The following is a 71,133-nucleotide window of genomic DNA, read 5'->3' on the forward strand; positions in this document are numbered from 1 at the left end:
GAGACAGGGCCCCCTCTGGGGACAAGAGGACTTTTAGAAAGCAAGTCAGGTCCGGTCTCCCTCGGGAGACATATAAAATGGAACACATTAGAGGCTTTATTCTACTCTAAGAATCAGACTGGTTCAAAGAGAACCCAAAGAACCGACACTGATGGACCGGGTTGAGAGGCTGAGGACGGTGTGCGTGGAGGCGGCAGTGAGCGCTCCTGAGTGACCACAGGCGGCGGGGAGGGGGCCGTGCCCGTCCATCAGGAGTGTTCATGCTCCTCCGTCACCTACGCCTCACAGGGCTGGGAAACAGCCTGAAGCCGTGACGGGCGAGAATCAAGGAGCCTGGGCCGCGTTCTCTGGACAACACACACTTGAGTATTGACGCGGGAACACCCTGCTCAGCTGCGGGGGGTCCTCACAGCCTTGCCTGAGTGTCCATCCCCACAGAAGGAATGGCACCACCGATTCCCCGGGGCAGGTGCACACAGCAGTGGACGGATCTTAAATACAGTGGGGGTGAAGCATACAGGAAGCAGAAGGGGCCAAGGGTCCCACAGCCATGTGAGTGTATCAAAATGCATGCACGCAACACACACACAGATGTGCACACGCATGGCACAGATGTGCTCAGCACAGGAGCGCGGCCCCTTTTGTGGGGGTGACGCGGGACATAGAAACACCAGCAAATGATTGAGGAGGGCTGTGGTGCAGCCATGACTGCGGGCCCAGAACGAGAGCCTGGCCACCTCGGTCACTGGCGCCAGATGCCCCTCCACGCCACCCACACCACAGAACCACGTGAGGAAGAAGGGAGACCAGCCAAGCTTTTCTCTTCAGCAAGACCGCCATTAACATAAGTGAGCCTGATACGCTGAAGTACCAACAGAAGGACAGCTGTACTCTCGTAAAATGGAATCTTACTATGGATGCTCTCAACACTTTAAAGTATATTTAATTTCATTTAACATCAGTTTTAAAATAAGAAGTAAAACTAGTGCATTTTCTAAACTTGAAATGTTTCTGTATCACAGTAGTCTTGTCCCTTTTTATTTATTCGTGTGCGTGTTTACGGCTGTGCTGGGTCTTTGGTGCGTGCGGGCTTTCTCTAGTTGCAGCGAGCAGGCTCTAGGGTGCACAGGCTCAGTAGCTGTGGCACGTGGTCTTAGTTGCCCTTTGCATGTGGGATCTACCCATCTAACACGTGTCCCCTGCATTGGCAGGCTGTCTCCCAACCACTGGACTACCAGGGAAGTCTGACAGTCTGTACTTCTGATTTAAAAAAAATCCTTTGAAATGGAAAAAGAAACCCCTAAACTGGCTTTGTATTTTGAAAGATCACATCATGTATGCACACACACATACATGCATGTATACACACACGTACACCTCGTATGTGTATACACAGCCACCTCACACGTGCATGCAGATGCATGCATGCACACTCACACATGTACACCCCACATGTGTACACACAGCCACCCCACACATGTATACATGCATACAGATGCATGCACGCACACTCACACATGTACACCCCACATGTGTACACACAGCCACTACACATGTGCATGCAGATGCATGCACGCACACTCACACGTGTACACCCCACATGTGCACACACAGCCACCCCACACGTGCACACACACACACACACACACATCCCACAGGTACATCTTTTCAGTCCCGTTTGCTGGGTGCACCACTTCAAGAGCACCAGTTATCCTTATGCTGGGTTGTCTTGTCTGTTCTTAATGTGATTTAGGTTTACGAAACTCTTAATAAACGCCTCTTGTTTTACTTCATTTACTGGGTCATCTGAAACCTTTCTGAGGCCAGTGGCTCCCATACGGTGGCCTCGGCATCACCTGGAAGGCCTGTCGGTCCACCGGCTGCTGGCCCCGCCCTTCTGAGAATCCATATTTCTGATGGATGCTGACACCGTGGGTCCAGGGACCACACTCTGAGAACACAGCTGTGTTGATCACTCAATTTCCGCCTTGTCTGTTTTGCTCTTTGCTGTCTATAATTCGCTTGCTGCTTCTTTATTGATAGTGTTTTCTGACGTCTGGAGTCTGATTTTCATTTCTCAGCCTTTTGTATATTTGTGATGTTTATCTCCCGAGTCCCTGTTCCTATCACATCTCTCAGGCGGAGCGTGGGAGGAGACTTTGTTCTGTCCGCTGGCTGTTTCTCCCAAGTCGGGTGTGTGGTCTCTTGCTATGACCCTGTCCTGTGCACTGAGTCACTTATTTTCCTGTGGCTATTTGTACACCCCTGGCCTCCCCACCCCTTCCCATCTTGTTCAAGCCTGAGCGACTGTCCACATGCCCCAGTGTGTTTGTAACCCTCGTCAAAGCCTGGCAATGGTTTGCTTTCCCATCAGAGGCATGGATACTTGTATTCTGGATGCCGTGGGGAGCTTGGGGGGGCTGGTGGCAGAAGGGAGGTCTAGGAGGAGGGGTGTTGTTAGAAGCAGCCTAGCCTTGCTTCCTCCTGCAATCCGTGAGATGTCCTGGACTCACAGGGGGAGGGCGCTGTGTCCAGTCCCGGATCCCAGGCCCACGGCTGGTGTGCCTGGAGCCTCCATGCCCTCCTGGGAGGGTCAGCTCAGAGCCGCCCCGTTTCTGCTGTTCCACGACTTCCCAGGATCAGTATGTGCAGACGACCCAGGGCTCCCACCCCCCAGTCACCAGCTGGCATGGCTCTGGGGCAGGGGTCAGCCGGGACCATGAGGTTTGCACCTCTGCTCCGCGGTGGAGCTGTCCCCTCCTAGCTCAGCACCCAGTGTCTGAAGTTCGTGTTCTTGGTTTTTGCTGGGATTCTTCTCTGAGTTTTCCTAATTATTTCCTTTCGATTCATCCTGGGGGCAGGAGATTCTGCCTCACCACTGTCTTTGACCTTCTCTTCGAATGTCCGGAAGCAAGGACAACGCTCAGTCCCATAAGAACGTACCAACTCGTGAACTTGGCAGATGCTGGGAACGTCCCTGAGAAGGAGCACCTTGGTACTTCCGGGCACTGGAGTGCAATCCAGGTCAGAGCAGCAAGCAGTAACATCAAGACCAAGAAGGCAGATATCCCCCTGGCAGGTTCCAGGTCTGACAGCACCCTCCCGGGTGGGATACAAGCTCTGTGGCAAGCACGGTGCTTCTCGGGTGCCCTGCGGCTGTCGAAGCGCCAGGCGGGTGGGCTTAACGATGATGCCGGCGGGACCTGGAACACCCCAGGCACGTGGCTACCCCGGCACGGCCCTCACCCGCCCGTCCTTCTCCACGCCCGTCGCTTCGGACCTCACACCCGCTCTACAGCTGCACTGACCTTCCAAACACACCACGGGTCCCAGCCCCTCCTGGAAATGGGCTCCCGGGCGCCCAGCACTCCCGCCCTCCCTTCCGTGGACCCCTTCCTGGACGCCGGCCCACCTGGGGGCAACCCATGCCCCACCTCCTCGCTTCAGCTTCTCAGGAGTGGCAATCGAGCTGTTGTGCGCCCTCCAGTCGGGGCCCTGCGGCCTCGGGCCTCGGTGGACAGGGAGCCGCCAGCCTGCGGCAGCCCTTCCCCGTCACCTCTCTGTCCCGCCTTCCTGCCTCCTCTGCTCCTTGCTTCAGGGCTGGGGTCCCTACACGCCTTCTCAGGGATGGACCTCGGCATACGGGTGCCCGGGGCTGGGAGCTGAGGGCGCCCCGGGCCTGGACCAGCCAGGGAAGCGGGGGCTCCCACCACACCAGGCTAGGAGTGGTTTTCTTCACCGGGACTGGCAGCCTGCAATCGGACGGAAGCTGGGGCTTCCCAGGAAACGGGATCAAACTCGGGGAACACGGCTCCACCGCCCCCTGGCGGCCCTGGGGCCACTGCACACTCGCAGTGGGGTCCTGGGTCTGGGCCTGACCAGGCTTCCCTCCCGCCAGCCCGCCCCCAGGCCGGAAGGCCGCACTGGCCGTGGAGGGAAACGCGCTTCCCCCATCCATGGTGCTGTGGTATCAGGGGGCGGAGGAGGAGGCGGTAAAGAAAGCGTACGCTGACCCTCCAGTGGGCTGCAGCGGGTCCCCGCGGCCCGGCTCCGACCTCCCGGGCTCTGCCTGGTCATCGCCCGGGGAAGCAGGGGGGTGCGGTGCTGACAGCACTCAGGCCAGGGCTCCGGGGCCCGGAGCGCCCCACCCAGCCTCCGGTCTGGCCCGTGGTTCGCACGAGGTTGCACACAGGGCATCCCGTGGGGCCCGGCCCACGCCGTCATGCCACACAGCCCAAGGCTGGGTCTCAGAGGAGCCGGTCCGCAGGTGGACAGGGGTGTGGGCCCCAGGACAGACAGGCTGCAGGCGGGCGGGCGGGGCCGGCAGGACACTGGGGGAGCACAGAGTGGGGGCCCCTTGAGGGGACAGGGGCTCTGGCCTCAGTGGCACTGGGCCCCTTTCCTGGCTTTCTTCAACTTCCATGCTGAGTCGAGGTCATTACTGCCTCCTGAGCAACCTCCGCACCAGGTGAGCCCCTGGAGACCCTCCTTCAAGTCACAGGGCAGCCACTCAGACTTGCCCCTGAGGATGTGAGCTGCACAGGGGCAGCTGGCCTGGGTCAGGGCAGGGTCCCAGGGGAGGGGAGGGCAGGTCCGGGTCCCAGCAAGTGAGCGCAGGCCCGCTCAGGGCGGCCAGGCGCTGTGGAAGCTGCTGGACACAGCGGGGAACAACCCAGAGCCGGGTGTCAACGCCAAGCACTTTGTCCCGGGAAGGAACCTCCTGGCCAGGCCCCTCGGGAGGGGAGGGGAGGCGCAGGGCAGGCCCAGCAGCAGCACGGCCAGGCCACCCGCCGTCCTTAGAGGGCCTTCCCGTTGCTGCATTGTGGGGCTCGTGGGGGAGTGTCGGCCTCCAGATGTCCATGTTCTGACCCTGGAACCCGTGGCTGTGGCTGCACGTGGCGGGTGGGGTGGGGGCCCTGCAGGTGTGACCGTGGGCCTGGAGGCAGCCACTCTGCATCTTCTGGGGCCGCGTCCTCACGGGGCCCTTAGACGGAGGCAGGAGGGCCAGGCTCAGGGAAGGAGGCCAGGGACCCAAGGAGCGGCCGTGAGCCCCGGGACCTGGGCGGTGTCCCGAAGCTGGAGAAGACAGGAAAACGGATCCCCTGTGGACAGCTGGCCCCGAGGCCTCCTGCGAGAGGACACGGGCGGTGTTCGAGCCACTGAGTCCGAGTCCGTTGTGACGACACCACGGGCCACTCCAGGGTCAGTGGTGGCCCCACCGAGCCCAGGCGGGATCACCCCCAGGGGGCTGAGCTCCCCACCCCGAGGCCCTTGCCGTCACCTCAGAAGGGCTGCAGGCCCGGACACTGCCCTTCTTGGGGCGACTGCCCACCACCCCTTCTGCAGGCTGGAGGCCGCTGCAGGCCACGTGGACAACCTCTGGGCAGGGGCTGGAGCATGCCCAGACCCCGGGGAAGGCTCTGTCTGCGTGGTCACAGTGCTGCACTCACACGCCCGCCTCCCGACACCTCCAGGAGGAGCTCATGGAGGACACGCTGCCTCCCCAGGGATCCCAGGCCTGGGCCCTCGGCATCCCCACGGCGCCTGCAGCGGCGTCCTCTGGGGGCCATCTCAGCCCTGAGGGGCTCTTGCCAACCAGCTTGAAGAGCGGAGGGCACTGAGAGGTGCAAGCTGCTTGTGAGGAGGGCGAGGTGACTGAGCACACGGCCGACCCTGCGCCTCCCAGGGACGCGGCAGAGACAGGCCCCGACCTACCAGACAAGCACACGTGATGATGCTGGAGGAGAGAAGGCCTGTTTTATTTCAAAGCTAAGAAAAAGGCCTGGAGTCTTTCCAGTCACTTCTGACCAGGTAAAAAATTTATCATTAGATTTTTTTTTTTTTGTACTCTCAAATGTAAATTGGTTAACCGTCGGAAAAAGCCAGAGCCAGACCAGAGATGATGCTTTTGAACTGTGGTGTTGGAGAAGACTCTTGAGAGTCCCTTGGGCTGCAAGGAGATCCAACCAGTCCATCCTAAAGGAGATCAGTCCTGGGTGTTCATTGGAAGGACTGATGTTGAAGGTGAAACTCCAATACTTTGGCCACCTGATGCGAAGAGTTGACTCATTTGAACAGACCCTGATGCTGGGAAGGATTGAAGGCAGGAGGAGAAGGGGACGACAGAGGATAAGATGGCTGGATGGCATCACCGACTAGATGGACATGGGTTTGGGTGGACTTAGGGAGTTGGTGATGGACAGGGAGGCCCGGTGTGCTGCCGTCAATGGGGTTGCAGAGTTGGACACGACTGAGTGACTGAACAACAAGACCACAGATGCCCAAGCGCACAGCACTGCTGGCAGGTAGTGACGACTCACTGACAGGAAATCAGGGTCCTACGTCCCGGGCATCACCCCACCATCCCCGCCATAGCCACGCAATCGCCGGTAAGTGGCTCGGTTGCCGGCTTTGTGCAGTGGGGACCTCTAGCCCCTGGAATTCCTTCTTCATCTACATTACATTCTCTCAGCAAGATTTTCCCCCTTTACAAAAGGGATTTTCATTTCGGCTTCGGCTGGTGTGTTGCAAAGTCTTCTTGCTTTTTATTTCAACAGAAATGAGTTTATTAAATTCATCTCTTAAGAAAGCAAGCTTCATGTTAAGTACACAAATACTATAGATGTAAGTACATGGAAAACTGCCCTGGGAGCAGGGTCGCTCGGCAACCCCAGCATTTGCAGGGCTGGGGGAGCAAGACCCTCTGAGTGTGGAGGGGCCAGAGCAGGGTGGAGGGGTATCGGCTGTGCGAGGTCCGAGCCAGTGGAGACGTGCAGGCCTCCAACGGCAGAGGGCTTACGACGGCAGGACTGCGCCGCGGAACCCAGTGCTGGGTGCCAGCCCGCCTCGTGCAGGCCCAGCCCGCAAGGTGGTCTCTGAGGGGCTGCACGGGGACTACCTGGGCAGCTGCAGGCCCACTGCCCTCCTCTGAAGGAGCACAGCGCTGCGTCTGCGCTGGGATGCCCCGGGGCCCGCCTGGACCTCCACTCGCCCCTCTTCTCCCCGCGAGGGACCCCACATCTGCAGCTGCAGCTGGGGTCTGTGTCTTCTCTGCTCTCGTCCAGGGCTGCAAACGGCGGCTGGGACCCAGGAGGCTACACACACACGTATTGAAGAACCCGCCACCGACCAAAACGTGCTCCCTGCTTGCTTCCTGGTTTTGGTATGTGCACCGCTAAGAACGACCAGCCCAGAAACGGGTAAAAACTGGTAAGGAAACAGGACACAGAGAGACCCCGGGCCAAACTGGTGGCCAACAGGCTTTTGACAAACAAAATGGGCTTCAGCAGGCAAGGCAAGGGCACGTCTCCTTCCTGTTGTATCACAGATCCCGGCCCGAGACGAGATGAGGACAGGTCAGCAGCGTCCTCGGGTCACCTGCCCCGCGTTGGGCCACACGCCTGGTCAGTGCTGGGCCGAGGGCTGCAGGCGGCTGCAGGGACAGTGAGGCCCGGTGACCCACCAGCTGGGGTGGACGTAAGGACCTGTCTGCCACCCTCTAGCAGCTGGTGGCCTTACCCGCCTGGTGACAAAACCTGATAGAAAAGGTACTTTAGGGGAAAATGAGCTTCTTCTCAGAGTCTCCCTCCTGGAGACACACACGCGTGGTTGTGACAACACGCTTCCTTCCCAAGCCTGGAGCAGGAGAGGCTGGAAGTGCGCTGTGACCGCCCTCCTGGGTTTCTCAGGGCCGTGGGCCTGCCTGGGCGATGGAGCCGCGGCGGCTCCTCGGGCCTTCCGTGTGTGCAGAGGCCCAGACACGTGCTCTTCTGCCCAGCCTCCCAGGGAAAGAAACTCCGAGCACGACGCGATCCCCTTCTCGGCCCGCAGATCACACCCGCGGCCTGGTGGGAGCAGGGTCGCCGGGTCAGCACTGACCAGCCTGCCCGCTGACCTCAGGCCCACGGCCGTGATTGTGGGCGCTGGCTCCTTACGGAGCAGGGTCGCCGGGTCAGCACTGACCGGCCTGCCCACTGACCTCAGGCCCGCGGCCGTGACCGTGAGCGCTGGCTCCTTAGGCCAAGAGGCTGGCCCAGCAGAGATAATCAGACGCATTTTCCTTCCCTCCTTCTCCTCTAACAGGTCTGTGAGGGGCTCAAACCACAGCTCCAGAACTGGCCCCCTGCCTGGCACAATCGCTTTTAATGACAAAAGCAGCTTTTTAGTGAAATGCAAAACAATGGTCACTAAACTATGGATTCCAACTCAGAAACTGCTGGGAAACATTTTAATTCTTAAACTCTAAACAGGAGCCCAGCGAGGGCGGGAGGGAGGAGAGAGAGGGGAAGGAGTGGGCTCCTGCAGGGACCCCCGGGGCACCTCCCGCCATGAGGACCGTCCAGGATTGGAACCACGGGCCACGCGGCGACTGAGCACCTGAACTGAGGCCTAAACTGGCGAGATCTTACCTCACTTCCCTTTCAACAGTCACCTGAGGCTTGGAGCTGCGTGCTGAACACGCGGAGCCCCGGGGCAGAAAACCTGATTCAGCGGTTCTGCAGTTTAAGAGCTCAACTCCAGAAGAGCACAGCATGACAATTAGCCTGCAGGAAATCTCGCTTGTTTTCCAAGTTTCAATGGGTGAATAAAGTGTGACTTCCTCTCACATGACTCATTTCTGACAACTGGACTTGCAGGCAATGAAGGGGTAGGTACACTGATTTGCTTTTGCGTTTTACCCCACCGCCATTCTCTGCTTGAACCTCCCCTGGAAGGAAGGAGTCACGAGATCAGCTGACCACGGTCCTCACAGGAGACTTACAAAGAAAGCTCTTCTACAACAAATGCCCGGCTCTGTAAATCGGGGGTAATTTCTCCCTCCCTTGGCTACTTCCTCCTTGCCTTCTTCCTCTTCCTCTAATGCGGTAGTTACGTTCTGAAACACACAGAACAAATGCTTCGGAACCACTCTTCAGTCCTAATATATGTCTCAATCAAACCAAACCACATCCAAGCAAACTGAGCTAACGGTGTGTGCGCACACATGTATGTGTCATGTATGTGCGAGTGCAGACGCATCATGGAAACAGGTGCCATAGAAACGGTTTTATTTCTCGAAGTCTGAAGACACAGGCAGACTCGGCCCGACACAGAGCCGGGCTGCGGGGAAGGAGACGCTCCGGGCGGTGCCTGCTCTCTCACAGTGGACGCGCCTTGCCCAGGGACCGGCGCTGCAGAACAAAGCTGGGCCCCCCTAACTGGAGGGCTTCCGTCCACTCCGTGGACTACACTGCGTCCTCTACACGGAGTCCAGGAGCCGAGGGCCTGGGCGTGTCTTTGTCACTGCGAGGCAGCCTCCGGGCGGCGTCACTTCAGCCAGATCCACTTGTCCCCCACGTCCTCGTTGTACCCGGGGCTGTACTTGCGGCCCGGCAGCTGCAGGACAGACAGCCGTGGTTACCAGCAGTTTACAGCGGACATGCGTCCCCCGCTCACCCGACAGCCTCCCCGCTCCATCCCTCATGCCCCAGGGCAGGGAGGCCTGCTCCTGGGGGTTCCTGCTGCAAGGGTGAGGGGCTCCTCGGGAATAAAGCACAACAGCCTCCCGGAGGTTCCATCCTGGCGGGGGGGCTGTGGAGCCAAGGACAGAAGCAGTTCTGGCCCAGGGGAGCCGCAGCTGCGCAAGAAGTGTGGCGGCAGGGGACATGTCAGCCCTCTTCCCCCGACCCTCAGATCTCCTGCCTGCACCTCCCGCAGGGACCCCACAGCCGGTCAGGGGCGGGGGCCTGGGGGCACAGGGCACCGGCAGGGTAGACCCCGAGTGACACAGGGTGGGAACCAGGAGCGGCCACGAAGCAGGAGCTGCGGGCGTGTCTCCCCTCAGCCACTCTCGTCCACGAGGCGTTCCTAGCCAACTGCCAGGAACACACAGCGGCTGTAGCAAGAAAAGAACAATCTAAGATTTTACCATTTTCACATCAGAAAGTGAAGTTTTATCTGAATGATGAACTGCAGCCTCACGTCCAGAGAACAGAGTTCAGGTCTCAGGGACGATCTGAGAGGCTCTCCAGCCTAACAGCGGCAGACCCACCAGGCTGGCCGCCAGCACCACAGGAAGGTCCGGGAAGGCTCCTCCGTCTTCTTTGTGAATCAGATTTTAAAGCACAGAGCACAGAATAAACAGGAGCAGAGTGTGGAGCCGCAGAGTCCTCCAGCCTCTAGTAACTGAGCCACCGTCTGCTCTCTGCACCTCTCGGGGCAGCACCTGACTGGCCGCGGGCACAGAGCGGGGTCCCCAGATCCCAGAGGCCCTCTCTGTGCAGAGAAGGTGACAGAGAGGCCCAGGAGGTTTCCATGTCCAGTGTTTCACAGTGAGCCACAAAACTAGCTTCTTCCTTTTTCTCACTCCATATCCCCTTTACAGCAACCTGCACCCCCACCGCCAATCCATGCCTCACGTGTACACACCCTCCGTGGAGCCGTGAAGGCAGAGGTCACGGGGCCGCCCAGCTTGTCCCTCAGGAGGTGCCCAACATGAGTCAGCAGGAGAGCAGCCCTCTGGCCCGCGAGGGTCCGTCCTGCGTCAGGGGGGAGCTACCAGGGATGGTGGGTGTGAGTTCTGAGTGGGGGGCTCCAGAGGAAACAAAGTGATGCCGTTGAGTCTGACCACGAGGCATTTCAGGCCCTGGTGAGCTCTGATGTTAGGAAAGGCACCCAGCTCTACCCACTCCAGACTGGATGGCAAGAGTGCCCAGAAGTGGCTCCAGAGGTCCGAGGTCACAGATGCTACTTGAGCACTTAGAGATGCTGGCACAGGCTGAATTAGCCAGCTGCTCAGACACCAGCCAGTTGAAAAAAGAAACACATATTCACTCATTCTCCTGGAGGAAACAAATCCTTCCACCTCTAAAGCACTGTGTCCTAGCTGCTTTGAGAGATATGAATGCAAGTCCTATCTTCTCTAAGCTTGTAAAATACACAGAACACATAAGCCAGTCGGAAAGTGGGACGGCAGCAGGTGGAAAGTGCCGGAGGGGTGGACGGGTCTGAGTGCTCCCTGCCCCACCAGACAGGGGAGAAAGGGACGCGGTTCAGGACAGGCGGAGCGCCCACTACAAATACATCCACACTCAGGGCTCATCTTCACGCCACAGGGTCGCAGCATCATACAGTTAAGCATCTTAATCCCATTTAACTCGCATCAGCTGCAAAGAAAAGCTCCTAACTTGTTCAAACAGCTGAAAAGAGAACATTTCCTAAAAATCCTAAAACAAAAGTCACGACTGAACACGAGGCAAGCGCGGCCACCCGTCTCCTCACAGCCGCAGGTCCCCATGGGAACCTCCACCTCTGCGCAAGCCCGTGCACCTGGCAGGACGCCCACCTCTCACGCTGACTTTCCTCTCCGAGGGACACACGTTGTCTCCTGGACGTAGCAATACAAATGATGGGACATGCAGGCTAACGTGGAACTTCGACAAGAGCTTCCCAGGGAGCACGAGCTGAGGTGGGGGGGAGGCAGGGCTTAGCGCCTCTTCCAGCCACAACTAACGAAGGACAGACTGAAAGCATTAGACATCTACTCACATTAAATAGCCTCTAAACTGAGAACGTGCATTTTAACATAAAAAACAGATGCCAAATTAGTCCCAGCTAAGGTCTGAATGGGAGAAGGCAATGGCACCCCACTCCAGTACTCTTGCCTGGAGAATCCCATGGACGGAGGAGCCTGGTGGGCTGCAGCCCATGGGGTTGCGAAGAGTCGGACACGACTGAGCGACTTCACTTTCACTTTTCACTTTCATGCACTGGAGAAGGAAATGGCAACCCACTCCAGTATTCTTGCCTGGAGAATCCCAGGGACAGAGGAGCCTGGTGGGCTGCCGTCTATGGGGTCGCACAGAGTCGGACACGACTGAAGCGACTTAGCAGCAGCAGCAGCAGCAAGGTCTGAATGTCGAGAGGAAATAGGAAACAGCCAAGTCTGTACCTGTCTTCTTCAGCAGATTTAGATCAACTAGTCCTAAGGCTTTTCTGTTTATTGCAAGTTTGTCTTTAGCAAAGTGAACTTTGTAAAGGCAAGAACATACAATATTAACATATTAAAGTTATTAAACAACTCTATTTTAAAAAATGGTAAAGGAGAACTTGACACTGAAAATGAAAATAGTAACCTGAGATAGTAAGGAAATAGAAATAGCAGGAGAGAAAACCGAAGATCCTGTTGTCCTAGCAACTGTCTTGGACACGATCTGATTCATGGAGGGAACACAGTATCTTAATAGCATCTGGCCTCCTTAAATTGGAAAGAGACAGAATCAGTAAAGTGGAAACCAATTCATGGTTTGTCTACCCCAAGGAAGGGCTGTGCAGAAATAAAAAGTGACCCGAAAAGTGTTTGAAAATGGCTTAAAAAAATTAGCAGGCGCTCATGCACATTCAGTATTTATATGAATTTGTTTATAGGGTCACTTCCAACACAGGGCTGGGGCAGTGCTGTGTGAATGGAAGACGTGTTGATAAACGGTTCTCACGTCCCTCTGAGACTCCAGGCAGTCCCTGGAGGCTACATGGAGGCAAAGGCCAGCAGGAGCCCAGCCAGTGCCCACAGGTCTACAAACAAGCGCTCAAGCCACAGGTCAGCAAAACCACACCAAACCAGTCCTTCTCAGCACGTGAAAATCCGAGACCCTTTCTCTCCTAAAAATGTCACCCTTCACTAGTCAAGGCCTCCGTGTCACAGCAGGTGAAGTGGCCGAGCTCACATAAGGCTTGACACGTGAGCCACCAGCCCAGTCTCAGGGGGGTTGCCCTGCAGCACCCCCGGGAAGGGCCCCACCTGCCCTGCCAGGGCCTTGGGAGCCCAGATGACCTCCCTGGGCCTCACTCTCACCGATAGTGCCTTCTTCTCCTGCACTCTGCCTGACCCTCTCCCCACTGCACGGATGTTTCCATTCCTGGAATGAGCAGAGCCTGCCTCTACCTCCCAGGACCAGTCCCTCCCACCCCCAAGTGGGGCGGGGACACCAACACCCATGCGGGCAGGCACCCGAGACCTCTCCTACACGGCGGCTCCCACCCGAGCCCCCACAGCACTCAGGCCCTGCTACACACCTGTTGATCACTGTCCATTCCCCGCTACCTCTTATTCCTCCAGACCCCCAACGCCTAGAACAGCACCCGTAACAGAAAGCACGCGACAGGACACCAGGGGCGCGTCTGGCTCGGCAGCAGGTGCTGGTGAGCGGGCCCCACCACTCAGCGGTCTCCGGATGCCGGAGCTCTCTGCAGCATCACAGCGCGAGGCTTCCCACCCACGCCCTGAACTGGGACTGAACCATTCTCTGTCTACCGCGCAGAGGGAGACCCAGCTCTTGCTCGGACCCTCTGCGGAGGGGACACGGAAGAACCAGCACCCAATCAGCTTTCAGATCACTAACAAAAACAGAGAAGCCTTACACTTCCAGCAAAACAACAGCCCAGTACCCTGAAAAGCCTCTTGACCCAAAACCTCCAGAAACGCTTTTAACTGCACTGCTGAGCAATGTGAGAACTCACATGGGGCTGAAAAGGAGAGGGGGCGGGAACCCAGCGTGAGTGGCAGGCTCCACGCCCAGGGCACCTGCAGAGCCGCTGGAAGGCCGGCAGAGCGCCCCGGGCAGGTGGTCATGGAGATGCGTCCGCACAGGTGTGCCGCTCTGACGGGACTGGGGGACGGCAGGGAGAGGGTAAGGTGGGATGGGGGGGCGGTGGTGGAGAATGCACAAGGAGGTCTCCACGGGAACCTTAAGAATTCACTGCCTCGGCCGTCCTCACACAAGCGTGGGCTCCTGATCCTCACCATTCGGGCCTGGAATCCCACAAGCAGCAAAGGAAGCTTCACCCTCAGCTCTTCCTGAACCCCTGGGCCTGGAGCCAGCACAGTCCATCCAGGAGCAGGGCCGTCAGCGTCAGCGAACAACACAGGATGCCCCGCGAATGAAATGCCCGGGGCGGGAGTACACCCAGTTACAAACCAAGGTAACTGATTTCCAGACAGTCTGGGTTCACCTGAATTCAAAACTTCCTGAACCATCCTGTCCTGGGGAGAGCCAGGGATAAACACCCACGAAGCACGAACTCAGGGTCCAAGGTCTCCAAGGACAGCAGGAAGTAAGCCCCACGGGTAGGAATCAGAGAAAACGGTCAACGACAGAATCAGGCCTCCAACCCAGACAGCACACACGGAATACAGCGACTACGTTCAAGACGTTACAGGGAGAGAAAAGACTGAAGACAGAAGCAAGGAGTAAGATCCTACCAACAAATCAGGAAGTATCAGCTTCACAAAAAAGAAATTTAAATCTAGACCCGTCCTGGTAAAACTCAAAAACACCAGAAACAGAAAGAGCAGAGAGCTCCTGAAAAAAAACGAGACCAAACTATTTAATTTAAAAAACAAAAGGGTAATGTGCGATTTCTTTTTCCAAGAATTGGAAGCACTACCCAATAATCTCCAACCACAGAGCGTTAACAAGTTCAGCCTCCCCCGTAGGACGGTAAGTTCCGCCTCTCCACTACCGTCACACGAGGCAACGGGTGTGTCGTGAGAACACCACCCCCTCCTACTTCCCAGGCCCCCACAAGCGCAGGGCCAGTGCTCCTCAGGCTTCTGAGGAGACCATGATGCAGGTTTCAGTTTATTACCTTTACTACATGAATCAGGATGATACAGCTGACCCTTGAACAACACGGGGGAACCACAGACTGTGGACATGGAGGGGGCCACCTGTAAGTTCTTGCCCCCACATTGTACAAGGGCACACTGGATAAACTTCTCACATTCAGACTGGCTAAAACACTCATTTTTAAATGTTGTTTTCCTGGACAGTGAAAAACCAGGGTAACTCATTTCTGCAGACCATCACCACAGAAAGCACCCTGTCAACTCACACTTATTCCAGGAAGTAAATGGCCTCCGCTCTAGTACTGAACCAATCCGGCTTGGAAAGAAACAATCCCTTAAGATGTCCCTGCGCCGCTCACCCACCCCAGCACGAACCACCCTTGTCTCGGTGTCTCAGAGGACTGCGGCCTCACCGGCTGCTAGCTCAGCCATTTCCAGAACTATGCTCACAGCTGGGCCAGGGAACCTTCAAGGAGAGAGAAATCTTTCCGGGTACAAAGCACTGGAGAAGAAAGTCACAGAAGGGTTTTCTTTGTTCATCTTCATTCCCTCAAAGCCCTTTCTAGAGTGACATTTGGCAATAACTGTTGCTCATGTCTTTAAGGTCCAAACAAAATTCTGTGAATGAAGAGATACACTATTATTTACATTCTATCTAATTTCAACTTATCATTTTTTAAAAATTCAGACTTAAATTGAAGAAAGTAAGGAAAACCACCAGACCATTCAGGTATGACCTACATCAAACCCCTTATGATTATACAGTGGAAACGACAAACAGATTCAAGGGATCAGATCTGACAGACAGAGCGCCTGAGGAACTGTGGACGGAGGTTTGTAACACTGTACAGGATGTGGTGATCAAAACCACCCCAAGAAGAAGAAATGCAAAAATGCAAAATGGGCTGTCTGAGGAGGTCTTACAAATAGCTGAGAAAAGAAGAGAAGTGAAAGGTAAAGGAGAAAAGGAAGGATACAACCATCTGGATGCAGAGTTCGAAAGAAGAGCACGGAGAGATTAGAAAGCCTTCCTCAGTGATCAATGCAAAAAACAGAGGAAACAATAGAATAGGAAAGACTAGAGATCTCTCCAAGAACATTAGAGATACCAAGGGCACATTTCATGCAACGATGGGCTCAACAAAGGACAGAAACAGTATGGACCTAACAGAAGCAGAAAGTCTTAATAAGAGGTGGCAAGCATACACAGAAGAACTGTACAAAAAAGATCTTCATGACCCAGATAACCATGATGATGTGATCACTCACCTAGAGCCAGACATCCTACAGTGCAAAATCAAGGGGGCCTCAGGAAGCATCACTACGAACAAAGCTAGTGGAGGTGATGGAATTCCAGCTGAGCTATTTCAAATCCTAAAAGATGATGCTGTGAAAGTGCTGCACTCAATATGCCAGCAAATTAGGAAAACTCAGCAGTGGCCACAGAACTGGAAAAGGTCAGTTTTCATTCCAATCCCAGAGAAAGGCAATGCCAAAGAAATGTTCAAACTACCACACAATTGCACTCATTTCACACGCTAGTGAAGTAATGCTCAAAATTCTCCAAGCCCGGCTTCAACAGTATATGTACCAAGAACTTCCAGATGTTCAAGCTGGATTTAGAAAAGGCAGAGGAACCAGAGATCAAATTGCCAACATCCACTGGATCATAGAAAAAGCAAGACAATTCTGGAAAAATACCTGCTTCAATGACTACGCTAAAGCCTTTGACTGTGTGGATCACAATAAACTGTGGAAAATTCTTAAAGAGATGGGAACACCAGACCACCTGACCTGCCTCCTGAGAAATCTGTACGCAGGTCAAGAAGCAACAGTTAGAACCAGACATGGAAAAACGGACTGGTTCCAAATTGGGAAAGGAGTACATCAAGTGTGTAAACTGTCACCTTGCTTATATGCAGAGAACATCATGCTAAATGCCAGACTGGATGAAGCACAAGCTGAAATCAAGATTGCTGGGAGAAATATCAATAACCTCAGATATGCAGATGACACAACCCTTACTGTAGAAAGCAGGGAGAACTAAAAAGCCTCTTGGTGAAAGTGAAAAAGGGGAGTGAAAAAGTTGGCTTAAAATTCAACATTCAGAAAACTAGGATCACGGCATCTGGTCCCATCACTTCATGGTAAATAGACGGGAAAACAATGAAATCAGTGACAGACTTTATTTTTCTGGGCTCCAAAATCACTACAGATGGTGACTGCAGCCATGAAATTGAAAGATGCTCACTCCTTGGATGAAAAGCTATGACAAACCTAGACAGCATATTAAAAAGCAGAGACATCACTTTACCGACAAAGGTCCAGCTAAGTCAAAGCTATGATTTTTCCAGGAGTCATGTATGGATATGAGAGTTGGACCATAAAAAAGGCTGAGAGCTGAAGAATTGATGCTTTTGAACTGTGATATTGGAGAAGACTCCTGAGAGTCCCTTGGACTGCAAGAGATCAAACCAATCAGTCCTAAAGGAAATCAGTCCTGAATATTCATTGGAAGGGCTGATGCTGAAGCTGAAGCTCCGATATTTTGGTCACCTGATGCCAACAGCCGACTCATTGGGAAAGATCCTGATGCTGGGAAAGACTGAAGGCAGGAGGAGAAGGGGACGACAGAGGATGAGATGGTTGGCTGGCATCACTAACACAATGGACATGAGTCTGAGCAAACTCAGGGAGACAGTGAAGGACGGGGAGCCTGGTGTGCTGCAGTCCACGCGGTCGCAAAGAGTCGGCCGCAGCTGAGCAACAGCAAGAACTCTGCACATGCTCAGTCATGTCCGACTCTTTGCCGCCCCATGGACTGTAACCCTCCAGGCTGCTCTGCCCATGGGGTTTCCCAGGCAAGAATACTGGAGTGGGCTGCCCTTCCCTACTCCAGCGGATCTTCCTGACTCAGGGATCAAACCCGCATCTCTTGTGTCTCCTGCACTGGCAGGCAGATTCTTGACCACTGCGCCACCCAGGAAGCCCTCTCTAACATCATCATAATTTTTCCTAAGTCTAAAATCATTCTTAAAAAATGAAGCTATTTTTAAAAACACTTAAGAATTTTAAGAATCAGATTTCCCGAATCATTTAAATATTGACTAAAAATCTGAACATTTCTAACCATTACAATCGTAAGTCCAATATAGCAGACTCCCTTTTAATGGTCACAGATTAAAAATAAGAGAAAACACAACAATGATGAAAACCTGCCAAACAGCCTCACTGTGTCGCTCGGTGACATGACGAATATGTCCAGCTTCTGGTGGACGAGCACAGACCAAGACCCCCTGAGCCACCAGGAAAAATAGACAACATATGAAAAAAAACGTGTGCCAAGACATCAAAGGCAGGGAGGTCCCAAGGCCCCAGAAGAGGACAGCAAAGGGGGGCTGCCTCTGTCAAGGGGCCCCGCCCACACTTACTGGCAGGAGTCAGAAGCCGAGTGAGCCCCCAGCGGTGGTCCAGACCCCCCTCCCAGAGAAGCAGTCCAGCCCAAGGGCGCCATCATGAAGGGCACACGGGGGACAGGCCGGACCTCTCCAACCCCAGAGCAGCGCCCGCCGGCTCGACCTCTGACAGACCCAGAGCCTGCCTACTAAAATGCTGCCGGAGGACAGCAAGCACACCCCCGCAGGCTCACACCATCTTAACTGTGCTTCCAAAATAACGACTGGTATTTAAAAAAATACCAGTATACCAAAACATAAGATTAGATGTCCCCAAATGAAAAGACCAGAGGGAGAATGAGTTTAAACAGATCTAACAGAGGTCCAAATATTACAGTTACCAGATAACTTTGTGACTGATACGCAAGAGAAATTAGGTAACAAAATAATTTCAACAGACAACTTGAAATTATTAAAAAAAAAAAAAAAAAAGAAGCAAATTCTAAAATCAAAAACAACTATGATGAAAGTTAAAAATCTCAAATATAGAAAATACAGGCCTAGGAGCAGATCTGGAAGAGCTGAAAAGAGTTAGTAATTAAGACGGACTGAAGAACACATCTGGGCTGAAGGTACAGAGAAAACAGGAAGAAAGACACAGGAAAGAGGACACAGAACATGGCAAAGAGGGCTCAACGTGTGGAGCCAAGGAGAGGAAAGAAAACGGGGTGCAAGCCAGGCTGTTCTAAAACCGACAACACGTATCAGCCAAAGAATGCTGTGAACTCTAAGCAAAGTACACACAAAGGTATAGACACACACCCCTCGAGACAGCACAGATGCTCACAGCGAAGTGGAAAACACTGCCTTGAACACAGCAAAACCCTGCCAGAGGCATACGGAAAAAGCCTTTCAAAAGAGGCCGGCAGCTCCCAGGGTGGGGAAAGGACCCCGCGGGGCGTCACCAGGCCCCAGCGCCAGCCTGGGCAAGGGGCAGAGGCAGCGGAGGAGGGGGCGTGGGACACCCCGGGGGCGCAGCCAGGGAGGAAACACTGAACCTAAGGCGCCAGGGGTCTCGCTGCCTGAGAAGGACACGGGACAGGGGACAATGAGGAGGAGCCAGGAATTAAAGGGGCTGGTGCGAGCTCGCGGCTGTCAGCACATCGAGAGACAGAAATGAACCTAGGCGTAGACGTATAAACAGGACTCGTGGGGATCCACAGTGATACCAGTAAATAAACGAATAAGCAGAGAGAGGAGAAACCATCTCTGTACAGCAGAACAGTAACTAATAATGTAGAAGGAATGACAAAATCAGGAAAATTATGCTTTGATCGCTAACACATTAACCATTAACTTAGCCAAGAAAATGAACAGATGCTAACTACTGGCTGTGATGAGGAAATGGACATTTACATGGTTTCAAAGTACTTCCACTGAAAATATTTATTAATTACAAAGAGTGAAACAGTAACTTTACAGTGAGAACATCATCTCAGTCAAGTGACCAAAGTTAACAGAGCCCGTGACAGGACAAACAGGAATCACGTGCTGCCTGATAAGATGTAGTAAGTTGCATAACATCCCTACAAACACCACACAAAACCTAAGTCTAATCATGGGAAAACATCCAAACCAAACCAAACTGAGGGATATTAAAAAACAACCATCCTATGATCTTCAGAAGTGCCAAGGTCTTGAATATCAAGGAAAGTCTGAAGAACTGATCATATTCTTAGGTTCCAAAGAGACAAGAAAATTAAATGCAATCCATTTTGTTGACTTAGATGCCTTTGCTCTAAAGAACCTTCCTGGGACAGCTGATGAGCTCTGAACAAGGTCTGTGGATCAGAGGTAGTAATGCATGAATGTTAATTTCCTAACTTTGACAGCTATACTGTGGTCATGTGGGAGAATGTCCTTGGTTCATAAGAATTTCACATTAAAACCGTGGTTCTCAAACCTTAGTGTGTATCAGAACTGGCTGGAGGACTCCCTAAAACAGGCTCCAGACCTCATCCCCAGAGACTGCTCCAGGGGCCTGAGCTGGGGCCTGAGAACTGGCATTCCTCACGGGCACCCAGGTGACCTGACATGGGGACCACACTCTGAGAATCCGTGGCTGTAGATCACGGGTGTGGTGCTGATCACTGACAGAGGTTCAGAAGTTATTTTTCTATTCCTGTTATTTTTTGTAAGTTTGAAAAATTCCAAGATGAAGATCAGAACAAATTAAAGACCACCTTAACCAATAAGGGTGAGAATCTGCCATCAGCAGAGCTTCCTCAGACGAAGGACCATGATCCCACAGGAAGGCGTGCAGACCAGGGAGGTGATCCCACAGGAAGGCGTGCAGACCAGGGAGGTGATCCCACAGGAAGGCGTGCAGACCAGGGAGGTGATCCCACAGGAAGGCGTGCAGACCAGGGAGGTGATCCCACAGGAAGGCGTGCAGACCAGGGAGGCTTCAGCAGCAGCAGGGCAGCCAGGGGTCAGTGTGCGTGAACTGACCACGTGAACACTAACCACAGGGTCCCGAAGGTTTACATACACAGGCAGTGACGACAGATGACAGAAACAGCACACAAGAGCCGGGTAAAGGGAGGCAAGAGTGTTCCAGGGGCCTGATGCTGTGGGACTAGAATACTAACCCATAGGAGAAGTTAGTAAATCAAGGACGAGCACCGTAATTAACAGGTCAGCCACTCAAACACCATTGAAAAAAAATCACAACTAGTAAGTGAACAGCAGGGGAAATGGAATAAAAATGTTAAAACAACAACAACACTTTAAGCCACAAGCAGGCAAGAAAAAATACATACAAAGAAGAGGCAAGAAAAACATAAAATATATAATTAACGCAAACTATTTAAACACAAATGTATCAGCAATTGCACTAAATGTGACCGGATAAACATTCCTCATAGTTAGACTGGGCAAAAACTAAAGACAAAACTGTTCTCAGGTTAGAAGGTAACCCCTGGAAATACAAAGATACAGAAAGAATGAAACTAAAAGATGTGAGAAAGCACTGTCATGCAAATATTAACCAAAGGAAAGCTGTGGATGCTACCGAAGTTGCAAGTAAAGTACCCTTAGGGTAAGAACCAGGATCAATGATACAAGGAAAATTTCATCACACACAGAAGGACTGATGTGAAGCGCCAACACTCTGGCCGCCTGATGTGAAGGGCCAACTCACTGGAAAAGACCCTGATGCTGGGAAAGATTGAGGGCAGGAGGAGAAGGGGACGACAGAGGATGAGATGGTTGGATGGCATCACCGACTCAATGGACATGGGTTTGAGCAGGCTCCAGGAGACAGTGGAGGACAGAGGAGCCTGGTGTGCTGCAGTCCATGGGGTCGCAAAGAGTCAGACATGACTTAGCTATTGAACAACAAAAGGGTGACTCTATTAGGAATGTGCAGCAATTCTAAATGTGTGTGTAAGTCTAGTAATGCAACCTCAAGATATACACAAAGCAAAACCTGACAGAACGAAAGGAGGAACAAACTCATAGACAGTGGCAGACTCCCCCAGACCTTTCATGGCAAACGGACAGAGGGAGCAAACAAAAATCAGCGAGGAGAGAGACCGTCTGAATGTGACTAACAGACTTCCTTTCAAGGATGCTACAAGAGCCCGGTACATGATGGGCAGAATGGCCTTCTCCTCCAGGACCATGAACCACCACCAAGCTGACCAATGCTGGGCTGAAAAGTCAATCTCAGCCGCGTTCCAAGGACTGAAATCACGAGGCTGTGATTAGAGAGGCGTTAAGCCAGAAATCAGCAACAAAAAGACCATTAGAAAGACTCTGAGTGTTTTTAAATTATCTAATATAATTCAAAGTAGCACAATAACCAAAAAATAAATCAGATTAAAATTAGAAAATATTTTGAATTGAATGATAATGAAAACACAACATCAAGAACTATGAGATCCAGTTAATTAAGTCAAATTTGGAGGGCAATGTGACCAGCTTTACATGCATATATTCAAAAGCAAGACAGGCTGAAAATCAATGATCCACCCACTCATACTAAGAAGTCAGAAAAACAGCGAATGGAAGGGAAAAAATAAGGAGCAGTCATCAGTGAATGGGATGTACAACAGTACAAGCAAGACGCTGGTCCCCTGACTGAGGAACTGCTTCCGAGAGTCTGAACTAGAAGGCGGGAAAACAGCAGGGCCAGTAGCAGGATGAAGAGGGGCAGGGGTCACCATCAAGGGGGTCTAACTACAAACACTAAAAGGACATTTTGAACAACTTCTTGCCAAGAAATTAGAAACTATGAAATGGAGGCAAATTCTTTAACAAACACAACTTTGAAAACCCAAGAAGTAACAGAATCCTGAATATCCCGCATCTGCGAAAGAAAGTTATGATGAAAAGCATTTCCGCTCGGCTCCACCAATCAAGCCTTCCTAATGCTGTAGCGAGGAGTAATGACGACCTTGAGTGAGCCCTTCCAGAGAATTAAAGCGAGGACCCCACTCAACTCAGTGCTTGATGCCAGCACCATCTCGATGACAAATCTGACTAGGACACTACAGAAAGGAAAATTACCATCTAATCTCTCAGCAATATAAATACAAAAGTCCTAGACGAAACCTGTGAATTAGGTTCAGCTACACACGCAGAGGACAAGGCACACCAGAGGGACTGACCCCGGGGATCGAGGCTGGCCTCGCACTAGAAAAGCGATCCATGCGGTTTTCATGACCATGTTAACAGAAACAAGAGAAAAATCACCCGTGACAAAAAATGTGGGGACACTCAACATCCACACTCAACAGCAGCTCCTCGGAAACTACTAATAAAATGGAACTTCTCCGATCTGGGGAAGAGAATCTATGACTAACCCGGTCAACTTAACACTGGTGAGTTACTGAGAACTTTCTCCGCGAGATCAGAAACAAGAGAAGGATGAGCACGGTCACAACATCTCTCCAACCATGAACCAGAGATGCAGCCAATGTAGCAACGTTAAAAAAAAGTGCAACGGTTAGACAGAAAGGAACTGTCATTTGCGGGCGCGCCTCCCTCTCCACGGGGGATCGCGCGCCCTCTCCCACAGAGCTGTGGTCGCTGAGCCCCCAGTGCCTCCCGCCGACTCCCCACCTCTGCCGGTTCAGAATTCAGGGGCGCGGCTGGGTTGTGCTAGTCTCCCCTACGCTTCCTACTGTTTATGATGAGTGGCGGTGGCTTTTCACCTGCATTACTGACATGAAGTTTCCTTTTGAAATAAATTTGTGAAAACAAAAAAACCGTGCCCTGCAGACGGCAGGGCCCCTGGCCGGCAGCTGTGACTGACGGGCAGGGTGCCCTTGGAGCACCTGAGTGGCCGCCTCTGCTCACTCAGGTTCTGCAGGCGCCAGTGCCTTCATGCGTTTACTCCGGTTGTTCGTTAGCTCAATTGTTTATTTCGCTAAATATTCACTGAGTGTGCAGTAGGCGCCAGAGCTGTCCCAGGCCCTGGGAACAAAGCGGTGTATGGCACAGACAAGAATCCCTGACCTCGGTCAGGCACTTACCTCGGTCAGGTCAGAGCGGGAGGAAACACACAATAAACAGACGGTAAAGCAGAGAACCTTAACTGACGGCAGCAACTGCTGCGGAGAAAACTGGATTCCCAGGAGCGGGCAGAGCAGAGCCGCTGTGAGCTGGGGCAGCTGCAGTTCAAGTCTTGGTCATGGTCCAGGAGGACCTCGCCAAGAAGGTGACGGGTGAGCAGAGACCTGTAGGGGGCGTGGGGGGGTGGATGGGATGCTGGGGGAGGACCACGCAGGTCCACACAGGGATGCAACGTGAGGCTCAGCACTCCTGGGACATTCAAGAGGCAGGAAGGAGGCCCCAGCGGCTGGAGCAGAGGGAGGGGGGGAGGGAGGTCTCCAGCCGTCGAGAGGGCTCTGGCTTGTCCTCTGCAGGATACAGGGAGGTAAAAAGATGTGTGATGTACCTGGTGGGAACGTCCTGGTCTCTGGTTAAAGATCAGACTGTACAGGGGCACGGGCAGAAGCAGGGCAGTTAGCTGGGAGGCTGGCAAAGGAGCATGGCTTGGGAGGCATGCCAGTCTGGCCCAGGGCGGTCACTGCGGATGTTCTGAATGGTGGCCAGACTGTGGACAGAACCGAGAGTCTACTGAACGTCTGTATTCTATTGCAGTCTATTGTACTGGAAGTGAGAAAGAGGTCGGCTGACTTCTAGGGTTCTGGCCTCAGGAGCTAGAACTCCAGAGCTGGACGTGGCAGGATGAACTCAAGCAGGATGGTGGCGGCCACCAGGCAGTGGCAGCCCTGATGACTGGGTTGTCGAGGCCACTGGGTCTCCACGTGAGGGGCAGGGACAGCACTCGGGGCAGGGCCCCCAGCCTGGCAGAGCAGCGTGTAGGCAGCAGCTATGGTGACGACCAGCTCAGCCCCCTACCCACGCCTGCCAGCTCCCCTCAGAGGACGTGAAACCCAGACCCGCGCATCAGGAAGAAAGAAACGTGCCAATACACCAACTGCAGGGACCTCGAGCGACAGCTTTACACTTTTATGTTCCTCCCCAAATATCTACGTTGAAAGTCACTTCAAAAGCCACCAAAGAGCTTACTTAAAAGCGAACGCCAAGCATCTCAAGTAAGAAGGGAAGCAGCGCACGTCCTCAGGCCCTAGTCAGCGCTGTGGGCACAGTGCGCAGGCACAGGTCAGAGAACCACAGTCACACAAAAACACTGAATGAAGATGTTAACGCCTCTACGCACTGACCGCCCTGCCCAGAGAACCCCATGGACAGAGGAGCCTGGTGGGCTACAGCCCATGAGATTGCGAAGAGTCGGACACGACTGAGCGACTCACACACGTGAGCTCTGACCGCCCAGCTTGAAGTTCTGATTGAAACACAGTCATTCTGCGCTTCTGCTGGTAAGCAATCACAGCCACTGCGGACATTCTCACTACCCCTCAGGAGCCGTGACTCAGAGGAGCGATCACTGCCAGCCAGGTTCCAACACAGAGCTTCCAGAGCCCTCCAAGTTCACCCGGTCTTGCCTCGACGATTCTTGACGCCACTTTGAATGAAGCCTGTGGACCTGCCCCGCTCTCAGGCCTGCCCTTGTCCCCCGCCGAGGGCTCCCGTCCACCCTAGGCCTTCTGCAGAAATGCACACCTTCCCTCCTCGTGGATGATGCGCCGTGACACCAGCAGTGAGAGCCGACGGGAAAGGACAGAGATAAAAACTGAAGACCAGGGAAGCTTTTGTGTCCAGACGACAGGCTGGCTCAGGCGGCTGCCCGGGAGAACAGCGCCCTGCGTGTGGCCCTGCCGCTCGAGGAGCTGCGGCAGCACAGCAATGGAGGGGGAGGAGAATTATCTCAGCAAAACAGAGCTCTCTCACGAAGACAGACCCACAGAGAGCACTCTCCAGAACCGACTTTGCACAGCTTGTCTGACACCCACTGCTCGAGGGCCTTACCTCTGTGAACTCCTGGAAGACCCGGTCACTCTGGTGGGCACCGACGGTGACCTCTGGGAGGAAGACAGGGACGGATGTGTAATTCAGCACCTCCAACTTATCCTGAACCCTGGAAAGTCGGACAGATGTCAAACAGACGGAACATCAAAATCAATACAGTAACATCAATAATCAACACGGCACACTAAACACCAAAGTCAATGCAATAAAGTAAGCTATTAGGCTGATTGTTTAAAACATCCACCCCCTTCATCTCAGAAGCAAAACTTTCCCCAAAGACCCTATGGGGCTGTGGGAGCCACCCTCCCGACACCACTCTCAGAACAGTCTTTTAAGAGTCCCACAGCTACAGGTCACTCCCTTTGGGGAAAGGACATAGATTTGAAAACATAAGGATCTGCGTGTGCTTTAAATACAGACATAGCAGGAATACAAAGGTAAGAGCCAGCGCCACTTATTACAGGGCTGCTCGCGTGGCCGGCGCCCATGAAAAATCTGCACGATTAATGAAGCCTGAGGGAAAGAGCGGAGAGTCCCTGTCGTCTCTGGAACGCCACTGCCATCTCACCACTCTGCCCGGAGGCCCAAGCCATGTGGGGGAGCGATTCTAGGAGCGGAGGCCGACCAGGGCAGCGTGGAGGAGGCTGGGGAGGGGAGAACCCCTGCGGGACGCCTGCTGCAGCCCTGCTTTTCTCAGCACCGAGACACACAATCAGAGGACTCATTCCCTGTCTTGCCATTTTACTCTGAATGCTAAAATGTTTATACTTTGTTATAATTTGCTTACTTTAAATTAAATTTACTCTGACTATAACCACTAGAAGATGAAAAGCATTTTGAGTGCTTTTAGGAAGAAAACGTTAAGTCTCCTTTCTTCAGGGCTCAAAACCAAGAAAATGATTATTTTAAAAGGCCCCTTTCTCATTAATGACTCATAATGGCAGACCATGCCTCTGCTGAAATGGCCCAGATGGAAGCTCTCTCAATGGATCTGGCTCTCGGCCACGCTGTGAGGACCCTGGGTGGACCCGGCCCCTCCACCACGGGGACACAGGGCACTGAGAACCCGGGACAGGCTGCACGTGAGTGACCAGGAGGCAGAAGCACATCCCTGTGCCACCCGCGGGAGGACTGATCACCCTGTAACGAAACATCACCCCCAAGCAGCGCTGCTGAGACGACTGACTTCCTGAATGTGTTCACATGGATTTCACTGGTTGTGCACACAGCTATCACATGCACACTCAAATATGAGAATTTTCTCTTCGTTTTAACTGTAAACTTGTTACAGAATACCTTTCATAAGCCTGTATCACTAAAGTACATGTCTTTACTTTTATCACAACTAGAATTATTCTATACTTATTATATGCCGATGTGCCCAGTCATGGCCAACTCTTTGCGACCCCATGGACTGTAGCCTGCCAGGTTCCTCTGTCCATGGAATTTTCCAGGCAAGAATACTGGAGTGGGTTGCCATTTCCTTCTCCAATACTTATTATATAGTAAGGATAATTTTTAAAGTGGTCTCACTGCAACAATTTCAAATAAAAATGAATCTTGTGTTTTTAAATGCTAATAAATATCAAACTGGGGTATGATTTGGTTTTCTCTATAGTTTGAAAACCTAAAAATATACTGAAGACTTGAAAAGAACAAACTGGCCTAGGATCGTGCATAAGAGAGGCCAATAGCGCCATCTACGTTTAATCTGGCAGAACTACAGCGTACACACCCCCTTACAAAAAAGGTGGCGTTTAGTCACCAAGTCCTGTCCAGCTCTTTTAGCAACACCATGGACTGTAGCCTACCAGGATCCCCTGCTCCTCCAACCATGGGATCTGCCAGGCAAGAATGCTCAAGTGAGTTGCCATTTCCTTCTCCAGGGGATCTTCCTGACCGGGGGATTGAACCAGCCTCTCCTGCACTGGATGCTTTACCACTGAACTACCTGAGGAGCTCTCAAAGAGGGTGTATCTTCGAGCAAATATCTTCAAACTATTTTTGAAGATTAAAAAAATAACCTATAGAGACTGTTCTACCATATATTCAAACTTGTCCAGACGGCCCGCTCGCTCTCTGCGAGCGTCAGTGATGACCAAGCAGAGCCCGAGGAGCCCGCCTCCTGTAAACCCGGCTCTCGGTCCCCAGATCACAGACACATTCCCGACTGAAGGCAAGCCGAGAACGCACACACCAGCACGCATTTTATGACTCGGGAAGCAAAGCGGCGAAAGAAAACATTCTGTTCACAGAGCATTTAGTCTAATTAAGGAGGTTCAAACACTGACAGCACAGCCCCTTCACGTCAGAGGCCACAGTGTCCCCGTGAGAAGACAGAGCGTCCCGAGTCTGGTTCACAAAACGAGGCGCTCTGCCACATCGTCCAAAACAGCCGTGAGGCAAGAAGGGAAAGAGAAAAACAGTGGATTGTGACTTACGACTCAACTGTTTCCCAATTAACAGAATGCTTCCACTTTCTCCTAAAACATGACCAAAGCGTATCTTTTAGCTTCTCCTGAATGGCAAAGTTCTGTGTGAAACCCTACACTTCTGATTCAAACTCCTACCCCCAGTTTTCGTAGCGCTGGAATTCCCTGTTAGAAAGACATCCTCCAGCAGTTGTAGGAAACACACGTCCCAGTGATGAAGCAGCAGGGGCACGAAGGGAGCCCCAGCTCTGGCCCTGAGCCCTGCGTGTAGAAGGCCTGACTGGGAGTGCATCTCCAGCACAGAAATGAAGCAAGGAGGGCAGCACTGGTCAGTTACGGATCACGGGTGTGAACACAAAATGCTATCAAGGTTGAATAGGTACTCACACATACATGATTACACACCAACACACATTCTGAGATGTACAAAAATGCTCTAAACCAATAATCTGGTCAGGTTCTGAACAAAGTGAGTATAGCTGGTAAATGGCAGGTTTACTATAATTATCTTAGAAAATGGTCATAATTTCGCTTGAGTCTCCCACATTAAGAAATGGCACTTAAGTGAAAATAAGCAGAATTACCCTTGTAAATTGTTATGAATTATCCCTGGGAGGCAGAGGAGAAAAAACTGGGAGAAGGAAAAAGCAATACCATTGATGAAGAAGTGAAAAGTTACCCCACATCGCCCAGTCTCAGCAGGATGTCAGGGCGCCAGGACAGTCCCCGTCCGACATGTTTTTCATGTACCCTGCCCAGCAGGGGCTGGTACTAACAGGAATCACATGCACACCCATGTCAAACGAAAGCCTGGACAAGTCAGCAAGGTGCAAGGCGAAGAGAAGGTGCAGAGAGCGAGGTTAGAACGCTCAGGTCTCGAGGGAACTACTGGGCAGGTGGGGAGCTGACAGGCTCAGGAGACTGTCTGCATCCCGGTGGCAGAGGCAGAAGCAGAGGACGAGGCCTCTGAATTAATTCTGGGAAATGGAACTTGGATTCACGCCTAAACAGTCATGCCGCAGAAAGGCTCTGAGTAAAGGAAACACAGGGTCACTGTGACATTCGTGAAGACTAGCTGGCGGGCAGGCACACAGGGATGGGTGGGATGAAGAACACGAACCCAGGAGCAGAGATCAAGAACCAGGGGCCGCAGCCCCACCCTGAGGGTGGGGCAGGAGAAAGGGCTGGGTCGGGAGGGAAAAGGCAGCTTTAGGCAGATGACCCCAGGGGAGGAGACAATGACCCCACCAGGACTCCAAACAAAACCTCCCCAACCATACGAAACACCCTAACAAATGCAAAAGACCTGAAATCACACAAACTGTTCTTAGACCACAACAGAATTAAACTAGAACATTTATAGCATCAAATGCATATATTACAAAGGAAGAAACATATAAAACCAGTCACCTAAGCTTCTACCTTAGGAAACTGCAGAAAGAAGAGCAATTGAAGTCTAAAGGAAGCAGATTAAAAAAATAACAATAAAAACTGGAACAGATGTCAAGAAAACTGAAAATAAGGAAACAGAAAATAAGGACTTCCAGAATACAGGTTCAAGGGTGCAAGCCGGCACACATCTGGAGAACAATTCCACAACACACAGTAGCCATGAAATGTGTTCACATAATCTGACTCGTAACTCCACTTTCATACTTTAGGAAAGTAACCTGAAATGGGATAAAAATAAGTACAATATGCTCATTATTGTTATTATAAATATGAAGAAGTGAAAATAACCCAAAAGACTGAAAAGGACTATGCCTATATCTCAGAGATCAACTTTTTCTGTAAAGGGCCAGACAGTATTTCAGGCTGCAAGGCCTACATATGGCTTCATATATGTACCTTCTTTTTCTCATAATCCATTAAAAATGTGAGGACCATTCTTGGCAGCTGAGGCCTGGATGGGCCCCCAAGCCATGGTCCCCCACCACTGACTGGCCTCATTCGGAGGATTTATGCGGCATGAGTAGCCATTAAAAAATTGAATCTTAAATATTTAAAAAAATAGGGACATGCTCATATTATAAGTCACCATACAGAGACATATGGGCTTCCCTGGTGGCTCAGATGGTAAAGCGTCTGCCTACAATGTGGGAGACCTGGGTTCGATCCCCGGGTTGGGAAGATCCTCTGGAGAAGGAAATGGCACCCCACTCCAGTACTCTTGCCTGGAAAATCCCATGGACGGAGGAGCGTGGTAGCTTACAGTCCGTGGGGTCGCAAAGAGTTGGACACGACTGAGCGACTTCACTATATACAGAGACATATGCAGGATAATTATTATTTAGAAATATAGAACACGCAAACACTTTAAGAAAGACTGGAAGAACCCACATTAAACTCTGACCCTGCTCCCACACGGGCAGACCCGCCCGTGACCCGGGTCCAGCCTGGACTTGGGTTTCCAGCCTTCTTTCACGGGTGGCGTGGCTCTGACCTCTCCCCAGCTTGAGCCCACAGAGCTCCTCTCCGTTAAAACTCGTCGTCATGCACTCAGGCCCAGCCTCCTGCCCTCGCCCACTCACAGCCCCTCCGGAGCTCGGCCCCACCCCGTGTCCCCGGCCCAGCAGCCCCTGGACAGCGTCTCAGACCCGCTCCTCCCCCTCAAGCCTCCAGCACGGCCTCCCGCCCGCAGGCCACCCTGGACTGCTGACCTGTCTCTCATCTCCCTCTGCAGACAGAAGGCACCCCCGAGAGCTCTGGGAGCCCAGGCCCCGCCCCACCCCGCCAGGACTCACAGCAGCCTCAGCTTGTGCAGCGTGCGGTCGTTCTGATCCAGCCACGGGCCTTTGTCGTACTTCAGGTACTCAATATCCTCGACCACCTGCACGGAGGGAGTCAGCAGAGGACTCAACAGAGGGCACTCAGAGCACAGGCCCCCGGCAGGAAGGGTCACGCCCTCAGTCAGAAAGAAAGGCGGTCGGATGGTCAGCCTCCAGGGAAGTGAGGGGTTGAGGGGCGACCCCCGTGCAGGCGCTGGGCCGGATGACCCTCGGCGGTGCGGCAATTCCCCGCAGGCTGGGAGGGTGGGGCAGGCGTGGGCCGTGGGAGCCTGGAGACGGGAGGCGAGCCAGCCCTCCTCCAGACTCATTTCCTCCCACGCAACTTGACTCCAGGAGGCAAGTCTCAGCCACTAAAGCAACCACAGGACAAGAGAACACACACACTTCCCCGAGTTCCAACAACCTACATTCCTCAGCCTGCAGTCCGGACAGCCTGACCTCTCAGGGGGGTGGCCTTTTCAGACACAGTCTCCCTCAAAGCACGCCAAACTCGGGGACCTCTTTAGGTTCCCAGAACGTGAGCACATTCAGTCACGAACTCCAGTGATAACACGGTCTCAGAACGCCCACTGCTCTTCTGCTCAGACCCACGCCATGTAAACCCTCTGCCAGGGGAACAGACGCCGCAGACAGAGCAGCCTGGAGGAAACGAAGTGCAGCCTCGCTTCCCGGCAGAGAGAAGCCGGCCGAAGGGAACCCCCGGAGCTGGGCCAGAGCCGGGCTGCACCGTGGGTCCCCCGCACCGGGGGGAGGAGCTGAGGCTCTGCTGTCACTAAAGCAGCCACTTCTGCAAAGCAGTCTGCGGTCACCACCTACTCCTCAACTCCAGACCAAAAAGCCTGCATTTTCTTTTAGAATTTTTAAACTTTTTAAAATAAGTAATTGGCTTCCCTGGCACCTCAGCTGATAAAGAATCCGCCTGCAATGGAGGAGACCCCGGTTCAATTACTGGGTCACGAAGATCCCCTGACGAAGGGAAAGGCTTCCCACTCCAGTATTCTGGCCTGGAGAACTTCATGGACTGTATAGTCGATGGGGTCATAAAGAGTCAGACATGACTGAGTGATTTCACTTTCACTTTTCAATTGATACTTAATATATAATATAAAATAGGGGATTTTTTTTTAAATCAAATGATGGTCATTTGCCTCAGTACCGTTTAAGAGATAATCCAGTTTCCTTTATTTTTATCATCGTTTAAAGCACTGACTTTTCCACCCGTGAGCACTCACACGAACCTGCTTCTGGACTCTGCTCTGTTAAACTACCTATTATTTCTTTTATTAATACCACAGTGCCTTCATTACCATAATTTTGTAATATGTTTTTACATTTGGGAAGGAAAATATTCTTTTTCAAAAACTTTTTTTAAACTGGAGAATAACTGCCTTACAATGCCGTGCTGGTTTTTGAAGCACAGCACTGAGCATCATCGTGAGTGCGCAAAGCCCCCAGGCCTGCCCCTTCTCCCCGCCCGCCCCTGCATCCCCCCTTCCAGGTCGTCACAGAGACAGGCTGGGCCCCCTGTGTCACATACCAGCTTCCTACCAGCTGCCTATCCAAATGTTTGCATTACCCAAGTTCCCCTGAAAACAGCAGAGGGTGACCTGCACCCACCTCTTTGGGGAAAGCTGGTATCTTTATGTGGTCGACCCAAACAGCACGATCCAGAGCCGAAACCCAAGCACAACCTGGAGGCGGGCCTCCCTGTGCTTGGACAGCGGCTCCTCTGCACCCTTGGTGCCGTGAGGCGTCGCTGTGTCTCCTACTGAGAACCGCACGCTGTACGGCAGTGTAGGGTTTACGAGTGAGAAAGTCCACCTAAGAGCGGACCCTCGCGGTTCAAACCCCTGCTGTTCAAGGGTCGACAGTCTCAATAAATCTTTCCTATTAACTAATCCTACGCTCAGTTTTATCCTGTGTTTGCAGATTACCCAAAATTCCTTGCATCTTCACCCTTCCGTAATTTTAAGATCCTAGAAAGTGAATAATTTAAAGGAAGATCAAAACATCGGGCTCAGAGAAATGTGACGGGGGCGGGGCACTGATGTCAGACCACAAAACATCAGGAGGAGCCAGACTCCTCACTCGATTTTCAAACACCCTACACAGGAGTTAAATTAAAGAACAATTATAAAACTTTCAGCTGTTTTCTTACCTTTTCTGCATCTTGAGCTTCCCATGCGCTGTACTGTAAAACCTCACATTTCTCACTGTAAGAGAAAACAAGATGACATGTCATGTAATCTTCCAAGGGGCTGTTACTGTACAAGTGGACGCCTGACGTCAAGGCGCCCACTGTAAACGGAAACACTGCGTTCTCTGAGCTGGCTCTCAGGGCATGACCGGCTAAGAAGGGCAAACCTGAAGCAGGGCTGTGCCCAAGGCTGCGTGGTAGCAGCTGCAGGCCTGTTTTCTGACCCTCCCCTGACTGGACCGCCCCCACCGCACAGGCGGAGGCCAGTGTTTACAGGGCAGGGACACGGGTCAGCTCCGCTGTCACGCAAACCGCCAGCAGCAGCAGCAGGCCTCGCAGGAAGGCACGGGGAGCCCAGGGCCGCACTGGGACACACGGACAGCAGCCGGGGGGTCAGGAGGGTGGGGCAGAGGGGGTGGCGGGAGGGACACGTTACTTGAGCCGCTATAATTCTGGAGAGCCCAGCGTCTGACCGTCTGCCCTGCTGGGCGAGGATGTGAACTTTCTTGGCGGCACAGGGGGTTCACCAGCCACCAGAGAGCAGGTGCGGGGCTAGGCTCCCCCCGAGGACGGGGCTGTCTGAGCGCCAGCAGGACGCAGGGCAGCCCCGCGGGAGCCCAGGCCCGCAGAGGGGTGCGAGCTGACTCCCCGCTCGGCCCGTGTACTGGGCGGGCGGGAGCACTGGATGAAGCGCTGGACACTCAGAACTCCTGCTGGACCCTTCACCGACAGGAGGCCCCCAGGGTGAGCTCCTGAAAATTAAATGCCAGGTGCAGGAAAACCTTATTTCACCTGTAAGCCGAATCTAAGACTTGCTTTCCTGACAGCACAGCTAGATGTCCTATCTGGGACTGGCCGGGAAGCCTCTGCTCAGCAGTGACTTTGCAGCCAGAATATCTCCACAAGGAATCTTTGGAACTGAGAGTCTAGGGTCGGCCACCTCTCTCCGACACCTCTACGTATCGGCCCCGGCAAGATTCACAAAACGTTCTTTCTGCACTTCTGGCCTTGGAAATAGAACAGTGCTTTGTTTCTACTGCCCGTGAGAGACAAGCCGACCACAAGCAGGCACTGGCTCACAGCTAAAACAATTACATTCTAATTTAAAACTTTTCTTCCAAAACTGCTAGACAATACTTTGTTCACAATTTCATAGTTAGTTTGAAACTTAAATAACAAGAGCAAAACATTTTCAGGTATCAAAAAAGACTTAGTTTTCTAAAAGTCTGAGAAATTCTACTAGAAACCTCAACAGCATTCCTGAAACATCCTAACTGTAGCTGGACGTGAGTGACAGCAGGGAGTGACGGTCGTGCACCGGACACACAAGGACCACAGGACGCCCGGCCAGAGAGCGGACGCCCGGCGCTCTCACCGAGGAAAGAGGAGGGTGAGAGGCAAAGCTGGAGCGGGGCCCAGTGCTGTTTCCACTGACCCAAAGGCCCCTTAAGCGACAGCTTTCAAAAGGACCGACAGGCGCTACTGAGCCTTCACAATCCTGTGTGGACTCACCGAGTCCCTCCAGGCAACCTTTCTAGGTAAACATGGCCATTCAGCTGCCACTGAGTGAAAACGTGAGTCCTCTGACGTTAAAACCTGTCAGCGAACGTAGCTTCAACTCACCTCTACTATCGAAACAGTCTAGACATACGACAAAATAAATACTGGCTAAATAAATAAAACAAATCAACTCCCAGCCGACCAAATCAAACTGAAATGTCTGATGTCGTTCTTGCGTATAAACGTCAGATTAAATCTCCCCAGAGAAGATCCAGTGAAGTTAACGAGAAGTGCTCCCTGGGCTGGGGGGCCACGTGTGCAGAGCTCCTGTCTGGCACATAAACCCACTGTGCCCCAGCTCACCTCATCTCAGGCAGGAAGGTCCCCTTATAGACATTCTCGATGTCCTGAAGGTAGGCGGAGGTGATCTTCATCTCGTGTGGCTAAACAAAAGCAGAAAGCAAACGTGGGAAACGTCCAGACTTCTTTTTCTTTTTCCCATGCTTACGTAAAGTGTGAGACAATCAACGAACACAGTGTTCCCAGGACGAGTCACGTGAGGTGCTGCGGGGACTGCGGGCGACAGGAAGGGGCTGCAGCGCCAGTTCTAACAGCCCCCTCCTGCCACACAGAGGGTGGGAGACTGCCCGGGAGACCTGGGGTGCGACCTTACCTTCCCAGACTCTAAGATGGGGACTGCAAGCGGCTACAGCGCCCGCCCATTCCGTGTGCCCTGCCCGTGTGCGCCCTACCCGTGTGCAGGGAATGAGAGATGAAGGGCCGCAGCAGGGAGGGCCCACTTCTCCCCCCACCCTCACACCCTCCTGTCACCAACTGTCTGCCACCCCTTCCGTACCACTCGCCCACCCCTCCGACCTCTCCATCTCACTCCCCTTTCACATGAAGCCGGCCAAACAGAATGTGCACTTCCGAGCGTGAGTGGAAGTGTCCACACTGAAAACGCCTTAGTGCAGCGACGCTGACGGCCAGGTTATCTTTCCCACGTCCACGTGTCTTCGTGGCATTCGCGTCTTTTATTTCCCTGTGTACCCTCAGTATCCGCCTAGGGATACACATCTAAAATGCCATCATGTTTCTTTGATAAAATGTCTCCTTTTCTTAGACACAGCAGTAGTTTTAGCTGGTGCCAGTATTCATTGAGTACTGGAAAAATAAAAATGTCAATAGATCTAATTTGTTCCTCGAAATTGTTTCTGAAATATTGCTATCCAGATAACAAGAGTTATCTAGAGAACTGTAAATATTAATATATAACTTCCTATTTCTTGATAAATGTCACTTTAATAAGCAAAAGCGTTCCCTAGAGTGATAATTAAATACTTCTAACTTGTAGTTCCCTTCTTTGGACACCAGATGGAAAGTTCTCCAAAGTATGAACCACATGGCACACTCAGGAGTACAGGCTCCAAGGTGCAGCCAGGTCACCAGCAGAGACACAGGTATCCCGAGCATGCTCACTGCTGATCTGGGGCAGAGGAGAGTGACCACAGGCTCCTTCTTCCGCACTGAGGGCGCCTGAGCATCTCTGCTGCCCTGGAGAGGACCAGCCCTGAGAGGCACTCGCTGAGTACCGAGCCCCAGCGCCCAGGACGGACCTTGGGACAACAGATACACAGGCAAGTCCACGTCATCATCACAGTGTCAAAAAGACAGCGTTTCCTCCTATGAAAAAACACTCTCAGCAGGAGTGATCTTTCCAACAAGGACTAACTGTAAGGGTGACGACGGGCCTGGTCTCCCTGCACCCCACGGCAGGACCAACTTCAAATCGCAGGGCTTCCAAGACCGACTGTCTCGGCACCACTAAGGCAGTGAATGGACGTGTGTGGAGATCCCTCTGTGGGGTCAGAGTCACTGAGCAGGAGAAAGAGGACAAGGGGCCCAACCCCGTTAGATGTGAGAGGTAAACTGAAAGGGTGTCAGAGGTCATTCCCAACTTGCAGGGAACACGAGAGCATGACAAGCCCGTCATGAGAAGCAGGAAGGGCGGCCTCGTCAGGAGGCACGGCCGTCGTCCCAGCCCCGCGTGTGTCAGCAGACGCAGGCACGGGGGACGGGGGCAGGGCGCACTGGGGCCGGGGGGCCCGGGGAGCAGGGGGCAGCCAGGACCGCCTGCAGTCCAGCACACAGCACCTGTGCCCTGGGGCGGGGCGTGCACACCCAGGTCCCTGCGGGGCCATCGGGAGCCCGTCTCCCAGCATGGGCCAACTCCACCGCCCCGAACGCCAACACACAGAGGCGGGTCTAGGGCAGGAAGCTGAGTTACGTTTCCCTTCTTCCGGATCCGGCTCTGGATCTCGGGAACCGGCACGTCCACGTAGACGACCACGTGGGGGGGCAGGTACTCGCAGATGGTGACCTTCTTCACCTGGTTGTAGTGCTCCACACCTGGAAGGAGAGGGACACCACCCGTCAGCCAGCGGTCCAGACAGCCTGCAGACACACGGCCCTCTCACACCAAGGGACAAAGGCACAGGCAACGCTCAGAGCCGCAAGTCAACCTGCAGCCACGTGACAGTCATGCATGACCGCCGGCTGCCTTCGCGTCACGCGGGCACACGGCGCCCACAGTCACCCTACACAGCAGTGCTTCCCCATCACCACAGACCACAAGGGTCAGGCCACAGAAACCAGCTGACTATCCCACAGTCAAGGGCTTCCCTGGTGGCTCGGTGGTAAAGAACCTGCCGGCCAATGGAGGAAAGGCAGGTTTGATCCCCCGGTCGGGAAGATCCCTGGAGGAGGAAACGCCTATCCACCTCGGTATTCTTGACTGGAGAATCCCATGGACAGAGGAGCCTGGTGGGCTACAGTCCATTGGGTCTCAAAGTGTCAGACCTGACTGAGCGACTAAACAAGAGTCCAAAGTCAGACACTGGGATTTAAACCCAGCCCAGTAACACTTTCACTTCACTTTAAGAGTTCTCTACAGGCCAGATCCACACAGGCCTTGGCTGCACGTGGGGTACAGTGGGGAGCCCCCTCGGCTGGGTGGGTGTGCTCTTATTCTCCCACAGGCCTGCCACGTGCACGTCCTGGGCGCCTCAGGCCCAGCTGGCCCAGCAGGCGCTCCACTGCCCGCCGCGGGCCTTCCTCTTGTGGTGCCCTGTCCAACCCCAACTTCCTGCCAAGGGCCTCCTTCTTGACCTCCCTTCCCTGAACACATCCTTCAGACAAACGATCTCAAACCGAACCACACGGCTCCCTCGCCTAACCTCCGAGGGGCTCCCCTGCACTCTCAGGAAGAACCCAGTGCCCACGCCTCGTGCGCCCCCACCCCCAGCACCCAGCCCCTCTCCGAGCCTCGCCAGGGCCCGCAGCGCATGCTGCTCCCTCAAGGGCAGCATCGTGGCTCACCCGGGGCTGCCTGCCCAGGGACACTGCCCCGACACCCCGTCTCGACGTGGTCAGCCGCTCCCCAGGCTCCCTCACGCCTAGTGGCCAGGTTGACTGTCACCAGGAGCCTTCTCCTTGTCCACTGGCCACTTGTCGGACCTCCAACAACCCGCCCACCCAGCGCTCCTGTCACTAAAAGCATGGGAACAGCACGTGCGGGAGAGAAGGCGGCCTTCACAGGGCCAGGAATGAGCCATGGGGGCTGCAGGCAGGGAGGCTCCAGGACAGGCCACGCAGTGAGGCTGTCTGCTGAGGCTCTCCACCGTGCTCGCAAGGGGAGAGATGGATGACTTTAGGAGGGAAGAGGTGGCAGGGGCTGGCTTCTCCTGAGGGACAGTATCATTCATCTGCTTATTAACAACAGACGTTCACAGAACGTGTGCCAGCTGCAGGGTGGGTCTAGCAGGACCTTTACAAAGCCACCCCCGTGCCCACAAGGCCAGCCTGCCGCCGACTCACACTGCTTCCGGATGAAGCCTTGCCGGTACATGGCCTCCAGGAAGACAAAGTCACTGTAGATGGAACGCTCCAACACCACACCCTGTCCTGTTTAAAGACGTGGAAACAAAAATCAGAATAAGACAGTAATTACAGCAGTGAAAACCAGTCTTTTCACTTTAGAAACGGAAAAAAATTATTTACAGCTCCATTTCCATACCAAATATTTTCAAAAGAACATATATCATATATGCACTTTCAAGCAGAAAATCATTTTCTAAAACTAGAATACTTATCCACTTCGGAAATACAATGTTCTGTTTCGCTCTTTTGCAGATCCAACAGAAACGTCAGCGAACAGAGAAAAGGCACTGGTTTTTGAACTGTAGATTCCCCGCCCCACCCCATCCCAACCACTGAGTAAGACCCCGGGGTCAGCCCCCCACCACACCATCGTGGATCCCAAGTATGATCTGACTGGAAAGCCAGAACTTGCCTCATCAAATACCCCTTAAAAACAGCTCTACAGAGAGGCAACCTAGGAGACTGAATTCCAGAAGGGGTCTGAGTGCAGCCTACGCCCGACAGCTGTCCACGCAGGGACACGCACCTGTGCTCAGCAGGTGCTCCAGGGCGTCCGCGTACTGCAGCAGGCGGCTGGCGTACAGCCAGGCCTGCAGGCGGTAGCTGTTGCCGTCGTTGCTTTTTGGGTCGTCGTAAAACTTCTCCAAACTGCAGTTGCCACTGAACTTCACAGGCAGGGGCTTCCCGTCCCCGGTGGTGCTGTCTGCATAGTGGATGCCCGCCTCGGGAAAGTGCTTCAGGCCTGAGGAGACAAGCCGCCAGACGAAACATGATGCGGGAACGTCACACCCCACAGGGAGCAGCGCGGACCCAGCTGAACCCGTCCTTGCGGCCGGTCGGCTGAGACCTGAGGAAAGTTACCCTGATGCCTGCGTTCCTGGTGCGCAGAAGGGAGCACGCGAGACCCTGGAGATCATGTGTGCAGGGGCGGCATGAAGCCCAGGGCTGACGAGAGCAGGTCCCCCGCCGCCTCGTGTGAGCTCTGCCCAAGAGGGAGAGCCGCCTGTAACTGCGGGCGTCCGCTGCGTGCATGTGGGCATCGGCCTGTCAGATACTGGGGAGGGGCTTGGACAACACCGGCCCAGAGTCAGAACCAGGGGACGCCTGGCTCTCGGACGACACCGGCCCAGAGTCAGAGTCGGGGGATGCCTGGCTCTCGGAAGACACCGGCCCAGAGTCAGAACCACGGGACACCTGGCTCTCAGACGACACCGGCCCAGAGTCAGAACCGGGGCGGTGGGGGGGACGCCTGGCTCTGCACGAGGCAGCTGCGTGCCACCCCTTCCTACTGAGGGCACATGTCTGTGAGCGAGAGCGGACCATCGGGCGTGCTCCAGGGGCTGTTACACAAGTGAGACTGCTCACAGGCAAGTGCTCAGCTTACGTCGTCAACATAAAATCCCAATCTAAACTCACAACCAGCTTGGACTTCAAAAATTTCCCTTATCAGGAAGATTAAAAACAGCTTTTTCAAGAAGTGCTTCAAAAATGTAAAATACCTACCCTAGGCCCAGTTCTACCTACTCACTATGAAAATAAAACCACACCCAGACAAGGAACTGTTTATCTGAAAACACGCTGTGATTCTGCATAACACAAGTTCATACCTAGTTTCTCTGCTACTTCTTTCGCAAGTTTGCTTTTTCCAGAACATATATTGCCGTCTACAGTTATCAGTTTGCTGTTTTCTGTCATCTTTTTGGTTGTTCTTTCACCAAGTACGTACGCCAACGGGCCATACTGCAGCTTGCACTGGACACTTGTATGAATTCCTCCCTGAAAAACACACACCAAACATCACCACCACATGAGTATCGTGGTTACTGCACGCATTAGCAACTATTAGACATAAATGCCAAGAGGACCCTCGGTGACAAAAAGAACCAACATCGACATCTTTACAACCTATTTGTTTAATTACCATCTCCTAGCCCCACCCCCAACATAAGCTCATAAAGGCAGGATACTGTTTTGACCACGGCTAAATCCTCAGAGCCTGGAACGGGAGACATCTACCTTGTTCAATAACAATTGTATGTATGTATGTATGTATGTGTGTGTGTGTGAATGAAAGAAAAGCAGGATGGAGGGGAGGCAGGGAGGAAGGGAACAGAGAACATTTCTCTAGTTCAGGCCTCTGTCTCTGGAATGGGTTATCTCATGTTTTTAAACAGCTTCTGATGTCATGAAAGTAGCTGAAAGCTAACAGACCTAAAACTGAAATTCAGCATCCACACCTGACCCCCATCTGCTCCCCCTCATAAGCTCCCCTCATCCACCAAGCAGAACAAAGGCGAGAGTCACCTGTGACCCCCTCCTCCTTCCTCCAGCTCCATCACCACACACACAACCCCACTGACCCCAACCCTTAAGTCTCTCTGGCAAGCGGCCCCTCCCTCCCCTCGGCACACTGACAGAGGCCATCTCACATCCCTTGTCTGCAACGCAAAAGCCTGCTTCTCCTGTCACCAGCATCCAGATCTCTTCTCCACACTGAAACTCAAACACCACGCCTCGCCACTGCCCCCTCCTCCAAAATAACCCCACAGATCAGCACAGGAAGAGCTGGAATGCCCTGTGCGGTACTGGGCTAGAGCTAGAGACGTCGGTGTGAATTCACGTCCAGTTTACTACAGACACAGGGGGTCAACAGGGAAACACTCACGGACACAGGTATTCACAGAGGTGCGTACAATGGACTCCCCTGCTCTGTCTGCCAAAAGCGACAAGAGCACCACCGTCCCAGGATCACTACACCGAGCACCTAGATCTTGGCTTCTCATGCTGTTCTCCAGTCAAAGGAGCAAGGGCTCCCCGGAGAAGTGGCTGATTCTATGGCTACCCTCCCGCTGGGCCAGGTCGTAAGGAAGTGCTCACACACACAGCGGGAGGGGCAGGTTGCAGGGATACAGGAGCCCCCTGAACGAGCGCCCAATGGCCACAGCTGGAACAGTCTGAGCAACAGAGTACAGCTGCACCGAGTTTTACCCCGAAATACAAAAAAAATACACACAGTCCGTACTGGTATAAATATATAAGTGTGGAAGAGAGACAAACCTCCCACACAATAGAATTCCAGATAATTCATGTGGATACTCTGCCCTGGGGACAGAGAACAATCCCCACTCCCTGGGTGGGGGCTGCAGGCAGTGACTTCCCTCCAAATAGGACTCGACGGAAAGCGGGAAGGAAAGAGTAACTTCACAGCAGAGACACTGCTGCTACTCCAGGCAGGTGAAAAAGGTCAACGGTGACGAGTCACGTTCACAGCGTGCCCTGCACAGTATGCAAGGAGGACGGCACTTGCCCTCTGTGCCCTTCCTCCCCAGAACACACAACCCCAGTCTAGGCACAAGAAGATACCAGACGAGTGCCATCAAGGGAGAAGCTGCCCATCCAGTTCTGCCCGAAACTGCCGTAGTCCTCAGACACAAGAGGATCTGAGAACCGTCGCAACCAAAGGAGCCAACAGGCAGAACGATAAAGACAAACCACCCAAAGGCCCATCGGCAGGAGACCAGCTTAGTAAACGGCAGGGGAGTCTCCGTATTCCCAAAGTCTCAAATCCCAACAACCGAGGATCCTAAGTCACTTAGCAGCAACTGTATGTCAGTCAGTCATTCACTTATCCATTCAACAACTGTTTCTCGATTCCCGTACCACTCTGTCCTTTTCCTAGATAGGATATGGGGATACAGCAGTGAGGCAAAAAGATTCCACAGGATAACAAAGCAAAAAGGAAATTATAGAGGGAGTGCTGCAGAGGGAGCACAGTGAATGGGGTGGGATGTACATTAAAAAGGGTGGTCACACAACCCTTACAGAGACTGACATCTGAACAAAGACTGGAAGGCAGTGAGGGAACTGGCCATGTGGACATCTGGGCAGAGGAACAGTGAGCGCCAATGCCCTGAGGCTAGAGCACTGCAAAGGTCAGCAGACCAGGGTAGCTGGTGCCAAGGGCACTGGATGGGGGAAGAGGAGCAGAGACAAGTGAGGGGGTTAATCACATTGGTACCTGCCATCCTGGAAATCAATCACTCTTGTCCCCGGAAAAGGGAAAGGCTCCCCATTCCAGGATTCTGGCCTGGAGAATTCCACGGACTGTATGGTCCATGGGGTCGCAAAGAGTCAGACACGACTGAGTGACTTTCACTCACTCCTCCAGGCTACCTCTGAGCCACGTGCAAACTGTTCCTCATCCGTGTCCCCAACCTGAAGACACCACAAGATGTGGCACAGAGCAGGTGCGCAGTAACGTCTATAGAAAGCGATCAGCCATTCTGACTTCAAAATCTTTGGAAAGTGCTTCTTTACACTTATGATAGTCTTTCTGTAATTTCCTATCCTCAGTCCCATTTTTCTGCTTTCTGGAATCACATGGAGTAAGTGATCTTTCATAACATATTTCCAATTTCTTCAATTATTCCTCAACTATTAGGTTGATGACTCTTGCCTGGAAAATCCCATGGATGGAGGAGCCTAGTAGGCTGCAGCCCATGGGGTCACGAAGGGTCGGACACGACTGAGCGACTTCACTTTCACTTTTAACTTTCATGCATTGGAGAAGGAAATGGCAACCCACTCCAGTGTTCTTGCCTGGAGAATCCCAGGGATGGCGGAGCCTGCTGGGCTGCCATCTATGGGGTCGCACAGAGTCGGACACGACTGAGGTGACTTAGCATTAGGTTGATGAAAAAGTAAGTGCGGTTTCGGACAGTGAATTTTAAATGATTATAACCAGGCTCAAATACATCTTTGTTAAACAAAATAGGAACCATTACAATCAACATGTTTCTGCCAACAATAAATAAGTTTGTTTATTCCTATAGGGTAAAAATCCATGCTTTGGGATTCAGTGAACTCTTGGAAAGCATTTTCTGCCTCTTGCTGTTTGTGTAAGTGTTTTCCCTGCAAAATGTCATCAAGGTGCTTGAAGAAGTGGTAGTCGGTTGGCGAGAGGTCGGGTGCATATGGTGGATGAGGCAAAACTTCGTGGCCCAATTTGTTCAACTTTTAAAGTGTTGGTTGTGCAACATGCAGTCGGGTGTTGTCGTGGAGAACTGAGCCCATTCTGTTCACCAGTGCCGGCTGCAGGTGCTGCAGTTTACTGTGCATCTCATCGATTTGCTGAGCATACTTCTCAGATGTAATGGTTTCATCAAGATTCAGAAATCCGTAGTGGATCAGACGGGCAGCAGACCACCAATGACCATGATGTTTTTTTGGTGAAAGCTTGGCTTTAGGAAGTGCTTTGGAGCTACTTCTCAGTACAACCACTGAGCTGGTCATTGCTGATTGTTGCATAAAGTAAGAGAAGACGACACTTCAAAATAACGATTTTTTAAAAATTTTCAGTCAGCTCATGAGGCACCCACTTACTGAGCTTTTCCCCTCTCCAATTTGCTTCAAATGTCAAACAACCACAGAATGGTCGATGCTGAGTTCTTCAGCAACTTTTCGTGTAGTTTAAAGAGGATCAGCTTTGATGATCCTCTCAATTGGTCACTGTCAACTTCCGATGGCTGGCCACTGAGCTCGCCTTCAAGGCTCTTGTCTACTTTGCAAAACTTCTTGAACCATCACTGCACTGTACGTTCATTAGCAGTTCCTGGGCCAAACGCGTTGATGTTGTGAATTGTCTCCACTGCTTTACAACCCATTTTGAACTCAAATAAAAAAATCACGCAAATTTGCTTTTTGTCTAATATCATTTCCCTAGTCTAAAGTAAATGCAAAATACACAAGAAGTAATGTCATTACCAAAAAAACATAAAGTGAGAAATATGCACTAAAATGATGTATAACATAACCACATTTAAGAATGTATTTTAACAATGTGAAATAAAATTACTTTTGCACCAACCTAATAACAAGCTGCATACCCATTGCATCCTACTCATTTTTCTCTGGACCTACTGAAATCCATCTATATTCCCTGCAGGGAGTGATGCTCAGGACTGGACACAGTCACAGGTGGGTCCATCTAGTGAGCACCCCGCAGCAGAGTAGCACCCCCTCTGTCCTGGGGCTCTCACTTCCACTAATGCAGAGAAGTATACTGGGTGTTAAACACAATTATCTCTCTCTCTCTTTTTCTTCTCTCTTGCAGCCTGAATTATCTCCTAAAGACATTTATATAACTTTTTGGGATGGGGAAAGGAGGTGGGGGGGGGGTCTGGAAGGGGAAATCAGGTACACCCATGGTGGATTCATGTCAATGTATGGCAAAACAAATACAATATTGTAAAGTTAAAAAATAGATAAACTAATTAAAAAAAAAAAAAGACCACTGCACTGTTCTGTTCAATAACCTTTGCTCATCAAAATCCTGAGCACAGAGGTCAAGTCCCTTTACAATTTGCCACCAAAGTTCCTCCAGTCACTAGGAGCCACAGAAGCTATGATACAGTCACTACCATAAAATGGTTTTCCTGACACAACTCATTTTGCATGTCTTGTTGGCTCTGCGTACAGTGTCATTCCAGAAGGTCTCCTAATGCTTCCAGATCTGACCTGAACGCCTTCTGCCACTTCCGCTCTCCGTCACTCACCCCTTAGCCGGCCACTGACAGTGACGCCTCAGGAGTTAAAGAGTGAATGAGCGCCCTCCGCCCCGGCTCAACACACCTGCTCACTCGCCCACCCCACAACCGCTGTAAACTGGCTTCCCCCAGCAGGGTGGCCAGGCGGCCCATTCACTCCGAGCCCCACGTTCTACTTGGAGCTGAGAGAAAATGGCCTGAAGAAGCTGGCGGCCCTCCCAAGCTCTGCCCTCGCAACTCACGACCAGTCACTTCAGAGGACAGTGGGATCCCCCCGCCGGGAAGGGCCCTGGGAGGCCCGGGGAGGTGAGGAAGGGGCGGCGCCAGGAGGACAAGAGAGGTCGCCCCCGCAGCTCCCGCCCGCCGCCGGCTCACCACGCGCGGGGCGACCGCCGCGAGGCCCCGCGAAGCCGTGGACGCGGGGATAAGTCTCAGCAGCCTCGAAGCCATAGCTCCACGGTCTGCACCGGCTCAAGGACCTGAGGGGACGCGGTCGCAACGGGGTCCTCTCCCGCTGCCGGCGCGCCGCCGTGACGTCACGGCCGGGGTGTCCGCGCCGCGCCAGACGGGAACGTTCAGGCGGCGCGCGCAGCGCACAGGCGCGGGCTGGTCCGCCAGGGGTCTCCCTTGGCGTCCGCCTCGTCTCTGCGTCTTAGGGCCCGCCCGCCGCCCGAGTTCTGAGAGGTGAGTTACGAGGGGTTGCCCTCCCGCTGCCTAGGTTCCCAGGGGAGGCTCGCCCGGGTCCTCGAGAGGCTCGACCGCCTCCTGGGTTCTGAGGGACGGGCCTCTCGCCACCTGGATCTTAAAGGGAGGCCCGCCCGCCGCGGGTTTTGAGGTGGCGCCGTGTGGGGAGCTGAAGCTGCCTGGGGCCCGGTAGTTACTATCGCGCCTCATCCGCGTCCAGGGCGCACCCCACCGTCCCGACTCCCCAGGAATGCAGGGGCGGACTTCAGAGTCACCTTGGAAGTGTCTCCGCAGCTCACAAACCACCGGAGGCTAGGAGGGCGGCCAGGGGGTTAAAGGAGGGCCGGTGTGAGAGCGGACGCCGGACAAGCGCGATCCTCAGAGAGGCTCTTGAAGAGGGGTCGGTCGGGACCAGGACCGGCCTTCCCGGCGCACGGCGCTTGAGATTTCTTTCCTACTACACCTGCCATTTGAAAAGGTCTTACAAGCCTCACCCTCCTCCTCCTCAGGCGTATTGTTTTTAATACCCTAGGTGTTGTTTAACATTCATTTGGTTTTAAACTTTTCGGAATGGTCATGGAGTCGTCACAACAAATGTCCTTTCAATGGATGTGTCTCCAGTAAGAGAACTGCTTGTTCAAAATTCAGATCCCCAGCCCCCAGTGCCGGAGGGTCTGATTTAGAAGATCTGGGATGGGCGCTAAAATCTGTTTAGCAAGCTTCCAGCAGGTTCTGATGTGAACGACCCACACTGAGAGAAACACGGCTCTATAGGTTGTCCGAGAACAAGGGCCGTGTCCAGATCCTGCACCACTGTGCCTTCAGCCCCAAGCAGACTCCTCACACAGCACAGGTGTGCCTCAAATACACTTAGATGACCAGGTGTGACCAGATAGCCCCGAGCCATGTGGCCCGGTGGAGTCACCACTTATTACCCAAGAGCTGGCTCCACATTGTCATGTCTGGGAAGCCCCACGTCCTTGCCAGTATGTCTGAGAAGGTGGGGGTGAGGGTGGGGACGCCTCCCCGTCAGGTTCTCTGGCCTCGTGCCACTAGCCAATGTGCATAGTCGCTCCAGCACTTGGTTCTTTCCTGCTTCACCCAAGCAAACACACATCCTTCTTATCACTTCCCAAGACCAAGTTCTGTGTTTATTAACTTTGTGCTGATGGCATAGTGAAAAAGAGAGCGAGATCTCAGCGGAAAGCAAAATAACCTTAAGTTAAATATCACTGTCCTAAGGATATCACTGTCCTAAGTTTTCTCAAACAACCTTGTGTGTGTGTGTGTGTGTGCGCGCGCGCAAACACAGACACAATCATGTCCGACTCTTTGTGAAACCATGCACTGTAGCCCGCCAGGCTCCTCTGTCCAAGGGATTTTCCAGGCAAGAATACTAGAGCTGTTTGCCATTTCCACCTCCAGGAGATCTTCCTGACCCAGGCATCGAACCCTCATCTCCTGCATTAGCAGGCGCATTCTTTACCACTGGGGCCAGCTGGAAACTACTCCCCCAAATGGAATCACATGGTCAGTCTCTTTGGCCCTGCACCCACCACTCTGTTTTGGGAACTGCCTTTCTGTCAAGGGCCTTTCCAGGCCTGGTCTCCTCTGTTCCCTGGTTCCTGCTTCCAGCTATGGATCTGAGACAGGAGGCATCCACAGGGGCAGACCTGAGGACTCTTAACCCTAAAGTTTAAGATGAATATTGTAGGAAGGCATGGTTTGTTATATATAGTGTTTCCCCAACTACTTTTTTAAAACTAAAGCTTACTTAGTTAAACAGAAATACTCTTGTATCTAGAGTAAGTTGAGCTGTTGGTGCACAGAAATAAATGTTCAATGTCCCTAATAGTAAGATGGTTCACAAGAATATTTGTTCTGGGATCTGGACAGCCAGCCATGACCAGGTACTGCCATTCCATATCTAGAAACAGAGGGAGAGGAAGCAGTGCTCTCAGGAATGTCCCTGCAAATGAGCTCCATTTATGATTCTCTAGCCTATCTGTCCAGCTTCAGTTGGAGCAATTGTATAATCACTTAACTATAGCAGTGAAACCAAATGAGCAGAAGTTCAATATTAGCTTATAAGAGAGAAAGGTGGATTTTTCTGGATCAGTATGAGATACTTTTAAAACCACAATACATTAAGTCCCCTGTGCTTGAACGAGTTCTGTTCTGAGAACACATTTCTAAGTCCAACAAGGTGAGCCTAGGTACCAAACTAACACAATTGACTAATACTGTATTGTAATAGCTTTATAATACTTTTCACAATATATAAAAAACAAGCAAACAAAAAACATGTTTAACCTGACAGTACATACAGTACCTTGAAAAGTGCAGTAGTACATACCAACAGCTGGCATACAAGGGCTGGCATGGATTGAACAGGCAAGAAGAGTTACTGACTGGAGGAGAGAGAGGAGGTGGGAGATGTTAGAACTGAAGGGTCATCAGCAACAGGAGATGGAGGGTGAGCTGCTGTTTCACTCACACATGACATGGATGGCACAGGTTCTGGTTCCTTCCTGGGTTCAGTTCTGTCCACCCTCTTGAAAAAAAAAAAGGATCCAGTGATGTCTGGGTAGTACCTCTTTTTTTCTCTTCATGGATGACATAGTAACACTGGCTTGCATTCTGAATGGCTGCTACAACCTTTGTGTACAGTTCTGCTTGTGTGATTGGACACACAAACACGCAGCCAAAGCTTTGAGAGTCTGCAACTTGAATGTTTGTATGTAGGGGACTTATTGTAACAAACATATAGCTGCATTATCCTGAAATCACATAAAGTGCAACAATTTACTAATTACTTGATAAAAAACATCTACAAAAACCTATAGCAAACATCATACTTAATAGTGAAAGACTGATGCTTTCCTTCTAATCTTTCTAAAATAAGAAACAGGCTACAATATCTGCAGGCTTCCTTGGTGGCTCAGCGTTAAAGACTCCACCTGCCAGTGCCGGAAACACAGGATCAATCCTTGGGTCGGGAAGATTCCCTGGAGGAGGAAATGGCAACCCACTCCAGTATTCTTGCCTGAAGAATCACATGCATGTCAGAGGAGCCTGGTGGGCTACAGTCCATGGAGTCACAAAGAGTCGAACACAGCTGAATGACTAACTTTATTTTCAAGGCATACAGATTGGAAAGGAAGAAGTAAGACTATCTGTATATGTAGATAACATGATTGTTTATGTAGAAAACTCAAGCAATCTACAAAAAACTCCTAGAAATAATAAGTGAATTCAGCATGATCTCAGGTTACAAAGTCAACATGAAAATCAACTGAATTTCTGTATACTAACAGAAAAGCAAGTGGAAACAAAAAGAATGCAATGCCATTTATGATTGCTCCAAAAATATAATACTTAGGTGTAAGTCTAGCAAAAGATTTATAAATCTAGCAAAACATATAAGATATGTATGCTGAAAGCTACACAACACGAGAAGACTCAACAGAGACAACGAGAATTCTCCCCCAACTGATCTGTAAGTTTAACGCAAGTCCTGTCAAAGTCTCAACAAGATTTTTATTGACGTAGATGAGCTTGTAATAAAATTCGCTTGTCCAGGCCCTAGAAGAGCAGCAGCCATTTGGAAAAGGAAGAGTGAAGTGGGGGATCATTTCTCCACTGTTGACGATTCACTCTGTGTCTACGTTAATTGAGACCACATGGTCCTGGCAGAGGGACTGACAAAGAGATCAGAAATAAATCAGCACCAGTATTGTCGACTGATGCTTTCCAAAGGTGCAGTGCAGCTCAGCAAAGGAATGACAGCCTTTTGAGCAAATGACATTACAGCAGTTGGATGTCCATCGACTACAAACCTTAGTATGCCCATTGCACCGTATACAAAACTGGACTCACAGTGGATCATGGCCCTTCACTGTAAGGGCAAAGCTATGAAGCCCTTAGAAGCCATAGGAGAAAACCTTCGGGACTTAGGATTAGGGAAAGAATTCTTGGGCTTGACATCAAGAGCATAATACACATGAATAGACAAACAGCCCATGAGACAAAATGAGTCCAAAAAGCAATGAGAATAGATAGATACTTGGTTTATGAAAAGGGTAATTTTGCAGACGGCACAGCATTGTCTTTTCAACAAAGAGTGGGTTCTGGTCAATTTCATATACATATAGAAAAGAATTAATGCTGACCCAGATCTCATACTGTAAATAAAAACCAATTTCTGGTGGGCTATAAATCAAGACATGAAAGGTAAAACATCAAAGCTTGTGGAGTTACACAGGAGAATATTTTCATGATATTGGAATAGGCAAACAATTCTCAAATGGAAGATAAGATGTTATTACCATCACAGATTAGACTATAGGACAGTTAATTGTGCTGCTTTGAAACCTGGCCTAAGACCAGAGCCTTTTCAAGGCACCCTTGGACTCTTTGTTCCTCAGACAGTAGATCAAGGGGTTGATAATGGGGGTGAGGACAGTGTAAACAGCAGAGATGAACTTGTTGGAGCCCCGGGAATCAATGGCCTGGGGCCGGACGTACATGAAGATCATGGCCATGTAGAAGATGGTGACCACGGTGAGGTGGGAGGCGCAGGTGGAGAAGGCTCTCCAGCGGCCCATGGCCGAGGGGATGTGCAGGACGGCCAGGGTGATGTGCCCGTAGGACAGCACAGTGGCCACTAGCGGGAACACCAGGATGAGGAAGGCCAGGACAAAGTCGACCGGCTCAGTGGTCGAGAAGTCCGTGCAGGCCAGCTTGAGGATGGGGGAGATGTCATGGAAGAAGTGGTTCAGGACGCTGGGACCACAGAACGTGGCGCCGGAGATAAAGCAGACCTTGGTCACGGGGATGGTGAAGCCACTCATGAAGGAGAAGGCCACCAGCTGGACACAGTGCCCCGTGGTCATGGTGGCTTGGTAGCGCAGGGGGTGGCAGATGGCCCCGTAGCGGTCATAGGCCATGGAGGCCGGGAGCACACACTCGGTGCACACCACGGAGCTGGAGAAGTAGAGCTGGGTCATGCAGCCCACGAAGGAGATGCACCTCCTCCGCAGGAGGAAGCCGTCCAGCATCGTGGGGATGATGTCAGACACGCACCAGATCTCCAGGGAAGACATGGAGCCCAGAAAGTAGTACATGGGCCCCAGACGGTGAGGATGATGGCCAGGTTCTCCACCAGCACGAAGAGGTAGGTGAGCAGGAAGAGGAGGAAGAGCAGGTACTGCAGCCGCGGGGCCGTGGGGAAGCCCACCAGGATGAAGACGCTGACCTGGGTCACGTTCTCCCCCCTCATCCTCCTGTGCGGGGCTCCCAGGGCCACAAACAACCTTCGCGCCAGACGAGAGCCAGGGGCGGCTGGGGAGAGAAAGCAGAGGTCAGCCTGGGGGTGGGTTTTGACCCAAGGAGGCGCTGCCTGTCTCCTCGGACAGCAGGAGAACAGAAACTGTCTCTAGACTGAAGCACTCAGTGTGGGGGGGTCTAGGTCTCCTGGGGACTGGACACCCTGAGAGCAGGTGGGGCTCTGGGATACCCTGCCCTTTTCCTCCCCTGGGTGATCTTCAAATCATCTGATTGCTTTTATAACCTGGACTTTTCCCAAGGAGTCTAATAACCATAAAGGATGTCCACAGTCCTTGGCTACAATATAAGATACTTGGTCCTTCACCTGGTTTCAGAGGTGATTTTGTAAGAGGAAGGGACACTAGGGGCTGGTAGGGTTTATGGGTCTCTCTGGCCAGCCAGACCCCAGATCCATGGCATCTCTCCACAGAGCTGGGGGTCTGAAGAGCAGGAGGAGCCTCCCAGGTCAACTCCTCTAGGAGAGGAGAGACCTCCTCCAGGTCTCTCCCAGGAGAGAGTTGTTGCCTCGAGGAACCCTTGGAATATGGTAAAGGATGAAAAGATAAAGCCCCACAACATCAGAAACTCCCGAGGGTGGTACCAGCAAGGGGAGGTGTCAGCGGGGTTCTGGAGGAGAGAAAGCAGAAGGCAGAGGGGCTGGAGCAGCAGAGTGGGGGAGTCCAGACCATTCTCGAGGGGCCTGTCATCACTGAGGGAGGAGCCACCTGCCCAGTGAGTCCATGACCAGGGTGATGGGGAGGTGTGTGACGGGGCCTGAGGACAGAGCTCTATATACAGTGTCTCCAGAACAGGCCAGGGGCTGCCCCAGCATGCTTTCTCCACCCTGCAGGCAGGTCCCCCAGAGCCAGCCTGTAGGCTGTAGCCTGCCAGGCTCTGGGATCTTCCCAACCCTAGCCCTTACCACGTATCAGATGTAAGTCACAGAAATTCCCTCTTGTAACCCTCACCATGGCCATGGGGAAACAAGGCTCACATTTTTCAGGTGAAAATCTGAGGCTCACAGCGAAAAGTCCAGGGACTCACCAAGACACACGGGTCCTCAGACGCTGAGGCCACGACTCTTCCCACGGGGCTTCAACAAGAGAAACTGAGCCCATTTGGGTGCAGGCTAGAGATTCGGAATTACTAAGATGGACTGTTAGAGCTTCAGGTTGCCCTCTGACACTATTCTAACAGGCTATAAAACAGAAAGTCACAAAATAAGTAGTATCATCAGACGAAAAGGCAGAGGTTTATGCTGTGGTTTTCTTCTAGCTTAATTTCACAGATGAAAATGACGTGCCAAGAGCTTAGACAATTCCTAAAGGCACTCACGGGCTGGGCAATGTTAGAGTCTCAAGGTCCCCGCTTTCTGAGAAAACTGACAAGGCAGAAGGCCGCACGTCCCCACGATATAAACATAAGAACTGTTAGAGATGCTTCAGAGAGAGCCACGGCTCAGATGCTGAACCAGCATGAATCTTCCACTTCTCTCGGGAGCAGAGCTTTCTCGTGGCTTGTAAATTGTCACAGGGCATGGAAATTTCCCAGTTCATTCCACAAAGTGACAAATTCCCTCCCACAAAAGGAGAACTGTATGCCAGTGACCTACCGTGTGTGCGTCTGTGTGTGTGTCTGTGTGTTACTGTAGTTATAAAACTCAAATGAAAAGCCAGGAAATAGCACCCAGAAGCACATGAGGAGAACGAATGCCGCAGACAAGCAGAGCTCAGAACACAGGAGGCTGCCGGGTGATCGAATGTATCAGAATGATGACGGGAGTCCCGCTGATGCAGAAAGGCTTTGATCAAAACTGATTCCAGACTTTTTATATATTTGCCATCCCCAAATAAGTGACTTATTTGAATATTAATATATAAATAATCTCTGACTCAACATAGAAAATAAGCTTATGGTTACCAAAGGGGCAAGTAGGGGGTACTTTAGTAGGAGGTTGGGATTAACAGACACATACACACTACTGTATATAACATAGAGAACCAGCAGAGTCGTCCTCTGTAGCAAAGGGAACTGCACTCAACATCTTGTAATAACCTATAACCAAAAAGAATCTATGGCTGAATCGCTTTGCTGCACACCTGAAGCTAACACAACATTATAAATCAACTGTGCTCCAATAAAAATTTAAAAACAAGTCAAAAATGTCAATACCGTGTGCTGTAGATTCTCTTAGCAATGACTTCCAACAAATCATGACTTCAGGTAAGGAAAAAAACCTCTCGCTCAGCCAACAGCCTGTGACATCCCTGTGGTTAGTACCAGAATCGCTCACAATCCGCAGAGCCTAGGATGAAGATGGGTCTTTAAAACCACTGAGAAGTAAAAATGCTGCTCTCTACTACCTACTATAAAAATGGATAAAGAAGTAGACAAACTGTCATTATTTCCAGATAACATGTCTTTAACCTAGAAAACCCAGATTATAATTGATTGTTGGTGTTGTTCAGTCACCCAGTCGGGTCTGACTATTTGCAACCCCACGGACTGTAGCACACCAGGCCCCTCTGTCCCTCACCATCTCCCAAAGTTTGCCCAAGTTCACACATAATTGATTAAGGGATTTCAAAACAATATTAAAGCTGTAGTCTTCCTATATAGCTTCCCAGGTGGCACTGGTGGTAAAGAACCTATCTGCCAATGAAGGAGACTTAAGAGACAGGTTCAATCCCGGGGTTACCAGCAATTAATCATGAAAATGTCCCTTGAAGATATATTGTAAAGCTGTCAATATTTCCAAGTGGATTTTGAAATTTAACTTGATAATAGTTGTGCATGCATGTGCTAAGTCGCTTCAGTCATGTCTGACTCTGTCCGACCCCATGGACTGTAGCCCCCCAAACTCCTCTGTTCATGGGATTCTCCAGACAAGAATACTGGAGTGGATTGCCATCCCTCCTCCAGGCGATCTTCCTGACCCAGGGGTTGAGCCCCCGTCTCTTATGTCTCCTGCATTGGCAGGCGGGTTCTTTACAACTAGCGCTACCAGGGAAGCTTTGGTCACAGTTGAAATCTCACCAAATCTTATTTTCCTTAAAACAGAATGAAATAATCCTTAAAAACCATCTTCAAGTATGAACAGATGGGAATATCAAAGAAGGTTCAGGAAAAAGAAAGGAGAGGATTAGTGAAGAGGACTTGCTATTTTGGAGATGAGAAAATACAATAAAGTGAAAGTAATGGTTTAATAAAATAAATGTCAAACATAATGAGTGCTGCCACTTAGTCAATGGGACAGTGTGAAAACAGTAAGCTGTTTTTGTTCAGTTGTCAGTCGTGTCTGACTCTCTGACCCCATGGACTGCAGCACACCAGGCTTCACTGTCCTTCACCGTCTCCTGGAGTTTGCTCAAACTCATGTCCATTGAGTGGGTGATGCCATCCAACCATCTCATCCTCTGTCGTCCCCTTCTCCTCCTGCCCTCAATCTTTCCCAGCATCAGGGTCTTTTCCAAGGAGTCGGCTCTTCAACTATCTCTATCTCTAGCTCTTAGATAAAAAGTTCCAAATCAGATCTCATGGGATATAATTAGGAAGAAAAGGGAGGATTGCTTAATGAATGATTCCAAGGTCATCTGTTAAATATTTGTTAAAAAACTAAATGAGTCTTTTCTTTATATGAAACACCAGAAAGCAGACATCTGATGGATAAAACATCAGTACTCAACGGTCCACCAGCCCTGCCCTCCTTGTCCATGGGCACCACGGAGTGGAGAGCGTGGCCCACATGTGTGGAGGCAGAAGCCACTCTTTGGACTTTGGTTGTTAATGAATAAGTCAAAGATTAAGAGTGACATTTTAAAATACTTGGGGGGTCAGATTTCGTGGTGAGGCAGAGGGAGAGCTTAAATGGAGCTGAGCAACTCCAAGAGCCCCTCCCAGACACCACTGTTATCACAACCCTATCTTATGCTACATGTTTTATCACAGAAAATTCTTTACGCCCTCACTTTGGCCATTGTTTTGGACAATCAGAACATTCCACGGAGAAGCACAGATTTCTAGCTTCTCTTGAAAACTTGAAAGGTCTGGGGCAGCATGGTCGGAGTTCCTGCACGCCCACGCAGGCTAGACCCTCAGACAGGCTGGACCCCAGGACGGTGTAAGACCACTCCTGCTCCCCAGGCTGCCCTCAAGTTTGTTAGCGCCCGCGGCCCCTCTGTTACCTGGCTCCAGCTGTGGGCGCGGGGCTCCTTCAGAGCTGAGCCACCCCTGCCGCTCTGCATGCGGCCCTGTCCCGTCTCCTCCTGCTTCTTCTCCCCTTTGCCGCGGGCTCTGCTGAGCAGTTAGACATCTCCCTGACTCGGCATCTCTGCTGTACCACCCTCTGTCTCATCTGCAACTGCTCACCTGCGCTGCCGTCTCAGCCCGGCTTCAGCCCCCACACCGGTGGTCCCACAGGTGCCTGCGACCAGCCCGTCCTAATTTCCAGGCCACGATCCTGTTCTTTCTACACCCGCCTCTCCTCCATGTGTGGTGCCTTGGCCCCAGCTATCTGCTCTCACCGTCCACGCTCAGCAAGGCCACCCACTCCCAAGTCTCCACCTGGTGAGGCCCACACCCCTATCTCTCTGCCAATCCCGCCCATATGTCCAGCCGATGACGAGAGGCCTCCACCGCCCTGGAGTCCACACCCTCCTCCTTTGTCATCAGACAGCGGCACCACCATGCACCCAGCTGCCCCAGCAGATGCCCAGTTTCAGTTCTTCTCCCTGGCGTGGCTCAGCCAAGGCTGATCCTAGTCCTCCCACATCCTCAGCGTCACTGGAATCGGCTCCCTTGTCTCCGCTCTCCTGGGCTTCTGTCCAGCTACCCACGTTCAGGCTCCACCACCACGCCGGAACGATGGTCCCTGAACTCTAACTGATCCTCACTGGCCTTCCTGACTCCATCTGGTCCACCCTCCATGCGGCGGTGAGCGGCACGCGGATCTTCCAGCCACATCCACAGAGCGTTCTTGGTACAAACTCTGCTCTCCCGACAGACCTGCCTGCTTCCCCCTCACCCCTGCCCCCTCCAACAACGGAGTCCTGCCCGAGGAGCCACTTTCAGTCCCCGAGAACACCTTGCTGACCTCAGGTGACCCTGCTGCTTCGCCAAGGCCAGAACTCGGGCCTCCGTTGTCGGGTCTCGGATATCTTCCTCCCGAGGGCTGGCTAGGCCCCCAGTCCTGCTCCGAGATGCCCTGAAGGGGAGGCTTCAGGATCTGGGTGCAGACGGGAGGAAAGTAGGCTTGTGAGAGAGGGAAAAAAAGAGCTGGGTTTGGGCTGTGCTGGACCTGAGGGTCCCACACGTCCAGACCCTGAGAGTAGGGCCCCGATGTCCAGATCTCACGGGGGGACGCAGGGGAGGGGTCAGTACCTATCCATCTGACACTGAGCGCCCAGGATTGCAAGGCCCTGGGGCTCAATCAGGAGAGAAAACGGTCTCCAACTTCTGCCTTCATGAAATGCAAGTTCTGGGAGAGGCAGAGAAGCGAAAAGAAAGTGACCGGCTTGTAACTCGCAGATCAGTCGCTGAGGACGTTCCCAGGTGATGAGAAGCGATAGGGCAGGTCAGGGCGGTGGGGCTGGTGGAGCTGGGTGTGGGAGTGGGCGCCAGCGAGGAGTGACACCGAGCAACGTCCTGATGCGGTGAGGACTGGCCGGGCAGCCATGTGGGGAGGACCCTAGGGTGCGTCTGAGTGCGGGGAGGGCAGCGAGGAGACAAGCCCGCCGAGCAGAGTGAGACAGCGCAGCAGCCAGGGGCTCCATCACCGAGGGGCGTCACCCCGTGGAGGACGAGGGGGCAGGAGCGGAGGACGCCAGGGTAGCCCTCCCCCGAAATCAGGGGTCCCTTCCACTGAGACTCAGGTCTTCCCTGATTGGGGCGGTGCTGGGCAAAGCGGAAATCTCCCACCGACACCTGCTCTGACTGCAGAAGACAGGGCGGACGCGGAACAGCATCCCCATCTGATAATGTTCCTCCCTGTCCATCCCTGTGAGGACAGGAGGGACCAAAAGGAGGGCGGGGGGAGGGCTTGGCGGGGGGCAGGGGAGACAGCAGCCTCGAGCCGCCTGGATGCCGGCAGGGACAGCAGGACTTCAGCGGAGGTGTCCCCACATTTCTAGAGCGGGAGGACATCTCCTGGGGGACAGAGTGGGTGGCAGGAGGAGAGCCTGGGACCCTCCATGGATACCTTCAGAGCCCAGAGGGGAGGATGCTGGAGATGGGGGGGGGAGCGTGGGAGGGAGGAAGCCCCCTGTCCTGAGATCAGGGAGGGGGCCGCAGGTGGTGAAGGGCTTCTCAATCCTGGCCCCACTCCACACAGTCCCAAGAGACCAGGTCCAGAGGCTGCCAGACCGGCCCCTGGACCGAGAAGGAGGACCCCCAGGAACCTACCTGAGAGCCACAGGCACCCCTGGCTTCCCCCTGCCCAGCACAGGCTGGCATCACCCCCTCTGCCCACTCACTGACCCCTGGGCGGACTGCACCCGTGCGGCCTGGCCTGTCCTGAGAGGCAGCTGGCCCAGCTCTGGGGCTCTGCTGGGTTAAAGGAGGCGCCGGGAAGAAGGCTGTTGGCTTCCTCCCCATCACCCCCAGACGCGGGGCTCCAGGGTCCAATTACCCCACCACAGAGACGTAACTGCCTCCACGCCACCAATTAGCGCAAAATCTCCCAGCCTGTGCCTCTGGGCCCTGCTGATGGTGTCTGCTGAGGACACAGCCCTGCTGGGCTTCACTGCTGACCTGCCCGCGCCCTGTCCAGGCATCCAGGCCCTTGACCAAGCTATTTCCCCGTCCACTCAGTCTCTCACCACAGAGTGCTGTCTTCACCCCAACCTCTGCAACCCCTTCCCATCACGACTGTGAAGGGATATGACTCCTGCTCGGGGCCAGGGGGTGCTCCAGGGACAATGACCGTGATCTGGTCCAAGGAGATGGACTCAGTGGGGACCCTGTGCTATCTCAGGGTTCATAGGTGTTATTATTCATAAAAGGGCAGGCAAATTTGAGTTTCTGGCACAAGACAAGAACCTTTTCCCCATATACATAATCAACACACACACCATTGTATCAGTTCAGTTCAGTCACTCAGTCGTGTCTGAATCTTTGCAACCCCATGGACTGGAGCATGCCAGGCTTCCCTGTCCATCACCAACTCCCAGAGTTTACTCAAACTCATGTCCATCGAGTTGGTGATGCCATCCAACCATCTCATCTCCGTCGTCCCCTTCTCCTCCCGCCTTCAATCTTTCCCAACATCAGGGTCTTTTCCAGTGAGTCAGGTCTTCACATCAGGTGGCCAAAGTATTGGAGTTTCAGCTTCAGAATCAGTCCTTCCAATAAATATTCAGGACTGATTTCTTTTAGGATGGACTGGTTGGATCTCCTTGCAGTCTAAGGGATTCTCAAGAGTCTTCTCCAGCACCACAGTTCAAAAGCATCAGTTCTTCGGTGCTCAGTTTTCTTTATGGCCCAACTCTCACATCCACACATGACTACTGGAAAAACCATAGCTTTGACTAGATGGGCCTTGGTTGGCAGGAGAAACGGGAGTGGCCTAGAAGCTTGTGCTTGGCCAGGTTGTCAGGGGCTGCCCTTGTCGGGGAATCTGAGCTTGGACGTGGCGAGAGGATGCAGAGGGGAGGCTGCCGTTCTTGTAATAAACACCTCAAGTTGCCAATGACTTTCCTACTCTCGGGAAAGTCAATGGAATGGATGAATGACTATGAAATGGGCAGACAGGCATGTCACCAAAGAGGATAAAGAACGGCAAAAAGCACATGAAAAGATGTGTGCCACCATTAGCCATGGGGGAATGCAAGCAAAACCATGATGAGATCCCCCATGCCCTGTCAGACCTGCTAAAATGAAGAAACAGTGGGAACACACACTGCTGGCCAGGATGCAGGGGGACAGGAACTCCTGGCGGTTCGGCTGCAGCTCTGGCGGTACCGTCCCCTGGAAAACAGCTCAGCAGTTTGTTATAAAGCTAAGTGTACTTCACGCACAGACCTGTGTGGGAGTGTTGATGGCAGCTCTTTCCAAGGTCATTAAAACCTGGAAATGGCCCCGATGCCCTTCAGTGAGTAAATGGACAAGCAAATTCTACTGTGTCCACACAATAAAAGCAAGCCAGCTAGTGAGATATGTGGATGGAGCTCACATTTTTATACGTTTTGTCCGTTTGGACATGGTCTTCCATTTCCACATGCATTCAAGTAGCTGCTGATAAAACTGGGCCCCTGTCCATATGCTTGATTTCCAGTCGGCTCTTTCTTGAGAAGCAAATACTTTAGTCTTTCACTTTTTTTTTTTCTAATTTTATTATACTATAATTGTTTTACAATGTTGAGTTAGTCTTAGGTGCACAGCAAAGTGAATCAGTTATACACATACATTCTTTTCCAGATTCTTTTCCCACATAGGGCATTACAGCGTACTGAGTAGAGCTCTCTGTGCTAAACAGGAGGTCCTTACGAGTTCTCTATTTCATATACAGTCGTGTGTACGTGTCTATCCCAATCTCCCAATTTACCCCTGCCCACTTGCCTCTTATCTCCTGGAAAAGACTTTAGTCTTTCACTTGCTTTTTATTGAACTCACTCTATTTCTTTCATTGATCTGAATTTTGTATTCATAACTATTGGTGTTTTTCTGTAGCTTATCTGTATCATGAGTATGTTCCCCCACCCTGTATGTAGGCATGTTCTCCACTCTTCACCTCACTAATTTTTCTGATGACAGAGCCCTGGGCACCAGCTTGTCCATGTGCCCGTCCCTTCCTACTGAGTCCACGGACTTGGGGAAGACCTTCCATTCCTAACTCCTGTAAGTAAGTAAGTGTTAGTTGCTCACTCGTGCCCGACTCTGTGCGACCCCATGGACTGCAGCCCACCAGGCTCCTCTGTCCATGACATTTTCCAGGAAGGAATACTGGAGTGGGTTGCCATTTCCTTCTCCAGGGGATCTTCCTGACCCAGGGATCGAATCTGGGTCTCCTGCACTGCAGGCAGATTCTTTATCGACTGAGCTACAAGGGAAGCCCTAACTCCTGGGAGAGGGCTAATTAGTCTAAGCCTGTGTGCTTAGCATGGTTATCACATCCGTTTGCCCTCAACGTGTCCTCAAGAACCCGGAATCCAGGCAGCCAGCTGCAGAACTGCCCTGGAAAGAGTTCAGCTTCGGGTACACGTGTGGCCTGAGCTGGCCCGTGATGCTGACAGTAAGATGCTGTTCCTTATCAGTGGATAGATGCCTTCTCCGTTATCAGCTCATGGGTTCACTTCTCCCTTTAGGTTGGCACTGTTTAAGAAATGTTCACTCTCTCAGAGTCACAGGGGCTCCGGTGTTTCCTGGCTGGGGGGCTGTCTGGACGCTGCTTCTTGCAGACCCCGCTTCTGCATCCTCTGCCCTCAGGGGTTACCTTTCTCCTCATTCATCATTCATTTTCCCCTTTGTGAAGGGACGTTAGGCTCAGTGCCTTGTGCTGGCCCAGAATCCTGGCAGCAGTGCCAGCCCAGCAGGCGCCCCCTCGTCCTTCTCTCCCCCCGTAGATTGGGGCCCCCAGGAGCAGAGTCCACAGGCCTCCCCCACCCTCACCGCATAGCTGCATTCCCACCCACTCCAGGGTCTCCAGACAGAACGGGCACAGTCCACCCCATCACCCTTGGAAATATTGGCCTAGACGTTTAGAACATCCTTATAGTTCCTTGCTGTAAGCCTTCCCTGGTGTCTCAGACAGTAAAGAATCTGCCTGCAGTGCAAGAGACCTGGGTTTGATCCCTGGGTCAGGAAGATCCCCTGCAGAAGGAAATGGCAACCCGCTCCAGTATTCTTGCCTGAGAAATCCCATGGACAGAAGAGCCTGGCGGGCTCCAGTCCACGGGGTCACAGAGTCAGACACGACTGAGCGACTGAGCGACTGAGCAGAGGGGTTTTCTCCGCTTCCAGCACCCAGCTCATGACGCCAGGCTCCTGAACGACCGTTTCTGCGTCATCGTGGAACTCCCCCCTTATCGCGGTGTTTCTCTGACATCACCCAAGGCTTTACGGGTGTCTTGGCTTCAGGGTTGCTTCACATCATCAGTCCTGGGGGCACTCGCGCGCAATGCCCAGCAGGGGCTGGTGACTGTCCCTCAGAGGGTGTTTCATCATCGCTGGGTCTGGAAACGCCCTGGTCCAAAATCCCACTATTCGCCATTAGGTGGCACCCACGGGCTTTAGCCACGCGCTCCCGCCTGCACGAGTGTGCCTGACCGGGTCTTCCCAAGCCCTGCCTGAGACCGGGTTCTCTTCAGGGCCAAGGGCACGGGAGAGACTCAGATGCCAGCTGCTGTTGTTCAGCTCCCCTTCAAACATGGTTTCTTTTGGGTGTGGGTAGGAGCCGGCAGTCTTCAAATGTGGCATTTGTGTCCTCTGCATGGCGTTTCTCCTTAGTTCCAGGGAGAGGCAAGGACGGCAGTCTATTTTCAGATGCCGGTGGGGTGTCAAGGGTGGCTTCTCCGCTGTCGTTCCTAAGGATTTCTCCTCTCTCTGGGCCCTTCTGTCTTTGCCGGACTTACCTACCAGCTCCTCTTAGTCACGTGCACCAGCGTTGCACTGAGTCACCCCCAGCTTGCTCTTCAGCGTCTGGCGTTACTGTGATACCAGCTTAGTGTTTATTACAGTCAGGCCCTGCATCGAGTACAAATGTCTTCCTACCAAATTATGACAGTAAGTTGGCAAATTCAGGAAACCCTGTGACTATACGGTAAATGTAAAATGGGATGCTTTCCACATGAAGACGCACTATGCTTGACTTCTATATGAGATGGAGATAAGGCCATCTGCAAGACCCATCCCTGAGTACACATCTCCTTTAGCTTGCTTGTTTTTTGGTTTTTTGCACTACTGAAACCATAGGAAGAACTTCTGATGCTACTGGTGGTATGCGTATGCTCTGTCCTTGGGATTTCCCAGGCAAGAATACTGGAGTGGGTTGCTATTTCCTCCTCCAGAGGATCTTTCCGACCAGGGATTGAACCCGTGTCTCCTGTGGATTCTGCACTGGCAGGCAGGTTCTTTACCACTGAGCCACCTGGAAAGCCCCATTATTGGTGGTATTTGAGCCTTAATAGTCTATGTGGGTCTCCACTAGCAGTCTGTTTTTCTCACAGGTTGCATAGGGCTGTTACACAGAAATTTGTTTACAAGCATCCCAGTTTCTAACATGTTATTAATTAAAGTGGTTATCTCTTTTTGTTTTCTACACATTCGTTTATAATTCTATACTATTTCAAATTAACAACCTGTATGTGCTCAGACAGTTCTTCGGGTGCCTATGTGGTATACTGAATTAACACTGACTGAAGGGCGAGCTTACGCGTTTCCTGTATTACGAAACTAGCCAGGGGAAGTGTTCCCAAGTCAGACACAGTATCTATCCCAATAATACAGTCAGGTAAAGGTGATGCAGCCACTTCAATGAAGTCCATTCAAGTATTCCAGCTTTCATCCAAACTTTCCTTAATCCCATTACCTCCCAGTCTAGCTCCATCTCCTCCCAGGCTCCTGTATCTTCCAGGAAGGACTTTACCTGGAAGGTTTACCAATAGGTTTTGGAACCAAGTTGGGCTCCTATGTCAAGGTTTCCAAGAAAAATATTTTCTCCACCCTCTGGTCATTTTTCCAGCAACAATGCATATGTGCTAAGTCGCTTCAATTGTGTCTGACTCTTTGTGATCCTATGGACTGTAGTCCACCAAGCTCCTCTGTCCATGGGATTCTCCAGGCAAGAATACTGGAGTGGATTGCCATGCCCTCCTCCAGGGGATCTTCCCGACCCAGGGATCGAACCCAGGTCTCCTACATTGGCAGGTGGATTCTTTACTGTCTTAACGACCAGGGGAGCCCAGATTTCTCCCTTACTCCTGCTTCTGTCTTTTCTCTGTCCCTATATTTACGATGTCTCTTGTAAAAAGTGTATAGATTTTATATAGGTTTTTTATGTAGCCAGTCTGATAATAAAATATTTAGTACACCAAAGCTTAGTGTAAATGATATATAATTTTATTAACATGTGTTGCTTGCTTTCATTTGGCCTCTCTATTTATATTTTTTATCTACCCGCTATTGAATGGATATTTTTTTAGATTTTTGCTTTTCTCTTATTACATTATTGCACATTTTATACTATAATTTTCTTCCTATCTTATGAAAGACAACATGCATTATTCTCTTATCATAGTCAAAGGAGAACTATTACTTTGTAACTGCTATGATAATGCTGGAGCCTTAAAAGTTCAAATTCACTTACTCTCTCCCAACTTTTGCAAATTTCCACATAAATCTTAGTCCACATATCATTTCTCTTATTTTTATACAACCAATAAAAATTAATATTTATCCATTTAATATTTATGCTTCAATTACTCTTCATCGAGTTTTACATTATGCTATTTCCATCTGGGATCATTTAAGGGAATTTGAAAAACATGAAAGTGAAAATGTTAGCTGCTCAGTCGTGTCTGACTCTGCGACCCCACGGACCACAACCCGCCAGGCTCCTCTGTTCATGGGATTCTCCAGGCAAGAACACTGAAATGAGTTTCCACTCCCTTCTCCAGGGGACCTTTCCGACCCAGGAATCAAACTCGGGACGCCTACATTACAAGCAGATTAAGGGAATTTAGTGTTTGTATTTGAAAAGTATGGACATAGTGCATTTCTCTATTAGGTCTGCTTTGATTTTCCTTTTCAAGGTTCTGCAATTTATAGTGCAGACATCATGTATGCCTATTATTAAATTTATTCCTTATTTTTCCACTATCATAAATAGCCTTCACATTAAAATTTTTTCCCTGTTATTTGTTGCTAATATATTGAAAAGCAGTTCATTTTGTATAAGTTATGTTCTATGGTTTAACTAAGTTCGTTATTAGGTTGAATAGTTGAGTTGTAGATTCCCGAGTATTTTATACAATGAAAATCATATTATTTGTAATAAATAGCATCTTAAATTTTTGGTCCAAATGTCTACATCTCATGTCTTTTCCTCGTCTTCTTGCCCTTTGCCAAGTGTCCAGCACAGAGGTAAATGGGTGTAGGGAGAGCAGAGAGCCACTCCCACTCCTGATCTTAGGAGGAACATTCCAATTTCACCATCATGTGTGATGTTAGCTCTAAGTTTAGAGATACCCTTTTGGGCCAGAGGACATTTTCTTTCATTATTCTCCTCCTACTTTCTCAGATATTAATTTTGAATGAGCATTTAATTTTCTCAAAGGTTTTTTTTTTTCATGCATTTATTGAGAACATCATATTTTTTTTTCTCTTCTATTCTGTTAACTTGGTAAATTACCATAAAAAATTTTGAACATTCTCCAGCCTAGAATGGACCCTGCTTGGTCGTGCCATGACACCCTTCCTGTATTTCTGGGTTATTTGCTCCCACTTTGAGAGGCTTCTGTGACTATGCTAATGAGCGAATGATCTGCTGGCTTCTGCTCTTGTAATGTCTGTGTTTTGGAAGCAGGCTTTTACTAGCTTCAACCACAGATTTTCTGGCAGTGTCTGTGAGGCGGGTATTATTTTTCATTACATTTTTATAGAGATTTCTGTGAAATCATATGGACCTAGAATTTTCTTTGTCAGAAGAGTTTGTTTACAAGTTCCATATGTTTAACTGAAATCTGTCTATTAATGCTTTCTACTGTGCCTGATGTCCTATTTGATACGGTGAATTTCTAAAGTATGTCGATTTTTCATCCAAATTGTCAAATTTGTTGGGGCTTTCCAAGTGACTCAGTGGTAAAGAATCCAACTGCCAAGGCAGGAGATGCAAGAGACGTGGGTTTGATCCCGGGATCAGTAAGGCCCGCTGGAGTAGAAAATGGCAACCCACCCTAGTGTTCTTGCCTGGAGAATCCCATGGGCAGAGAGGAGCCTGGTGGGCTGCCGTCCGTGGGGTCACAGAGAGTCGGACACGACCTGGTGACTGAACAACAGCAGCAATGAGACCTACCGGACAGCGCAGGGAATCGACTCCCTGCTCTGAGGTGACCTAACTGGGAAGGGAACCCAAAGGAGAGGGCATGTGTTCACGTGCAGCTGATTGACCTTGCTGTCCAGTAGAAACTAACACAACACCTGGATTCCAATAAAAACCAGTTTAAACATGTTGTTAGGCTCCTGGGACTTAGAAGAGGGAATCTTATTAGAGCTTCCATTCAAAGCAATGTTGTACTAACACTAACCACGTAGGTTATATTAGGTTTGACTATGGAGTCTTTGAATTTTGGAGCTAATTGTAGGATGAAAATTGGTTTTGACTGTTCAATTTGTGTTGGGCTGACAATTTCACAGTCAGAAATTTTTGCAGAAAGCTTCTGCTTTCCTTGGCCTACATTCCCCTTTCTTCCTGGGAAAGGGAGAGTAGTAATTTATTCTTCAGCCTTTGCAGTGCATATTTATTTGAGAAGAAAGATGATTGCTCCTATCTTTCAGAGCTTAGAAAGCCGCTAAGGAGAGGAGACAGGCCTCTTGGAATTCTTGGATAAGCACAGGGAATCTGCGCAAACAGCACTTTCAAAAAATATCTGCCTTTTTAAAGCAAGGTTACTGATTTTAAAATTTAACATGCTTTAAAAAAATAAAGGCAAGAAGCTGCTATATGACTCAGGGAGCCCAGCCTGGTGCTCTGTGAAGACCTAGAAGGGCGGGAGTCCAGAAGGGCCTGGTGGGCTACAGTCCGTGGGGTCGCAAAAGAGCCAGACACAACTGAGTGACTGAGCGCGCGCACACAACAAATATCTTACTAAAAGTGGCTTAAATAATAATGTCTTTATCACCGTGCCAAGGGCACAGCCCAAGAGTAGTTGGACTGACAGTGCTCCAAGGTGCAGGCCCCTTCCTTCCTTTGCCACATTCCTCAGAGCATTGAGTATAATACTCAGGGTTCCAACATGACTACTGCAACTCCAAACATCACATCCACCCTCAAACATATCCAGAGAGAGAGAGAGGGAGCATGGAGGAAAGTGTGCATTATTTAGGATTTGTGAGTGATAGAAAACCCCAAACAACAGTGTCTTAAATAAGAGAAAAGTTCACTTATTTTTTTGTTAGACCTTCCAGGTAGTTAGTGCAAAGCTGCTGTGGAGCTCCATCTAGCAAGAACTCACTTTTCTCCTTCCTTTTTGCTCCACCCATTTGAACACGAATCCATGGTCCAAGCTGGTAACATCTGTTATAAATGGAAGGCCAGAGGAAGAGACAAATAAGAGAGCAGAGGGTATATGTGTGCCATCTCTTTACAAAGGTTCTGGGAAACTGTTCAGTTCAGTTCAGTCTCTCAATCATGTCTGACTCTTTGCGACCCCATGGACTGCAGCATGCCAGGCTTCCCTGTCCATCACCAACTCCCAGAGCTTACTCAAACTCATGTCCATCGAGTTGGTGATGCCATCCAACCATCTCATCTCCGTCGTCCCCTTCTCCTCCCGCCTTCAATCTTTCCCAGCATCAGGGTCTTTTCCAGTGAGTCAGGTCTTCACATCAGGTGGCCAAAGTATTGGAGTTTCAGCTTCAGCATCAGTCCTTCCAATGAATATTCAGGACTGATTTCCTTTAGGATGGACTGGTTGGATCTCCTTGCAGTCCAAGGGACTCTCAAGAGTCTTCTCCAACACCACAGTTCAAAAGCATCAATTCTTCAGCACTCAGCTTTCTTTACAGTGCAACTTTCACATCCATACATGAACACCGGAAAAACCATAGCTTTGACTAGGCAAAGTAATGTCTCCGCTTATTAATGGGCTGTCTAGGTTGGTCATAGCTTTTCTTCCAAGGAGCAAGCATCTTTGAACTTCATGGCTGCAGTCACCATCTGCAGTGTTTTTGGAACCCCCATAATAAAGTCTGTCAGTGTTTCCACTGTTTCCACATCCACTTACCATGAGTAATGGGACCACGTGCCATGATCTTAGTTTCCTGAATGTTGGGTTTTAAGCCAACTTTTTCACTCTCCTCTTTCACTTTCATCAGGAGGCTCTTTAGTTCTTCTTCACTTTCTCCCATAAGTGTGGTGTCATCTGCATATCTGAGATTATTGATATTTCTCCCAGAAATCTTGATTCCAGCTTGTGTTTCATCCAGCCCAGCATTTCTCATGATGTACTCTGCATATAAATAAGCAGAGTGACAATATACAGCCTTGTTGTACTCCTTTCCGGTTTTGGAAAAATAAAGGCAAGAAGCTGCTATATTACACAGGGAGCCCAGCCTGGTGCTCTGTGAAGACCTAGAAGGGTGGGAGGGAGGCTCATGAGGAAGGGTATATATTTCCATCTGCCAGCGCCAGAGACACAGGATGCAGGCTTGATCCCAGGATCAGAAAGGTCCTCTGGAGTAGAAAATGGCAACCCACTCCAGTATTCTTGCCTGAAAAATTCCATGGACAGAGGAGCCTGGGGGGCTACAGTCCATGGGGTCGCAAAAGAGTCAGACACGACTGAGAGACCAAGCAGACACACACACAAGTATCTCACTAAAAGTGGGAATTTGTTACAGTACATTAATCAGAACTCAGCTCTATTGCCACACCCATCGCCAAAGAGAATGAAAATCGCTGTCTTTCTTCTGGGTGATCATGTGAACAGCTAATAATAGGGATGTTTTAGAATATAATACAAGGAAATGGATATTGATGGACATTATTAGTCTTTTCTGCAGAGGGTATCTTGGCCTCCTCTCTCTTTTGGGCATGAGTAAACTGTTTCCCAGATCATTCCTCTTGATATCTCCTTGGTCACAACTGCACCAACATAAGTACCCCAGCTATAGGGGGGTAAAGAAAGCTGGGGTCTGGCATTTCTAATCTCTGCCATGGATGGTGGCTATGCTAATGAGCAGATAACAAGGAAAAGGCTGCTTAAGCTACAGTACAAGGTAACATTACCTTTATAATACACGTGAATATCTGGTGGGGAAAAAATCTCTCTTCACTGTTCTTTTTCAAAGTTTTCAGTTATTTTCAGTTTGTGATTGACATCTGAGTTTGCACACCTGTTATATCCCTGTTTGTCTAGGTTCCATTTTCTTGTGGAATCAAATGATAGGATTTGGCTACATGAGCTTCTGGATATTTCCGAGTTTTCCAGTTCTGGTCCCACAAGGTAGTGAGCTATTCAGCAGCCAGTGTTTGATAGCATAGACAGAGGAGGAGCATTTGTGTTTGGGTGGGTGCATGTCAGGGACTATGCAGTGTGAGGCTTAGCTTTGCAGCTGTTGGTTTGTCAGCATGGCTGGCTTAGCAGATGTGGTTCACCAGGGTGGTGCCCTGGAAGCTAGGGTGGAAAGCTCATTACCACACGCACTTTGATCCAGCATGCTCACTGGGAGCTGTTTGTGCAACAACCTCACTCATTAGAACCTCCGAAGCTTCAAAGCTGAGTTCTCCAGGGGTTCAAATCTCAACCCTCCTCGTCTCAGAAGCCGCAGCCTCCGAGGACCTTTTCTTGGCTGCACTCTATTCATGTTTGATTACCTCGTTAGAAACTCTTTAATGAGGCAAGAGTTTCAGGATGGTTAGCAGCAGAGTTAGCTTGAAGACAGAGCCCAAGGGAGTACATTACCTCATGGTTGGGGAAAAACAGGCTCCAGTTTTATTGGTAAACAGTCCAAGGCCATAGCTAACTCATTTCCAATAAGGCAAGGTTAGAAGGGAATAGAAAAGGGCAGCTTTCATGCAGGATCAGTGCTAAGCTTGTATTATAAGACCTAGACCCAAGTCCCAGCTCAATCACTAGCAGTCGGCTCTCTGAAAAGAGCCAATTACCAAGTACTGTTACTACTTGATTCACAGTGGTGTTAGAATATATTTAAATAAGCATGTTAATGTGTTTTAGCTGCATAGCATAGTATAAGAATAGGTTGATTAGGATTTATTTTGAAAGATGTATTTGAATACAGTATCTAATCACTTAAGTACTAGCATGTCACTTAAATACACTCAAATATATATCAGGCTTCCCTGGTGACTGAGATGGTAAAGAATCTGTCTGCAGTGCAGGTGACCCAGGTTCAATCCTTGAGTTGGGAAGATCCCCTGGAGAAGGAAATGGCAACCCACTTCAGTATTCTCGCCTGGAGAATTCCATGGATAGATCTGTTAAAGTGATAGGTTAGTATTCATGTACTTAGAAATTTTAAAATCCATTTTTAACCCTCTGAATCTTTTTTAGTCTCTTCTTTATTGAATAAAAATCAATTTGAAAGTTAATAAAAATTCAGATTAAAAATCCAAATAATAGGTGTCACTTATTGTATTGTTATACAAATGGACAGATGGCTGAATAAACACTTTTTTGTGTGTGTGTCCACTCCAGATTCCATTAAATGACAGCAAAGATCATTTCTGAAATGTAAAACTGCATTAATAATTAGGAAAATCAGAAATAACGTCATCAGTTAGCAGATATTTTATAGATTACTTCAGAAAGGAAAAGACCTGTGAAGGGACCGAGACTGTGCAGATGAAAACCCCCAAATATTCAGGGGAAGATTTCTATGAAGATAAGCATGATTGGTGTTCTACTAACAGATGCAGGAGGCAGAGACGACTCCAGGGCTTCTCCAGGTGACTAACTTGGGGGCCACTGAACGAATCTTCATGAGCCAGTCCCCCCCCAGTTCTCTTAGGGTGCATTTGTCCGCAGCTCAGAACTGCCATGTGTTGAGATCAGAGCCAGAGAAGTGTGGGCCTATATAGGTAGCCACAGATCTGGAAAGGTACGATTCTGGTACGTTATGTTTACCAAGTAAAGCAGATAATTGTATGTGATACACTCCAGGAAAATAAATGGTTCAAAAATGAGAAAGACAGGGATAATAGAAATCAGGGTGAAAAACAAAAATGTGAAACATGTTTTTAAGCCTCATGACTTTTTATATAGAACGTAATAGAGTGTTTATTTTTTTTAATAGACTCTGGTTCTAAAGTGCTAAATAATGTTAATTTTAGAGCAGTTGATTTTGGGGAAGAGCATGCTAATGTTCTTGGTTTTGTGAGGAAGCAGATTCTGATTCAATATAAAATATGTTTAACGTGTGTTAAAAATGCAAGAGAAATTATAAAAGAATAGCTATAAATGTGAAATTTCCCAAATACTGAGTAAGTGGAAGAAAAGTCAATTATTTATACAATTCATAGATAAAAGGTAAGAAAAATGACCAGATTTTAAACACCAAATAACAAATTAACATATTAACAAATTAAAATATAACAAATTAAAACATCAAAAATTGCAATAGAGAAAAATGTAATAAATTAAACTTTTCAGGGAGAATTGCTCTTAGTATGTTAAAAAAAGAACAACTACATGTTTTTTGATACTTTATCTGTAAACTACATCTAAACAAAATGGCATGGAGGAAATACTGAGTGGAAGAAAATATTTGCAAATGATGTGACTGACAGGGGTTAATATCTAGAGTGAACAAACAGCTCACACAACTCAATATCAAAAAAATAAAGAAACAATCCTATTAAAAAATGGGCAGAAGACCTGAACAGACATTTTTCCAAAGAGGAAAAACAGATGGCCAACAGGCTGTGAAATGATGTTTCACATCGCTAACTATCCGGAAAATGCAAATCAAAATCGCAATAAGATATCGCCTCATACTTGTCAGAATGGCTATCATCAAAACGAACACTCCGCAAATGTTGGTAAGGATGTGGAGAAAAGGGAACCCTTGTACACTATTGGCAGAAATGCATATTGGTACAGCCGCTGTGGAAAACAGTATAGGTGGTTCTCAAAAAACTGAAAATAGAACCACCACATGACCTAGGAATTTCTCTCCTGGGTATATACTAAAAAAAAGAGAAAGAAAAAAAAGGTACTAATTTGAAAAGATATGTGAATCCCAGTGTTCATAGCTACACTATCTACAAATGTCAGAAAAGGAAGCAAACTAAATGTTCATCAACAGGTGAATGAATGAAGAAATGTGCTGTTTGTATCTGTGTGGCTGTGTTCAGTCACTAGCTTGTGTCCAGCTCTTCGTGACCCCGCGGACTGCGGCACGTCAGGCGCTCTGTCCTCCGCTGGCTCCCGAACTTTGCTCAGATTCGTGCTTGTTGAGTCACTGATGCCCTCTAACCGTCTCCTCCTCTGCTGCCCCTTCTCCTTCTGCCTTGGGTCTTTCCCAGCCTGTCCCAGTGAGGCGGCTCTTCGCATCAGGTGGCCAAAGGACTGGAGTTTCAGTTT

At 50.8% G+C, this 71,133-nt stretch overlaps 2 protein-coding genes and 1 long non-coding RNA gene across 6 annotated transcripts; 1 reads left to right on the plus strand and 2 right to left on the minus strand.

Moving 5' to 3' along the window:
- Positions 1–9,030: 9,030 nt before the first annotated feature.
- On the minus strand, positions 9,031–45,390 carry NDUFA10 (NADH:ubiquinone oxidoreductase subunit A10). 4 transcript variants are annotated; one of them, XR_014054621.1, is made up of 10 exons: positions 45,242–45,390; positions 39,929–40,097; positions 38,848–39,063; positions 38,259–38,345; positions 36,670–36,791; positions 34,746–34,825; positions 32,844–32,898; positions 30,173–30,726; positions 25,465–29,952; positions 9,031–9,375 (listed from the first exon to the last, which is right to left on the minus strand). XR_014054621.1 is itself a non-coding variant. In XM_081493094.1 (10 exons), exons 1-10 carry the CDS (start codon positions 45,314–45,316, stop codon positions 9,307–9,309), a joined length of 1,068 nt encoding a protein of 355 aa, XP_081349220.1. In that variant the 5' UTR covers positions 45,317–45,390; the 3' UTR covers positions 9,031–9,306. The 4 variants fall into 4 exon arrangements, 3 of the variants coding, with proteins under 3 accessions (XP_081349220.1, XP_081349219.1, XP_081349221.1); XM_081493094.1 differs by having other exon boundaries at positions 25,465–25,573; positions 30,641–30,726; XM_081493093.1 differs by having other exon boundaries at positions 25,465–25,573; positions 30,641–30,726; positions 36,670–36,836; positions 38,223–38,345.
- A 39-nt stretch (positions 45,391–45,429) lies between these two features.
- Positions 45,430–54,066, plus strand: LOC145507159 (uncharacterized). The gene is made up of 2 exons (XR_014054622.1): positions 45,430–45,550; positions 53,939–54,066. It is a non-coding gene; the product is annotated as an uncharacterized LOC145507159 (long non-coding RNA).
- Positions 48,454–50,831, minus strand: LOC145507158 (olfactory receptor 6B2-like). The gene is given in 2 exon segments (XM_081493096.1): positions 48,454–50,681; positions 50,684–50,831. Coding segments are annotated over 2 exon segments (900 nt in total). The 3' UTR covers positions 48,454–49,929.
- Positions 54,067–71,133: the final 17,067 nt, after the last annotated feature.

The sequence above is a fragment of the Giraffa tippelskirchi genome, chromosome 5, assembly GCF_054371585.1.
Source record: "Giraffa tippelskirchi isolate mGirTip1 chromosome 5, T2T-mGirTip1v1.2.pri, whole genome shotgun sequence".
NCBI classification, from domain to species: Eukaryota; Metazoa; Chordata; class Mammalia; order Artiodactyla; family Giraffidae; genus Giraffa; species Giraffa tippelskirchi.

Coding starts and splice junctions, on each gene's coding strand:
- NDUFA10 (XM_081493093.1), bottom strand. CDS start 45,316: ATGGCTTCGAGGCTGCTGAGACTTATCCCCGCGTCCACGGCTTCGCGG. Junction 32,899..34,745: donor ACCTTCCTGCCTGAGATGAG/GTGAGCTGGGGC, acceptor TTTCTCTTACAG/TGAGAAATGTGAGGTTTTAC. Junction 30,727..32,843: donor AAGCTCAAGATGCAGAAAAG/GTAAGAAAACAG, acceptor CCCTCCGTGCAG/GTGGTCGAGGATATTGAGTA.